Source organism: Anolis carolinensis, chromosome 3 (assembly GCF_035594765.1).
Source record: "Anolis carolinensis isolate JA03-04 chromosome 3, rAnoCar3.1.pri, whole genome shotgun sequence".
NCBI lineage: Eukaryota > Metazoa > Chordata > Lepidosauria > Squamata > Dactyloidae > Anolis > Anolis carolinensis.
In genome coordinates this window covers 148,523,846-148,595,934 of record NC_085843.1, presented here as the reverse complement: position 1 = coordinate 148,595,934, position 72,089 = coordinate 148,523,846, and the positions used below count along the sequence as shown (strand labels likewise).

Sequence of the window (72,089 nt, the reverse complement as noted above, 5' to 3'; positions counted from 1 at the left end):
GCTGCTAATTGGTGAGAGAAAAAAGGTCGAACATTGTGAAAGCCACCCATTGCATGGCTATCACCCTCCTCCCACCAGACTCAAATCAAGGAAGGGCTTCATGAGAACCACCACTCCTCTTGATGTTCCTCCAGCAGCAGCAAGGGTGTCCCTCTGGGCAGCTAAACCTGGCAATTCTAACTGGATGGCCCCCCATGAGGGTCTTCCTCCAGGGGCAAACCAAGAATGGGCCACTTGGAAGTCCCTGAACAGACTCATAAGCGGAGTGGGCAGATCAAAAGACAACTTGGCAAGGTGGCACTACCTGGAGGAATCCTCCACCTTGTGTGACTGTGGAGCTGAACAAACAACTCAGCATATGTATGCTTGCCCACAATGCCCTGCCTCATGTACGGAGGAGGAGTTGTTTAAAGCTACAAACAATGCGGTTGCTGTTGCCCGCTTTTGGTCCAAAACTATTTAGTTGCTTGTGATTTCCTTTTTTTTTTTAATTTCCATTATTTGAAATGTACAATGCTTTTGACACAAAATAAATAAATGCCCTGTGCAGCTGAAGGCACTTCCAGACAGGTAAAAAAATTCCAAGGGAAATGGGCATTTTTAATCCCACTTCTTCTTGGGATGGTGGTCACGCAGCTGGCCTAAACCCCATGGTTTTGCAGAGGCAGGTAGTGTCCACATACCCCTGTAGATTCGAGATCAGCAGGGGTCTGCATGGGCAATGCCAGCCTCCTCCTCCCTTACCCCCATTTTCCCCAGCACTTACTGGAAGAAGACTCCACTCTGACAAGGCCTAAAGCCTTTCTCACTCCTCCCTCCTCTCTTGCTAAAGGCGAGGGGTAGGGGAGGGGGAGTTTATCATCCAAGGGCCTCTGTTGGGGAAAGAGAGGCAAAGGCTTCGGGCCTACATCTGATGAAGGCTCTGATAAGGTGTGAGAGAAATGGGAGCCAGGGAGGGAGTCCAGGCAGGGGGGAAGGAAGGAAAACACATTTTCCCATGCTTACAGGGATACACGGGCATGGAAAAATGCATGTTTTTAGAGTAGAACAGGGTTTAAAGGGCAACTTTAAACTTTAAATGTGTTTTCCAGCCTTTAACCCGATTCCTCCTGAATTTTGGCTAAACATCGTTTAGCCACCCCCTTTTAACCTGCTTTAACCTGAGTTATAATGCATATGTGGAAGGGCCCTGAGTCCTCTATTATTTTAGAGGTCTATGAAAGCTGGAAGAGTTAATTTTTCATGAGCCTGCTAAGAGGGAAAGGAGTAGTAGCTCCAGAGCCGGCCCTAGGTATTTTTCAAGTGTAGGTGAACAGAATTTTGCCCCCCCCCAAAAAAACCTAATCACTGAAAAATAAAAGCCTTGGATAAGCTAAAATGTTGGATAATAAGGAGGGATTAAGGAAAAGCCTATTAAACATCAAATTACATTAACATTTTACAAATTAGGCACCAAAACATCATGTTTTACATGAGTAGCACCTTCCATGGATGTTGTTTCAGAGCTTGGCTGAGGGAGCTGCTAGGCATTGCTGGGCTCCAGCTCTACTGCTGAGCCTTCGACCAGCATCTCCTCATCCATGGTTTCCAAGCTGTCTGCAACACCCAGGTTCTTCTGTCATCAGGTTGCTTAGCCCTTGGTTCAGTTACAAAACAAGTTGAAAACTTTAAAAGGTAGCAATTACATAAAGTTATCATTTTCTTCAATCCATATCTCTGTGTGGTTTTATTCAATTGGTTGGGCAGCAGTTAGTTTAGACATAAAACTGCTGTGATACTACCATGGTATGTTTCTTTCATGCAATTTACATAACAAATAAAATATGAAGCCCCTTTTAGTGTTTGTATGAAGACTTACTGAACAACTTTAACCTATAGCAGCATTGGGGGAAAACTTGGCAATTGCAAAGAAGCTTAAAGAAAAATTTCAATAAGCTGAGCAAAAATTCTCCAGAGAGAGGAATTGTGCACATACCTAGGCAGTCAATGGATTTTGCCTAAAGTGAAATCCAAAGTGGATCAGAAAGTTGCTCCTAAGTGAAACTTCTAAAGATTTTCAAGGGAAGTCACATACTTTCTGTGTAGTTTCCTATGAGACTTCCATATGCTTGTGAGTGAAAACTTGAGTGCAAAACACATAAATGGTTTAAGCAGCATGTCAGATCTCAGTTCCTTTGTTCTGTCCATTCCTCCTCATTTTCAGCAATGGGGCTGCTATATTTGTGTATTTTAAGAAGAATGGGGAAAAAGAACACCTCTGGGTAAAATTTTCTGCAGGCTAATAGAATTTCCAAGAGTGAGGTGAAAGGGACTTAGCATATCCCTTATTTAAAGAGAAGAAGTATTGTAAAATATCAGTTCCTTCTGCAGACATTGTCCTGTTGATGAATCCCAATGAGAGTAGACCCACTAAATTAATTGATGAATGAGTCCACACATACATAAATCCCATGGATCAAGTTGGTCTAGTTTAGTCAGGACTACTAATAAAATGTAGGCCAATGATCCTGGAGTAGAAATTGATATTATGCCTTTATAAAAGACATAGTGAGTTTTTTAAAACTTCCTCCCAGCCCCATTCACCTAACTTGAATGTATAAGCTTAGAATCCTATGCATGATTCATAAACGTTTCACTTTGATCATCTATTCTTTGGTTCTTTCTCAGTCTCTTTGTCACCCTCCCCACCTATAACATGCTATCTGCTTGGTATCTGTATTTCTAGAATACTTTAAACACTGCTTAAAATGCTGTTGTTTTATTATTTTGCTCACACACATATACCTCCCACCCAACCTGTGCACCATGAACTAACCTTGTTTGAGAGGCTGTAATGATATTATCTGCTGAAAGTTAACAGATGGAGTGTTTCCTTTTGCCACAGGCCTTCTAATAGTAGTGAAGCTAAGGAAAGGAAAAATTATAGGCAAGAATTGTTCAAATTAATTTTCCTTTCCCAACTGCATTATATTACTCTTTTCTATCACTCGCAGGACTACCTCTTATCCGATAGAATGATATATACATATTTAAAAAATATGTTGGCAGTTTGGTTGAACACAGCTTTGCACTGGGGAACTGAGAATAAATGTTTTGAACAGAATTGTGGCTTGCCTGATGAGATTGTTTTCCTCTTGGTAATTAGGAATGTTTATTTTCCCTGCCAGCTTCTCACAATCAATTCTAGAATTATTGCATATATAAATAAAAAGAGGTTTTCAATATTCCCAGTATTAGCCCATCAATAACATCCCTTCGTAATTGAACAGAGCGAAAATGCAGATTGGTTGAAAGAGGGAGACAAGATAATTTTCAGTCTTAAATCTGGTCTTTACTTTTTAAAGAAAAAAAGTGGCACAAAATCAGTTATGGTCTTGACAGATAAAGATACACAGGGGACTGGCTCATATGCAAAGCTAGTGTATACATGATGCTAGCTAGGGATGCAATTATTCACTACTTTTCTTGTCAGATGAAGCAATGAATAATTTTAGCAATTGTATTTCCTTTGTGAATTTGAAAACCAGTTTTAGAAGCTTATTTGCAGTTCAGGACCTATTTGATGCAAAATTAATATATTAATATTATTTTCTGCACGGAAACAACTCTGCCATATACAGAAATGCATTTTTGTTGAAATAATTATTTTTTATTCACAAAAGTCTGCTTTCCACACAGAAAACTTCTGTTATCTGCACAAAATCTTCAATTGCAGAGATTATCATCTGTCCAAGATTATTCTCATCAGAATTTCTTGACATTCACAAACATGGTTTTTGATAATTTCTTCAAATATTTTTTATTTTTACCATCCATAGTGAATCCATAATGAATACAGCACATGTTTAACTGTGGTGTGGAAGCTCCTTTAGATCCCTTCTACACTGCCAGATAAAATCCAGATTATCTGATTTGAACTGGATTACTTGTAGACTCATATAATCAAGTTCAAAGCAGTTAATGTAGATTATCTACTTTGATAATCTGAATTATATGGCAGTGTAGAAGGGCTCTCAGAAGATCCCGGTTTGGGACCCACTTACCTTTCTGACCGCATCTCCCCCTATGAACCCGCATGATCTCTTCGTTTGTTGGGGGAGGCCCTCCTCTCGCTTCCGCCTCCGTCACAAGTGCGGTTGGTGGGGATGAGAGAGAGGGTCTTCTCCATGGCGGCCCCCCGGCTCTGGAACGTGCTCCCCAGGGAAATTAGGCAAGCTGCCACCTTGGAAGTGTTCAGGAAGAGCCTGAAAACCTGGATCTTCAAACAGGCCTTTGAAGAAGTACCGCCCACTGTATGCTAAACCCTTGTACTAGCGGTTTCTTCTGACCAGTTGTACCTGCTGGTTAACTCCTTGACATAGCCTCAGAGTTCACCCCAGTTTAAGGCTCTTCCCATGACCTTGTAGCACCTTAACTTCCTTCTTGTTTACAAGTTCCACTCAGTGCACTTTGCCCAGCTCATTTTATGTTTTTATTGCTGTGTTTTTCATGTGTTTTATAATGATTGTGATTTTTTAATGCCTTTTAAATTTATTTGTGTGTTTTTGTATTTGATATTACTGTATGCTGGTTTTATATCTGTAAGCCGCCCCGAGTCCCTCTGGGGAGATGGTGGTGGGGTACAAAAATAAAATAATAATAATAATAATAATAATAATAATAATAATAATAATAATTATTATTATTATTATTATTATCATCATCATCTGAGGAGATGAAAATGTTACTATGCACACATAAGACAAAGCCAATCATTTGCTTTTGATATTGCTGTGCTTAGTACAAATGGGTGCTGGAACATCTGATCGCTTGTGGTGCCTCTTAAGAATGCTTTTGAGAATCAAAAATATACACAGGGAAAGAGAAGGAAAATGTCTGGAATGGGAGCCAAGGTCAGGAAAATCATAGGTTCTCATTCAGATTAGAACAAAGACACACCCAGAAAGCATACTTTTTAAAGATATGAATGTTCTCATTCCTTTTCTCAGGTCAGTAAAACACAGCTGCTTCAAAAGCTATTATGTGTATGTGTGGAGGGGGGGGTTCATTTATGTAGGAATATAACACCCAACTCAACTCAACAGCATTACTAATATCAATGAGTTTTAGTGTCAATGCTTCTGTAAGGTTGTTTGCTCTGATATTATCTAATTATGCGATTAGCTATTAGCTTTTGCAAGTATAAAAGGGGAAATTAATTAGGTTTTACAATGAAAGATACTTAAGATGTGTAATTCAAACTGTAGAAGGCAATACAGAAAAATCCCAGGGAAGATAATTTATTCTTCTTGCTTCTTCTAAGTAGTAAGACCATGCTATGGAAGCAAAACTTTGTTTCATATAGCATCTGCTACTGTTTACAACATTACAACGAAAGTAATCATTTTTTTTTTGGAACTGTAGTCATTTTCCTTTTGGCCTACTGTGATGTTGCAAGAAGATTTTATGATTTGTGAGTAGGGCTGTAATAGCACCAGCAGCAGAGCTCTTTAGAAAACAAATTTTGCTTTTATTCAAATATTCAGAGTAATAAAAAGAAAACTAGGAATGACAAATGGTCCCATTTGGTTCAAACTAAAATGTTTATCCAAGACTCCCCCCTTTTTCTCAAATGTCTTTGGATCTCAACAAGGCTAGATGCATTATTAGTCTGAACTCACCTTAAACACTTCACAAGAATAAAAAAGCATGACTGCAAAAATGTAAGCATGCTGTTTTTATTGGCAAAAAATAATGCCAAATTTATACTGGTGATCTTTTCCAATGTGAGATAAACATAAAGAGCAGCAATTCGTGGATACTAAAATGACTGGTTTATGGTGTCGATATACTATGAGGGATGAGTTAAGTTTCTGTTACAATTCAAATGAAATTACAGGTTTTCTGTTTACACCAAGTTATCTTTGACAGCATTAGATGTGAACAAATCACCTATTAAAGCACCCTGCAATGTCTGTATGTTAATTTTCTTGAGAGCTTCTTTCTTTTCATTTGTCATAGTTGTGAAAAGTAAAAAAAAAATCAAAGGAACAAGGTTTTGAATTCTCTGCAAATGAGAGTATTTAAATTTAAAACGAGAGGTTGACTCTGAAGTATAATATGCAGGAAGATCAAATAGTGGTGGTGGGAATAATTTTTAAACCCTCCTTATCCTAAATAAAGCTGAATTTGCTCTTCATTTTCTTGTCTACTAGAGTTGTCTCATTGTTAAGAAAATAGCCATTCAAAATTGACATCCATCTGTATCCATATCCACAGATTCTACTATCCACAGACTGAACAGATAGATAGGCGGGGAGACACATCCCAAGAGGAAACTAACAGGATTTTGCCTTTGTTTAAGGGATACAATTTTAATATGTCATTATAAATTTTAGATAATTGACCAATTTTTATTTGAGGCATATCTTGATGTTAGGTAAAGGTAAAGGTTTTCCCCTCACATTAAGCCTAGGTGTGTCTGAGACTGTAGGTTGGTGCTCATCTCCATTTCTAAGCCAAAGAGCCAGCATTGTCCATAGACACCTCCAAGGTCATGACTGCATAGAGTGCCATTACCTTCCCGCCAGAGGAACTGTTTTCGAACTGCTAGGTTGACAGAAACTGGGGTTAACAGTGGGAGCTCATTCCGCTCCATGGATTTGAACCACCAATCTTTCAGTCAGAAAGTTCAGCAGCTCAGCGGTTTAATCCGCTGCATCACCAGGGGCTCTTGATATTACTTAATATCTTAATAACTTCATATTGTAATGGGGGGAAGCCATATTATTCTTTTATTTCTTTTATTGTTTTGGGATGTGCCTTTTTAATTTACCGCTTGATAGTGTATAAAATAAAAAAATAAAAATGCAAGTGTCAGAGTTGTTTATTTTTCATCCCATTCTGGATAAAAAAAACACTGCTCATGAGGACAAATTTCCAATGGATTTGTAAAGGAAGCCTACTTTTCCCCATTACTTTAGGCTCAGGGTGTTTCCTGAGCCCTTTCTTTGTATGTTCAATTAGATTTCCAATTGTTGTTATTTTTCATTTGACATTTCGCTTTTTTATGTGAGATATGATCTTTCTGAGTAGTTTAAATCTAGCAGTTAATGACATATGATCATATAAAGCTCCACAACTGCAAAAAATTTTTTTCCATTTTTAAATACAGTAGAGTCTCACTTACCCAAGCTAAACGGGCCGGCAGAAGCTTGGACAAGCAAATATCTTGGATAATAAGGAAGGATTAAGGAAAAGCCTATTAAACATCAAATTAGGTTATGATTTTACAAATTAAGCACCAAAACATCATGTTATACAACAAATTTGACAGAAAAAGCCGTTCAATATGCAGTAATGTTATGATGTAATTACTGTATTTACGAATTTAGCACCAAAATATCATGATATATTGAAAACATTGACTACAAAAATGGCTTGGATAATCCAGAAACTTGGATAAGTGAGTGTTGGATAAGTGAGACTCTACTGTAAGTGGGATTGTATGAAAACATATATACAACATATGGAAGATATAGCACACTATAATCAAAACATATATAATACAATATCTGTTTCTACCAAAAGGTTCTAATTTAAAGTATAAAGAATTTTTGAGAGCAAGTGAAAAATAACATGGTTTTCCAAAACTGATTTGAAAAATTCTTATTTTTGCTAGTTTTCCCTGTACTGGTTTTATACAGGATTCTTCTACTGAATGAATGTATTATATGATTTTTTTTACCATTAAGTATACTTTAAAAATGGATTATTGGCATTACAATTGAATGACATGGTTGAGATACAAGGTGCTAGGAAGACTTTATCTCAGTTCTGAACCAAAAGTTGCAACAATAGCTGCTTTATGAAATTTATGTTCACCTTGAGGAACAATAAGATGAGCTTTATGGAGCCATATATTCTTTTAAGTGATGCATTGATGACAGCGGCTTTGATTTGGTGTCAACACTTGGAAATATAATGAAGACTAATGTTGACTAAATGCCAACTAGAAAACATTTTAGAAAAATGGAAGAAAATCCAAAGAAGTCTTTGACAGCAGTGTGAAGGGCTCATGAATTTGTCAAGTTCTCTTGTGGGCTGTTACTCTTATTGGTCTGAAGGTACTTTATTTAGACTGCGAAAGCCAGCTTTCACTGCAAAATGCACAGAGCCAATTAGTGCATGCTACAGTACTTGTTCCATTCATACTACTATTGTCACTCACATTCCTATCTGACTACTACCAGGGCCAGAGAGCTGGTTCCTTGTATTCACTAGATGAGAAAGACACCAAGGCTTTTGAGACATGGCTTTTGAAACAGTTCACTGTCCAGCTGAAGTATCATTCTTGTTATGTCATAAGTACTTTTAAAAGATTCTTTTATTCTGCTTTCAGTGAGACAGGTTGTATTACGTACTTTCAGAGAAAGAAGCAGACACAGACTCCTGTATTGGGTTCTATAATAGTTATATTGGTTACATAGACAAAAGGGGATATTGCATCAACATTTACACATATAATCTAACATTCATTCATCATTCATTCATTCATCAAGCATTCTTACCATCCTTCTTATTGAAGTTGATCAGTTTCTTGAGAGGAGATGCCTGTTCATAGTGGTGTTCAGCTGGTCTGATACACTTTTCCTGAGAGAAAAGGGTCCTTTATGTAGTATTTTCTATTGATTTGGTTCTGAAAGTTGTAAATTACTGACAGACAGCTAAAACCCATTGATTCCATCAGTTCCTGGACAGATGTATACATTGCTTAATTAGCTTTCCTTCAAGGAGCCTTGTTTGTTTCCTTAATAATGTTGACAAACGTAAGGAGCCACCATGTTGATTTCCTTACTTATAAGAACCATTGCCTTTCGCAATCTAAACAAGTTGGTTTTCAACCAAGAGTTCATCAAGTCAGCAATTACAACAGTTAATCATTTGTCACAGGTCTCATCAGCAAGTCCATGAATTGTAGTTTTCCAGACCTTATTCCTTAGGATGGTATCTTCAGACCAGTTAGGCCGCATTCATACACCTTTCTCACTTAAACCATACATAACGTATTTCATAACATCATATATTTCCTGGCAGTTACACAGAATGATGTGTTGCATTACCTTATCCTTGATGGGTTCCCATGTTGTCACAGCCCTTCCTGGAGTGTTACCAGGGCATGAATTCTGAGCATGTTGTATCTATCTTCTTTTCCCAGTATAGTATTTAGGGCTTTAAGTCTTGTTTGTAGGTTCCTTTTTCAAATATTTATATTTTTACCTCCTTGTTTTTAACATGTGATGTATGTTTTGATTGTATGATTGTTTTTCATGTTTGATTTTACAATGTGTAATTGTCACTGTTTTTACTATTGCTGTGAGCCGCCCCGAGTCCCCTCGGGGAGATGGGGCGGGATATAAGAATAAATTTATTATTATTATTATTATTATTATTATTATTATTATTATTATTATATTATCCCCCTTTTATATGATAACATCAAATATTCATCCCTATAGATTTGTCTGTCATTTACATATATCTTTTCATGGGATCTCAAAGGTGATCTTGGAGAGTCCGGAACTTGGAAAGTGGGGCCAATTGGTAGGCACTTGGTCATCTTAATCTCCAATTGCAGAACACATACATGCACACACACTTTCTAAGGAGTTTTCGAATCTGTTATGAACTTCTAGATATCTTTCAGAAGCCTGGATGAACGGTCAAGAAATAGCATCCTGCTCTTTAAAGAGAGGCCCCATCCAGTTCTGGGGTCATCTTGTGGGTGAATTGGCAAGCATGCAGTATTCTGGAACTGTACTATTTTAAAGTAGAGAGTGAAGTTCACATCTTTAAATTCTCCTAATGTCAATGTCTCCATGCATATGCAACCTAGAGGTAATACTAATCTAAACTCCATACTTATTAATTTTTGACACAGGAAACATGTTAAAATCCCATTTTCCAACAATCTGACATCATATAATGTTAACATAGAATTGCATGGTTCTACTCTGCTTGACCCAACCACCTGGAAATAGATATTGAGAGAGGAAATGTAAGCTAAAGCCAGCATGGCTCAGATACAAACTTATAAATGATATTAAATCTGGATAGAGAGCAGCAGGGGATAATAAAGCTGGAACTAACCAGTAGAATGAAATACAGCAGGAAATAATAATTCTATGCTACTCAATAACCCAGGATCTGATCCCAGTTTATCTGCTTTGAACTGGATTATATTAGTCTACACTGTGTCAGGCTCAGGCTGGATCTACACTGCCATATAATCCATATTATCAAAGCAGATAATCCACATTATCTGCTTTGAACTGTATTATATAACTCTACACTGCCATATTATCAACTTCAAAGCAGATAATCTGGATTTTATATGGCAGTGTAGGTGGGGCCTCACCTAGGAAAATTTAGCTCACCACTAAAAGAAAGAAAATGTTGACAATGAAAAGTGCCAATGAAAGCAAGTAACCAAGATCTCAATTGAAAACAACAAAACTATCATATAAAATCCATATTTTTATAATACTGTATAGAATGAAAACATCCTATGACGAGGAAAAATCCTGATGAATGTTTTTAGGAGAGAAATTATGTAACAGAACCAATGCTAGAACTTAATATGTCTGCAAATGATAAACTGCATAAATGCCATTAATTTGTATGGGTAAAGGAAATCTTTAAAATGCCCCGCTACCTAATAATGTTGGAATGCAAAGAGCAAAGGATGTACATTGCCTTTTATGTGTTTTTAATGTAATTTTTTTATCCTGTATTGTTGTTTTAATTGATATATTGCATTACTGTTTTATCTGTTTTATATTGTGATTGTATTATGTTGCTTATATTTTGTCTTTGTGTTGTTTGGGCCTCTGCCCCATGTAAGCCGCCCCGAGTCCCCATGGGGAGATGGTGGCGGGGTATAAATAAAGTTTTTATATTATTATTATTATTATTATTATTATTATTATTATTATTATTATTACATTGAAATGAAATGTTTCTAAAAATTAACAGGATTCATTGAAGTTATAACTATAGCACTTACAACTTGTCTCAGGAAAACCAGTGGCAGGTCCTGAAAACCCAAGTGTAATTTTCAAAAATGTTTCCAAGGCCAGCAGGATAGAAAACATTACTATATCCTTGCTACTTTAGGTAAGACACTGGATCCTGATGCATGCCACGTAGGTCAGCCTGTTACACTTCATTGTGTCAGTAGAGTCTCATGTAACTAAATGTATATAAAAAACCAGCTCTACAACAAAGGTAATATTCTAACATGTTTCTTGGCTTGTCATGCTAGCTATGTAGACAGGTAAAGGTAAAGGTTTTCCCTGATGTTAAGGCCAGTCATGTCTGACTCTGGGGGTTGGTGCTCATCTCCATTTCTAAGCCGAAGAGCCGGCGTTGTCCGTAGACACCTCCAAGGTCATGTGGCCGGCATGACTGCATGGAGCGCCGTTACCTTCCCGCCGAAGCGGTACCTATTGATCTGCTCACAGACAATTTATTCAAAATGCGTAATACCAATAGTGTTTCAGATTTCAAATTTTGTTCAGATTTTGGAAAACCTTTCTTTTAATATATGCACATAATAAAAAAAATCCAAACCAAAAACATTTGTTTCACAGATGCTTTGTACATATACCAAAAGGATACACACACACACACACAAATATATATATGCTAGCTTGGGGACCCGGCGGTGCCCGGGTCATTTGAGAATGGTATTATGTGTCTTTCAATGTTATGTATTCTGTTTGGAGTGGGTGAACTACAATTCCCAGAATGGTGGGTCAATCCTCCCCAAACCCAGCCTGTATGAAAAGTTGGCCATTTTGGGGCCTGTATACCAAGTGTGGTCCAGATCTGTGGTTGGCTGGTCATCGCCTGGGTGAAGTACTCTCTGGATGGGGGTGAATGACTACAACTCCCAGAGTCCTGGGATAATTGGCCCAAAACATCTGTCAGTATCCACAGCAGGCAATGTTCAGTCTGTGTGCCAAGTTTGGTCCAGATCTGTCATTGGCTGGGTTCAGTGGTCTTTGGGTGCAGGTGAACTACAACTTCCAAAATAAAGGCCCATTCCCAAAAACCCCTGCAGTATGTTCAGTTGGTCATGAGGATTCTCTGTGCGAAGTCTGGTCCTGGTCCATTGTCGGTGGGAGTCACTGTTTCTCTGGATGTAGGTGAACTATAACTCCCTTTTCCCCAAACTTGTCCAATATGTTCTATTGGTTATGGGGGCTCTGTGTGCCAAGTTTGTTCCTGGTATATCATCGGTGGGGTTCGGAATGCTCATTCATTGCAGGTGAACTATAAATCGCAGCAGCTACGACTTCCAAATGTGCAGGGTAATTCCCCTCCAAACCCCCCAGTATTGAAATCTGGGCATATCAGGAATGCATGGCCAGTTTGGTCCAGACCCATCATTGTTTGGGTTCATAGTGTTCTGGGTGTAGGTGAACTATAACTCCTCTACATTCCCAGTCGGGGTCACAGTGCTCTGACTTGGTGCGGGGTGAACTACAACTTCCGCCATGTGGCGTCAATCCCCCAAACTCTTCCAGTAAATGTAGTTGCAAATTCCACAGAAATGGAGAACCCTGGGATGCCTGCCTGTGGTGGAAGAAAAAGCAAAATGTAGGATGAAATGGTCCCCAAATGAAAGCATTCATTGGGTGGTGGGCTGTAGTGTTTGGGAAGGACATTGGCAGGGGCTGGGCTGCATGTTCATGGTGCTCGCTGTAACCGTAATGTTAGTGCAAAGGAGTGAGTTGCTGGTTTCTCCAAAGTGGGAAGTGTAGCCTGTTTGTGGAGGCCGGAGGCTGTCTGTGTGAGCGGACACCTGTGCCACATACACACATACGGGTTTTCACTTTTATTATGGATTTAGATATATATATATATATATATATATATATATATATATATATATATGTGTGTGTGTGTGTGTGTGTGTGTGTGTGTGTGTGTGTGTGTGTGTGTGTGATGGCATCACGGCAACCAACAAAACAACAAAACTACAGGCCCCCCAACCTTGAAATTTGACAACACAACCTCTAGGTTAATACAACAAAAAGAAAAGAAAAGAAAAGTCCTAATTAGAGGGAAAGGAATAATTGTTTTTAACCAGTTGCTACCAGTTAGAGGACTAATCTCTGCCCACTTGGTCTCCTAGCAACCCACTCAGCCCAGGGGACAGGCCGAGTTAGCCCTCACTTAGGCCTCTTCCACAGATTATCTAATTTGCCCTGGATTATATGGCAGTGTAGACTCAAGGCCCTTCCACACAGCTATATAACCCATTTATAATGGACTTAATGCCAGGGGAAACCCTTTACCTTTTACCTTAACTACCACCAATTCCTCAATACTTTATTTCTCATACCACCATACTTCGCCACAGCAACGTGTGGCCGGGCACAGCTAGTGTGTGTGTGTGTGTGTGTGTGTGTGTGTGTGTGTATTACATTCTATGTGTCCAAATTCACTCATAATAAGGCCAATATCACTTAATTCTAAGGAACCTTCAGGCAGGAACCAGAATTTATATTATACTTCTAAATGTCTATTCACATTTGCTTAACTTCATTATCCACCACTTGATTACTTCACATTGGACAAAGAGCTTAGATCTAGACACAGGTAAATGAATATGCCATTCTTCAGTAATGTTGAACACACATAGGGCACCTGGCGATTAGTCTCACCGCTTCAAGGGAAAATAAAAGTCAGTTTATCCTGCAGCTACAGTTCTCCCCTTTGAATAACCTTGTCTTGTATATTTGCTCCAAATTCTCTTAGTTCCCCTTTAATGTAGGACGTCTCAAATTTATTTCACACAAAATAAATAAATAAAATACTCAGATCATTAAGATTCTGCAAAGATCAAAAAACAAGGCAGCTCTTTCGCCAGTAAGATTTTAGCTTTGGGGTAAGGGGAAAAAAAAGAGGCTGTTGGTCAATGTCACCCCTATTATACAGTCATGATTGTTTTTACAGTAGAACAAGAAAGCTGGTGATAGGTTTGCTTTCCCTCGGGTCCATTTTTCAAGGATAGAGTTGACATGGAGCTCGGCTACATAGCTCAGAAGCATTTGACTTGACACATCTAAGGTGACTGGGTTGAAATGGCTCTTCCCACTGGGAAGAGAAATCAAAAGATTGCTTCGAGTCGATGTCACCTCAACAATCCAATCACATAAGTAAAAAAAGGAGGGGAAATGAATTCATTTATGAATTATGCCTCAAGGAACAAGACTTAATAAAAATAATATTCTTTCTTTCCTCAGTGCCTTCAGTCAAATAATGCATTTCTAGTCTAAGATTTTCCCCCACATGGGTTTTATAGAGTGAACCTGTAGGAATGTTTACAGTTTTTTTAATTGTTTCAGCTATGCTGTTCTCATTGTCAACATACTCTACCTGATAATGTTGAAGTAGGAGTGCATGAATTTATTATGAATTAATAAACTGTTTATGAGTAGCAGATTGTAGAGGTAACAGCACCCTATTGTACTGCACTCTATCCCAATGCATGTGTCTGTATGGTTATGCAAATCTGACATGCCAATTTAAAGCAAAAGTAATATTCGTACAAACACATTTTTATCACATGCTGAAAAAAGAGAATAAATCACTTCAAAGCATTCATTGTGTTTTAGGTAAAGATAAAGGTTTCCCCTGACGTTAAGTCCAGTCGTGTCTGACTGGTGCTCATTTCCATTTCTAAGCTGAAGAGCCGACGTTGTCCATAGACACCTCCAAGGTCATGTGGCCGGCACTGTGTTTTAATGCTGCATTTATTTTAGCAGCGACTTACACTGTTTGGAACAGAGTGACACTTGAGATCTACCAGAAGTGTTTTGCTTATAGAGTCCATCATTAGATTATGATATACAGTACTTTAAGACAATATAAAAGACCACATTTGCCCAGATGTAATTTAGAATTTAATTCACTCTTAAAGCACCACACATTCCACACGCTTCTTTTTCTTTATATGGAACCTTTTTGGATATTGTATCAAAACAGCCTGTAATTCTTAGTTTTGAAATGAAGCTTTAGTATAGTAAAAAGTAAAGGTTTCCCCAGACGTTAAGTCCAGTCATGTCTGACTCTGGAGGTTGGTGCTCATCTCCATTTCTAAGCCGAAGAGCCGGCGTTGTCTGTAGACACCTCCAAGGTCATGTGGCCAGCATGACTGCATGGAGCGCCATTACCTTCCCGCCGGCGCGGTACCTATTGATCTACTCACATTGGCATGTTTTCGGACTGCTAGGTTGGCAGAAGCTGGAGCTAACAGCGGGTGCTCACCCCGCTCCCTGGATTTGAACCTGTGACCTTTTGGTCTGCAAGTTCAGCAGCTCAGCGCTTTAACACACTGTGCGACCGGGGGCTCCTAGCTTTAGTATACATGTGTCAAACTCAAGGTCTGTGGGTCGAATCTGGCCCACCATGTCATTTTGTGTGGCCTTCCAGATGCTAGACTAAAAATCCTCATCATTAGATATCATGACTGATGGGAGTTGTGATACAATAACATATGGTAGGCTGTGGTTTGTTCTGTTTAATCATGAGAGTGGGATTTAAATTTAGATACAAAGCTTGTAGATAGGATGTCTGATGTTAAAAATGTTCTTTAACTTTTCCCTATCCTCAGAATCAAAATAACAACAACAACAACAACTTTATTTTTATATCCTGCCACCATCTCCCCTAAGGGAGTCGGGGCAGCTTACTTGGGGACCAAACCCAATGATTACAAGCTAAAACACAATTAAAAACATAATAACACATAAACAATCTAATTAAAATAATTAAAAACAGCAGTGTAAAAACATCATAAAATACATCAACCAACATCAACAACCAGTAAAAGTTTCCCAGTCCACATGATAGATAATAAAAAAAATGATCAGACTTGTCATTCAGTTACATCTGGAAACCCAAAGCTGGGTAGAAACTAAAGAGCTCTCTGACCATTATGTAAAGAAATTATAGTTGGCCATCTGTATCCATATTCTCCATCCAATTAATTCAACAGCATTTTGAGGACAACCATAAGGCTGGTGTGGCCCTCCATGAAAGTGAGTTTGATACACTTGCCTTTAGCAAATTGAATTTGCAATAGCCAGAGGAAGTATAGATGCAGATATAACCATGTAACCATGTTGATTTTTTCTATCAAAGAAATCACACACAATTTCAGAGAAGTGGTAAACAAATTGAATCAGCTGTGAATCAACAACTAGGAAAACAAATGGATGCAATGTGTGTACTCCAACTGGAACTAATAGGATTCAGGCCAATGACATAGACCACATTGAAATATTCATGCAAGAAACACACAATTAACTGCACTCTTACCTCTGAATACATATTTTGAGCTGCTTAGTCTTGAGGTGCAAGTGTTGATAGCTTTTAAAAGTCTCAGTCACCTGCTAGGGTGAAGGATAAGTAAGTACATTGTTCGGTAAGTGTCGTCTTATGTTCCCTCCAATCAATATATGGAAGAGGCAACACCAGTGTGATGCAGTACTCTGAGGACCCATCCGGACAGGCCCAAAATGTGGGATCTGTCATGGGTTTATCTGAGGAATTCAGATGATGCCTCAGGTAAAGCCAAATTAATCTGGAGTAAACTGGGATTAATTTGACACCTGGAAAGACCTGGACCTTTGAGGGGGAAGGATAGAGGCTAAAATGGGGGGAAGGGGGCTGGCTGTATGCCCTCCTGGTTCAACCTCTGATTGACCCTGGAGGGCATCTAGTCATCCACCCCTGCCCGCCCCCCCCCCAGGGAAGCCTGGGACATAGGATGGGTATGAGGCCTCAATCCCAGGAAGAACTGGGGTAAAATATCCCAGTTCCTCCCAAGATTGAGGCCCTGAGTAGAAGGGCCCTGAGAATTGGACTAGAATTATGAGAAACCAGTATTTAATCCCTGCTCAGCCATGAAAACACAGTGGGTGATATTACATAAGTCACATACAAGGTCTTAGGGTTAGCAATGAGGAACTTCTACTAAGTAAATCTTGCCAAAGAAGCCTCTTAATGGAATCACAATAATTCAGAAAGCTTGAAAACACATAACAAACGCAGATGGAAGAGGGTAGGATCATGTTGGCTATCCTTCTAGCCTTCACATACTAAGTTTAGGATCGAGTACTTCCCTGGTACAGTAGAGTCTCACTTATCCAACAAAAACGGGCCGGCAGAACGTTGGATAAGCGAATATGTTGGATAATAAGGAGGGTTTAAGGAAAAGCCTATTAAATGTCAAATTATATTATGGTTTTACAAATTAAGCACCAAAACATCCTGTTTGAAATACAAAACCCCTGGAAGCTGGGAACACACTGATATACTGTAGATTAATCATCTCTAGAATCCCATATTGAGCAGAGCAATGGCAACGCTGGGAAACAATTTGCTAAATATTTGATATTGGTCAACTGTCTCCAGAATCTCACCTGGAGCTGGGTGGCTCTGTGTTGGGAGGAGGGCTTGGTTTGTGCCTTCCAGCCTGGCAGAACGGGGCTGGGCTGGAGAGCCTCTGAAGGGAGGAGGGGGTCTCTTGTGTTTCTAGGGTGCTATGCCTCTAATGATCCTTGCTTGGGTTAAAAGAGGAGGAGGAGGAGGAGGAGGAGGAGACCAGAAGTGCAAGTTGCTGCAAGGCTGATGGGTAAAAGAGGGAGAAGAGGGAGGAGGAGGAGGAGGAGGAAGAGAGAGTGCGTGGGGGAGAAAAAGGGAGAAGGAGAGAGAGGGGGGATCTGGAGCAAAGTGTGTGTGTGTGCAGGAGGAAAAGGGGGTCCTACGCCCACCCGCCCAGGTAAGGAGATGACAGAAGGCAGCCAGCCCCCCTCCCCATTTGCCAGCCCTGACTTGGCCTTGCCTGTGGCCCTTTCCCAAGCCCGGGCCCGCTTTGGCTTCTCTCCTCCCCATTCTTTCCTTCCAATCACGAGCCATTGATTTGGAAACAAGGCCAGTTTGGAGACACGAGGCTCTGCGAGCACAAAGAGAAAGAGGGAGGGAGAGCCATCGCGTTTCCTTTTTTCCCCCTCCTCCCTCCCTGCCTCGCATACAAATGCCCCCCCCCCCCCCCATGGTTCACACCCCTTCCTTCCCTTCCCTTCCAAGATGTGCTTTCCTCTTTCCAGTTTTTTCCAACAGGAAAGAGCCACAGCTCTCACCTTGGATTGAGTGAAGGGTGCAATTTTTCCAATTGGACACTAGATGGCGTCGGATAATACAGAGTGTCGGATAAGCGGAAGTCGGATAAGTGAGACTCTACTGTATTGAGAAACCTTATCCAACTATCATTTCCTATGCATGTTCTATTTGTATATATGCCAAATCAGGAAATACAGAAATGAAATATATTGAATTGCATCCAGTGAATTGCTTAAACATTGTTCACAGATATCACTTCAACATCATCTTTTGCCAGTTGGTAGCCCTCTTCCTGCTTTTTTGGATGTTGTTGGGAAAGCTAAGGCACACAAGGAATAATTGCAATGCCTTGTTGTAAAAGGAGTCTGGTATTGGGAAACACCTTCTTGTTAAATATACCCTACTAAATAACCTCTTATTTGAAGCCCCAGACAAGCAGTGGATCTCAGACATGAATTCAATCTGTTATAACCTGGAATAAATGGAAAAGGGCTGCATTTAACATGCTAGGCCACAGGATTTGTGGGTCTGAAATCACTATCCACTTATGTATCTATGGAAGGTAGAATATATTGGGTTGGGGGGTGATTTCTACAGACATTTTCACAATTTAATTTCAGTGAAAATGTATAAAAGTCAATGTATGTATGTATGTATGTATGTAATGTTTCTGAAAGGCTTCTAGGTCGCATAATGGATCAGGGCCAGACTTGGTTCCCATGCCCCTCATCATGCAAAATGGTCTGCCCTATGAGACTTATGGATCCAGATGGATTCCTGATGTCTCTTGGGGTTTTTCCTGTCATGGTGGGTGATGATCCTGTCGATGCCCTGGTTGATCTCTATATCTTGGAGGTGGCCAGGGCAGTGGACACAATTTCCCCTGAATGTCCCCTCTAGTCTCATAGAATCAACTAAGCTCTTTGGTTTACTGGGGAGCTGGCGGTGAAGAAGCAGACAAGATGGAAGCTAGAGTGCCACTGGCGGAAAACTCAGAAGGCATCCGACTGCACACGGGCTAGAGCCTCGCTTAAGGTCTACTCCGTGACAATGAGGGCAGCCAGAAAGGTTTTCTCGACTGCTCGCATTGCATCTGCAACTAATAGACTGGCAGAGTTGTTTTGGGTGGTCAGGGAGCTCCTTCATCTTCATGAAAGGAAAGAGACACCTTTTTATATATTTTATTTTTACTTTTAGTATGTTTTAACAGATTTTTGGGATTTTAGGATGCTCTTTTGCTTGTTAATTAGGTTCTTTTATTTTGTTGAATGTGTCTATTTCAGTGTATTGTCTATACAATTTTCTTTCCAGCAATTGAATGTTTGCTTTACATGTTGCAAACTGCCCTGAGTCCCTTCAGGAATAAAGAGTGGTATACAAATAATCTTTGAAAAAGATTATTATTATTATTATTATTATTATTATTATTATTATTATTATTTTATTATTATCCAACTTAGAATACTCGTGGGGTTTCAACTGAAAAACTACCTCTTTTGGGGGAGCCCTCCCCCAAATTTTAAAAAAAGTTTATAGTGTTCGGAAGCAATGGTTTGTATCTCCAATCTTTCATGATCATTTTTAGAAAAGGAGCAGGGACACCAGATGTCTCCTTTATCTCACAAACACAAACATGTTAGTTATATTGTATTGTTTGTTGTTATTTCTTTTTTGATGTCATATGATTGTGTGCTTAATAATTTAAAGAGAAAAATTACAGCCTTCTGTAAAATAGGTCTTGTTTGTAATTAGCATAACTTGTAAACTGGTTAATGAAAAGTGCCAGATTACTCAAGGAGTAACTCAAATGAGTAAAACTCATTACTGTCAGAATGAGACAATGACCATATGAGTAGTGAGAAATGCAGTGTAATTAGGTTTTCCTTTGTTATCTGCAACTGGAATACTCTACTTTCTTGCTTGATTATTGCAGTCATAAATAAATATTCTATACTCCATCAAATTTGTTTATTGTACTATAACATTTTTTGCTATAGTTTGACAGCTGTGATAATAGTTTGCTATTCTTGACTGTTTAATAGTATTAGAGATACACAGTCCACACTCCCATTTTTTTTTTTTTGCTTGTTGATATACCAGAACCCAATATCCAAGGCAATGGATTGGGGTGTTATCTTATACATTTATTAGTGGCTTAAATGATCCACATATTCAAGGCCTGACCGGATAGGTGGCATTCATGATTTTGTCACACTTTTTCGGTATAAAGGACATTTTAAGGTGGCTGTTTTATGGTTATCTGCAATGTCTTTTATGGTGCCCATTCTGCTTTACTTTAATAGCATGTCCTATGGATCTCAAGAAACCATGCTGGGATAGCAGCCAAAACCCAGCAGAGTATAAATCACAATTTGTAAACCTAAAATTCCTTTTTTTTCTGATCCTGGGGTTGGGAAAAATATATATTTTGAAACTTTTCCCCAAAAACCTCCGATTTTATTAAATAGCTCTATTTTTTCTAACCCCTGGGAAATGAAATAGACTGGTATTCTAACAGAAATTATTTTTTTGCCAAAAATTCATTTTGATCAAAATGATCAACCCTACCGGTTGGAGGAAAAGACATATTTTTTCAAAACTTCCTTTTTCTTCCAAAAGTCATTTTAACAGTTCCCTTTTTCCTAACCCCCAGGGGTTGAAATAGAGTCATATTTTTAACAGAAACCCACTTTTCCAAAAAATCTCATTATGATTTAAAATACAATTTTTTTCTGACCCAGAGGTATGGGGAAAAGCATTTTTAAAAACTCCATTTTTTTCAGTAATTTCACTTTTCCTCACTCCTAGGGGTTCAAATAAACTGGTATTTTTATTTCAATACTGTTATTCACTTTGTGTGTCGATGTCACGTATCCCATACCTTTCTCCCATCTCCCTGGTACCCACCCTTCCCTCCCCCCCCCCCAATTAACCTGGTACCTTGATTGTAAGCTGTCATTTATATATTTTATTATATCTAGAAAAGACAATCTTTATTGTAACAAGAAATATATAAAGTTGCTTATAAACTTCACAATAAAAATAATTTTTTAAAAAAATAAACTGGTATTTTAATAGAAACTTTTTTTTTGCCAAAAGCTTATTTTGTTAAAATTTATTTTTTCTAACCTTTTTTTTTAAAAAAAATAATTTTTAAAAAAACCCTTTTCTGCCAAAAACTCAATTTTCTTGAATAACCCCACTTTTTCTAACGCCCAGGGGCTAAAATAGACTAGTACTTTCAATAGAAACCTGTTTTGCCAAAAACTCAATTTGATCAAAAAATGCAGTTTTCTCCTGACCCAAGGGTTTGTGGCAAATCATTTTTTCAAAATTGCCTCCCTCCACAAAGAAAATCTTCAATGAACAGCTCCCCTTTTCCTAACCCTCAGGGATTGAAATGGAATTATATTTTAACACAAACCCATTTTTTCCAAAAACTCATTTTGATCAAAAATTCAGATTTTTTTCTGACTCCAGGGTTGGAAAAAATCATTTTTTGAAAACACAATTTTTTTAAAAAAAATCTTAATTTTCTTTAACAGCTCCCCATTTCCTAACTCTTGGGGATTAGAATAAACTTGTATTTTTAACATAAATCTATTTTTGTCAAAACTCATTTTAATCAAAATTTCTGCTAGCCGTCTTGGCAGGACAGGAGATGGGGAGGAGGAGGGGAAAGAAGGAGGAAGGGATGAGGAGGAAGTCAAGGTCAGCCGCAGCTATAAAATCATGAATAATCAAAGCCATAAAAGTGAAACATGTGACTATGGAGGACCACCTGTATGTGATTTTTAATGCTCCAATCATACTATTGAAATTATGAATATACTTTCAGTATAACATGACTTATTTACATTTAAAAAGCTGTGATTTTGCTGGAAATTTGTAAATACAAATACAGGGAAATCTGAAGGTCAGACTTTGCAATATAATTTTATCTAAAAAAATATTTAGGGTGCATTGACAAAAATAGACATATGTGTTACTGTCTATTTAGTAGGCATGTGCGATCCAGGAAAAAAAATGGTTCTAAACTCTCTTCGAAAGTAGGGGGCGCTGGTGCTTCATTTCTAAAGTCATTTCTGAATTTTGAAGCAAAAAGTTTAAAACTTTCTGAAACTTCTAAATCTTTGTATGTACCTCGTTAATGGCGTATGCACATGCACATGAAGGAAAACATTATTGTCAATGGGGAAAACTGAGGGGCTTCTATCTCTTTCATTTTTGAGCTATCCTAATGAAACTTACTACAGTGGTAGAACACATTTACCACTGTTTGCTCACCAAATCTAAGAACGTTTGACTAATCCTCAGATTTTTGGTGAATTTTCAATTTTTTAATAATTTTTTTAAATAATAACAAAAATCTGTTCCTGGTTTTAAAGTGTTATTTCCTGTTTCATTGGGTTTTCTGGGGCTGAGAATGTGTGACAAGATCACCCAGTGGGTTTCCATGGCTGAGTGGAGAGTCAAGCCACAATCTTAGTCCAACTCTCAAACCACTACACTACACCATGCTGTCTCAAAACTGGCTGCTGCTAGCCCCAGCCAGGAGGGAAAACACACCAGATTTGGTTGCCTTCTATGGGGCTGCCATTAAGCCCATGGCTAGCCCCAGCCAGGAGGGAAAACACTCAGGACTTGGTTGCTTTCTATGGAGCTGTTATCAAGCCTGATGAAAAGGCTTTTTCCCTTTCTGCCGAGACTCAGCATTGATTGGGCAAGGAGACAACCCCAGGCTAGGCTGCTCTTCCCTGAAAACAAAGTTTGGTTGAATTAAAAATGCTTTCTCATATATCCAAAGGTTTTCCGAGGCCATTAAATAAATGGGCTCCAACATTTCGAATTGGAAGGTTAATTCTGAATCGCCAAACCACCTCGGAATCCCATTCAGAACCCAAAATAGATACGATTTTATTATGATTAATGACGATTCTGAGGAATCCGCCCATGCCTACTATTTAGTAGTGAATTGTGAATATGGGGACTTACTATAGTGTTCTTAAACAATCCCTTTAGATTTTGTAGTGGTTAAGGGGGAAAGAGGTTTGAGGATAATGTGAGAAGGACATTTTATGCAGTGGGAAAGGAAGTTCAAAGGTTTTAATCTGTTTTGCTCTTTTTAATTTCAAGGTCATGGCCTGCATGTAATTGGATAAGATTTTGCAGGGTAAGACTTAAAAAGAAAACACTAGCTCTGCAACAACATGAATATATAGATGTGAGTTTATCAATGACAGTACAAGGAACCCAATTAAAAACTGCATACATTTATCACCCAGACTCAGCAGGCTGCCGTGTGATAGTCTTCCTACTGTCTCTGGTGAACAAATTAGATGTGACATTTTAAGCCATTTATTTTAGAGATTATTTGTTGCAGTTTTTGATGAACAGAATTGGTATGTAAGTGTGATGTTACACACACACAGTACTTTGGCATTTTGAACTCCTAAAGTTCAGCATTTTCTATTTCCTCATCCCTATTTTCAACATATTTTATTATTTTTAATAGAGCAAAGACTGTTTCCAGGTTTTACTCCTGAAACTTTGTGCAGGCATCCACTAACTAAACAGCATGGAAAGAAAGCATAATAACCCACACCATTGTCATTTCTGTCACTCTCTTGATTTAGAAGTCCATGATGTGAAGAGAAGAGTTCAACTATCCATTGAGTTTCCACACCAAACATGCAACACTATTAAAATGAATATTTCAAATGTTCTGCTATCTGTTCCTAGACAGTATGAATGTATTTTGAACTATCAATCTGGACTGCTTTAGTGAATATCCACATGTTCTGTTAGCAAATCCCAGGATTCTGTTAAATTGAGCTCTCCTTCATAGTTGCAATCGCACCTCTGCTTGTGTCAGCATGGGGAACCCGCAATGGCAGAAACTCTGAGAAAGCTTTGTGGCCACCTGATAGTGATATGGATGGTAAGGTGTTGGTTTAGAGAATGGATTCATTTTCAGCCTGAATAGACTATCTGGATTCCAATCTGTGACAGCCAAAGGTTGGGGAAAGTATGCATGGATGCTTCTGGTCCAGATCATTTCTGCTCCATAATGACTCCAGATTAAGAAGTTTGAGTAAATGAGGGCTAAGACATCTTGATTTAGTTCAGGTTTTCTCTCTCTTTGAGGAAATACTAATTTTATGTCTTGATTCACTACTGAAACTCTTAGATATGGGTCCCCATCATGGATCATGACAATGAGCTCTGACATAGATAATTTTTGGGCACTTCCAGACAGTGCCAAAATCAGGGTATTAAATGGGGGGTATAAAATCCTGGGACCTGACTGCAGGTCCCTACAAGACCTGTTAGTCCTGGAATTGGGTCCCCTGCTGTCCTCACAGGCTTTCTTTGTATTGGAACAAGATGGAGGGTGGATGGGGGACATCTAGCAGAAGTTTTTTTTTTAATCAGTTGTGTGCTGGACTGTATATGTGCACATGCAAATATCTTAATATAAATATAAGCACATTTCACTTCTTCACTTCACTTCACTTTATTTCTTAATTAGTCGCTCTCCACCAGAGTGCTCCGAGTGACTTACAATTTAAAATATCATTCCACAATATAAAAACATTTGTATGTGTGCATAAGAGAGTAATTTAAAAAAATTCTTTCAGATTTCTTTCTTTCCCTAATTGCTTTTAAGCTGTTTAATATTATAAAGTTTAAAATGAAGAGTTTCAGAGAGTTCTAATTGCTTTCCATTTCTGCTTCCTTTAAACCAGCTGTGAGTCCATTTCAGAGCCCAATTAACTGATCAGCTGTTTCAGGCTTTTAAAAAGTGCACATCTACTGGAGCAGTCTACACAGGGGGGAGAGAAGGAAAACACATGTTTTCGGAGTACAGGGATATACAATGATGCAAATATGTGCATTTTCCAGCTGGAATTGGGATATTATTGCAACTTTTAAACACATGTTTTTGTCTGTTGCAGAGAATCCGTCCAGATTTACCACAAATGTCATTTAGCCACCACCCCTCTTCTTAACCCAGTAACTTCCACATTTTAAGTGCTGTATAGAAGCACCCTGAGTTTACATTAAAAACAGGTTCTCACCACATGGAGAACCTGTTTAATTTGAACTAAGATAATCCATTCACATTCCTTTGTAAATTGATCACCTGTTCATTGCAGAAAAGAGATAGATGTGATTGTGACATAAAAGGTTTTCTGCTTAAATAAGTCATTAGTCAGTGAAAATCTCAGATTCGAGATGATGATCCATCCAACTCAGCATGACCCAGCTAAGGGCTTATGGGAATGATATTTAGCCTTTCAAACACACTCAGTGTGCTAATAAGAAATTATCAAATAAGTCTTTATAATATCAGCATTAGAATGTCTATAAGGTAAATTGTCATCTGGTTCACCTCAGTTAAAAATAATTGGGCCTCTGCAAGAAATAGTTTCTGTCATGCCTCAACAACTTTCAAGAAAACAAATTTCAGATATTCTTTAATATGTCTACTTAGTTACCCAAATAGAAATGTGACCCCATTATTTTTGAAGGTTTTAAAAAAAGGTTATTCTGAAACATGGTTTACCATATAGATGCAGAAATTTGATATCTAGTCATACATATATATTTCCTGGCCTCTAACTTGTATTTTATCAAATTAATCCCTGGCCATCCTAAAATGTGTTGTATTATAGTGATATATGCTACATTTTAGTGTGTGTGTAAACCATCTAAATGTCATATTGTATCTTTTCTTTCAAGCCACCAAGAGTGAATTCTCTGTTTTCTTGAAATGTGCTTCTTACTCTGATAATTTTCTGCTTCCCAAGAATTTGTTTGTATTTTGAAAAACCAAATAGCAGAGAACAAATTTAGCAGACAGATGCCTATCAGTTTTAGTAAAAGAACAGAACCATCCAACTACTGAATTACTGTGAAATATAATTACAATAGTGTGTGAGTTTTTAGCAGCTTCCATAATTCCCTTTTGTCCTCTGGATACAAGTGTAATGGGTTTGCCTCTGACATGAAGGACGATATTTCTAATGTTTATGGCAGATTAATTCACTGGAGGAAGGCGAGTGACAATGTGCTGCTAGCGGTCATGACTTCATATGCAGGGTTGCCATTTAACATGTTTTATTTCTTAATAAAAAAAAGAAAGCTTTTAATCAGTTTATGGCTCCACAGTCCTCCTGGGGAACTCAATCATGTTTCAGACAACTGAAGAAGGGGAGAGAGGAAAGTGGGAACAATCACATAGAAAAGCACAGTTTCAAAAAAGAGAATAACTTTTAAAACGTCAGCCAAGCAATTCTGTTTGAGCTCATCTTGGTCATGGAAAAAGCCTTAATATGTTATTCTAATGATCCATGTAAAATAATTGCTTGCCAGTTGTAAGCAAGTTCTTTATGCTTTAACATAAGTATATGCAAGTAGAGGTGAGTAATGGATACCATCTCTCCCTCTTCTTTCTGTGTATCTAACATTAGGTTGCTAGAACTAATGGAGTGTTGAAATGGCCTAAGTCCCCCTCCACAAGGAAGAAAGATCTGACATTCTAGGGCTTTTTTGGGAGCCACCAGGCTTATGGGAAAATGTAGAACAAAAAATATCTGGAGGTATACAATTTCTTCTCTGGATTCGGTGAACACAGCAGATACTTAGAATATTCTATTTGTTGTGGGTGTTCAATAAGACTTACAGCCTCTCAATGCTGATAGACTCCAGCTCCCATAATGTTCATAGTTAGTTATTAGGGCTGTTATATCAGATCTATTTCATAAAATTCGTACATAAGGTAAAGGTAAAGATTTCCTCTGATATTAAGTCCAGTCATGTCTGACTCTGGGGGTTGGTGCTCATCTCCATTTCTAAGCCGAAGAGCCGGCGTTGTCTGTAGACACCTCCAAGGTCATGTGGCCAGCATGACTGCATGGAGTGCCATTACCTTCCCACCGGAGCGGTACCTATTGATCTACTCACATTGGCATGTTTTCGAACTGCTAGGTTGGCAGAGGCTGGAGCTAACAGCGGGTGCTCATTCCGCTCCCGGGGATTGAACCTGGGACCTTTCGGTCTCCAGCTCAGTGCTTTAACGCACTTCGCCACCAGGGCTCCTAAGATTCATACATACAATACAATATTATAAAACATTGGCGGCACCCATGCAAACATTTAAGATTCAAAACACTGACCTAAGACTTTTCAGAGGAGGTATGTAAGACTTGCAAGTGGCTCTAGATCATGTCTGTTCAAATGCTGAGATTTGCACACCTTTTAATATTTTGAGATAGCACATCTTTTAATATTTTATCCAGAGGCACCACAACCCATTTGATCTTGGAAGCTAAACAGAGCGGGCCTTGTTTGGTGAGAGATCACCAATGAATAATAGATACTGTAAACTATATTTCAGAGAAAAGAATGGCCAAAACCACATCTGAATATTGCCTAAAAAGACCTACGACATTCATAGGATCATCATACTTTTACTCAATTTTATCTCAGAATAAAACATACTGAAATTTTGAGAGACAGTTCTACTTCTCCACAAGGAGTGCTAAAAATGAATTTGTACTTTCAATCAAGTCTACCATTCCAGAATTCTAGCACATAATGCCTATCTTATTCCTTTCTTTTTATAGAAAACAAATCCATTGCAGCAAATTACTCTATCTGATATGATATTGGACTTCATTGCAGGAAGCTCCTATTCTACAGCAAGCGTTGATGGCAAATATGTATACTGACATGAGCACCATTTGCTATCACATCTTTTTCCAGCTATGCAATAGTATCAATGTGTTAATCCATGGTCCTATGGATGTATTTATTCATAATCTCATAACTCCACCTTCCCGCACTTTCACTATTCTGTATTTTTTTAAAAAAAGCAGTTATGCAGTTTTAACAGAGGTTAACTATGTAAAAAGGAACATACAACTCTAGAATAGTTGTATGTAGGTACAGAAGCAGAACAGCCCGGTTACACAAGGCTAATGGCAACATGGCTGGATTGATAGCTGTTGACAGGGTTTGCCTGTCAATAGTGGTGGGTGGGTTAATTATGGTGAGAAGGCAGATGGGATGGGCATGATTTCAATGCCTCCCTTGTGACGTGACAGCTAAAGCAGTGTCAAACTACATTAACTCTACCATGGAAATAAAACCAAAGACACAGAGAAACAGATTTAAACTACAGGAAAAAGGATTTCCCCTAAACATCACCTAGAACTTCCTTATGGTAACAACTCCCTTATATTAACAACTCTCCCTCTAGTGCTCTTCTAGTGTTTTACCCCTCCTATTAGACTTCTCCCCTTGGTCCCATACATGCTATGCTTTTTACTCTCTAGGGGAACAGTGTTTCCCCATCCCAGGGTATTTGTACCCCTCTTTGAACAAGAACAAAGTTTAGTTCTTGTTCTAGACAGTGTACTATACTCATTTGGATTATGGTGAAGTCTCCTTCTTTGAAGGATCTAAAACAGAGACTGGATGGTCACCTATTAGGAGTATTTTGATTTGTCTTCCTGCATGGAAGGGGGTTGGACTGCATACCTTTGGGGTTTCTTCCAAATCTATGATTCTAAGTTTCTGCATTTCCCTTTTTATTTTCTCTCTCTCATTTTTCAGTTGCAAATTCAGTTTTATTGTAACCACTGTTGACTGTACTAATTTTGTTACAAATGCCCTTGCTTAATGCTTCACAAATGCTAGGTTTTACGTGCCTGAAGTTATCTTTTAGTATTTTTGATAAGAGTAGATAAATGCATGTGTTTGATCTTTTTCTAGGATTAAATCCAGATAAAGTGGATCATTAAACACAATCTGTCATGTTTATAAACATCAGTTAGACTAGAACTAATGGTATAGGCAATGAAGTATTGCTGAAATCTACCCCAATAATGCCTCCTTTTCCTTCCTCCAATCATGTTTATGAATGAGATTGCAGAAAGGGGCATGACACCTTCATGTTAAATAAAATGTTTAAAATGTTGTAGGACTACTAATATATTTAAAATAAGCCAAAACATCCATAAAGCAGCATTCAAATAAAATATATCCATGGAAGCATGAATATTCAAAAGCTAAAATGCCTTGTATTTGGAGTAGACTTCAGTTCTTACTTTTCTATTTTTATTTTATTTCATTTCTCAATTTTGTGGCCATGTGACATGTGGTAGTTAACGTATTAGATTTCCAATGCTATACTATACACATTACTGCAGTGCACATCATAGTGGATTCATTGGAACTTTCTCCTGGCCAAATGGACATGGTTTGGAGGTGTTAACATAGAGATAACTGGGTTCAAATTTCGTTTAGCTATAATGAACTTCTTTTCAGTCCAAAATACTTCACAAAACTGTTGTGAGAAGGAAAAAAGAATTAATTTACATTGTAGTGTGTGTGTGTGTTTTTAAGCGATAGGGTATTAGTAAGATGGCTTATTGAAACTACCAGCTGGACCATTAAGTAGAGTGCAGCAACTGCTTTAGGCACCAAATTTGGGTACCTTGGAAGGTCAGTTAATTATTTAACTAGTTATGCATTTTTTATGATTGAGAAAGAAAAATATTTGATGGATTTTTTTGTCTAGAAGTCAAGATAATTTGACTTGTGTAGGTGTTATGAGCCTTAATTTAGATGTATGTGTGTATGAGATGGGGGAGGGTTATTTTCAACCCTCAAACCACTATCCCAAGCTGGCTCCCACCTCTAAAAGATCCTTTTATTAATAATTTTGCCATCAAGTTTGTGGTTTCTTTTAATGCAGTGGTTCTCAACCTGTGGGCCCCCAGATATTTTGGCCTACAATTCCCAGAAATCCCAGCGAGTTTACCAGTTGTTCGGATTTCTGGGAGTTGAAGGCCAAAATATCTGCAGACCTACAGGTTGAGAACCACTGCTTGAATGAATCAAGCTATCTGATCTTGTTTCCCTCTTTTCTTGTTGCCTTCAATTTTGCCCAATATTAAAATATTTTGCATAAATTCTCATGATGTGTTCTAAATATGTGACCTGCAATTTAAATATGTGGCTTTCTACTATGAATTCAGGCTTGATTTGTTCTGAAAACCATTTAATCTTATTTTGGCAATCCATGGGTATTAATCATTTTTTTCTTTCAGCACCAAGTAGAAATAAGATATTATATGCATGTATCTAACATATTTGAAGAGCCAGTGAGGTATAGCAGTTTGAGTGTCAGAACAGGATTTCAGAAGGGCATGAGTTGAATCCCTGTTTTGCCAAGGTGACTTTGGTGAAATCATACTTAGCCAAAAAGGAAAGCCAGGCTGAGCTGCCTCTGAATAAATATTTCTTAGAACACACAATGTTAAATGGGGCTCATGAGTTGTGAAAAAAATATTCAATGGTGGTGGTGATGATGATGGTACACAAAACCCCCACATGCATTTCCTTGCTGAATAATGTTTGCAAATACTGAATAAAGTACTGGATAAAAACTGCATATTTTTTATCTTCAATGACAGAGAGGAGAAAAAAGTGCAATAATGAAATAATTAAAGCCTTTGTACATCAATAGGCATTGGACTTCCTACTTACCAACAACTTAATTGATACTTGCAGCATTGATGGGTAAACATCTGACTGAAGGTGCTATCAATCTTTAGTATGAACTAGTACCAGTTTTGCTTGTATTAGTCTATATGAGCACTGATGTAGCGCAGAATGAGAGGCTAAGATGTTAACCAAAAAGCTTTGATTAAAATCTTCTTTTGCTGCAAATGAACTATATGGACTTCCGAAACCACCCACAGTATCAGCTGGCACAAAAATGCTAATATTGACCTGCTTTAAAGGATTATCAAGATGATAAATGCAGAGTGAGTCATAGTCTCCAAGTTACTGTATAAATGACTGTGTTAGGTCACCCCTCCCTTTTCTTTTCTATATCCATCTGTCAACTGCATAGGAATGGATCTTTTCCTCAGATGACTTGGCTAGTGAAGAATGGAAGCAAGAAAGATGAAATACAAGTCTTACTCTGTTCCATAGGCTATATCTGATTTAGGAGTCATCTGATCCCTTTCTAGATGGGCATGATCCTGCAGGTTGCCCAGTCTAACCTGCTACTCAGTGAGTAGATACTTTGAAGTGTAGTTAAATAAAAACTTGTTGCTCTCCAAATATTGTTGAACTATATATCATATACATAATGTTGTAATACCTGATTATTGACTCATCATGCTGCTTTTAGTTTAGGAGAACTTGAGGATCACAAGTTTCACAACTCTGGTTTAAAGAGTATTTAAATATTTGAACAAATGTGGTAGAATATTGTGGTTTCCTTTTCTCTCCTCCCTCCTCTCCCTCTATATTTGCAAAATGCATAGCATACAGTCATTTGATTTCAATAAAATATGGTTTCAAGTAACTCTCAGAAGGTTGGGGCAGATTATGGCTGAGTTAATTTGAGTCCAATGATAAATGAGCCTGCTAGGTTAACTGGTAGGAGCATGGGAAAATCAGCACTAATAGACATTATTTTAACAAATTGCCATTTTAAATCATCTTCCTTGGGGTCTTCAGGCAGATTTCATCAATTACATGCTTACAGTTCACATTAGTGATAACACTTTTTAAGATCTCCCATGTGAGTAATTTAGTTTAAATAAAAAATAAAAAGGGGAAAACTTTGTGCATGAATTATTATATACAGAGAACTGGTATCTGTTAAATGAAGAGTTCTTTGTAAAATAAATAAATGTGTATGGATGGGTTGGTGGGTGCGAGAGAGTGCCAGGAGGGAGAGGGAGAAGAAGGAAACTTATTATTCCATGTTTCTGCTGAAATCTGCACTGGAACTATATGATACAATATCTCATGTTCTTCATTTGGCATCCTAACATTAACTCAGATTCCCATATCAGTGAGGGATATGTTCCAGATCATACCATAGAAGTAGGGTAACAGCAAATTCTATTAGAATGAATGAATTCTGCTGGAAAGTTGCATAAATTCACTTGGAGGACCTAGAAAATTGCTAGTAATTTATCCTTTTTAGGAATTTGCAAGTCTGCGACAACTTTTAGTGGAAGCATGCCACTGAATCACCTATAGGACTTTGAAAATTTTGTCAAAATGTGGGCAGATGAAATTGTGGGTACGTATCCCACAGGTAGATGTGTTACACTGTTTCTGACTTGATTCCTTCACTGGAAGTCTATGCTGAAATACAAATGTTATTCCCAGCTGGAGCATAACTATCAAACCAATTGAACTTGTGTAAGTATTGACTCACCCATTGATTCAATGGATCTGATCTAGTTGGGACTAACAATTGAATCCAGGGCTTACAATATTGATATTTATCCAAACCTTTTACTGTCATACATCAATTTAACATGTTTTACAGAGGAGAAAACTGGTTTTCTCCTAAGGTACAAGAAAGACATGTTTAAGATATGCAGGGTATGCACAAAAGTAAGCGTGGTAAGCATTTCAACATGTCATTTCATTGTACAAGATCTAACACCACTCTGAGGTAGGAGCACAACCCAGGATTGCAATCTAACCTTCACACAAATGGATGAGCCTGGTTAAACCACCTTCAACAGTTATAGGTTATTAATAATTGTAACAAGTGAATAACTCAAATAGTTATTGTTTCCAGAAATTACATTATTTTATTTGAAAATTTCCACCAGCAATGTTTAAACTTTTGAACTAAAGCTGTTATGGGTGCATGGAGATACCACAATTCTTTTTATTCTCGGAAACAGTAGTTGTCAGCATTGTTATTAGTATATTTCATTTGGATGGAAGCAAGGTTCCACACATAGATATTATTTAAGGAGCTTTCACAAATGACAAAAGAGAAGAGATCTTTTCATCAACTTCAAATCATATGCCTTTTCCCCAGGTATATTTTAACTCCAAAAGTGCATTTAGAAAGTATTTCTTCAAAGTCCCTTAAAGCCCGCATGGCTTGTACTTTCATCAAAGAACAGAAATCTGAAGCTGTACTCAGAAATTTTGGAATTGAATAATCTATTCTTTATTGAACAATTCTTTTTAACATAGCTTATCTTGGACATGTGTGTGCATAATTGCATATATGTCTTCAAGTTGCCTATCAACCTATGGCAACCCCCGAATTTCACAGGTTTTCTTAGGCAAAGAATACTCAGGGGTAGTTTTGCCACTTCCTTTTTTTGATACTTCAACAATATGAGTACTTTATACTGCTTGCATTCTCTAAAATTTACAAATTATTCTTAATAGAAATTAGTGGGTGGCATAATAAGGGAAGAGAAAACAAGTAACATATACTGCCCATAGGCACTTTTCTTCTACAGCCCCACCACGTATTATTTATATATGTATATTAGCATTGTTTTCATGGCATCTATATTTGTGCCTATTGCTTCATGGAGAAGAAATGTTGAAGCCAACCCCCCTTTCTTCCAAATTTTCCCTCAAATTGATAATGCACATGAAATGTGGAAGAATTGTCCCAATGTTCTTCAACATTCTAATCCTTTGGGGTCTATTTAAAGGAAACTAAGGATCAAATCCCAAATTCTGCTTTTACAGTATTCCATACAGTAATTCAACTCCTCTAAAGTTCTTGAGCAGTCTTGTAAAAGAACCATTCCTTGAATTATAGAATCATAAAATAATGGAGTTGAAAGAGACCACTTGGGCCATCTAGTCCAACTCCTTTCCATACAACAAGATAACCTGTAACCCTCTCTCATACAACAAAATAATATGTAACAATTGTAGCATAAAAAACATTTTTATGATAATTATGTGTTAACTGTATTGCCTGGTTTGAGGTACACTCCATTTCACAAATTTCAAGGTAATTCACTGAACTAAACTAGCTCATATCCATACAGTTTTGTTTCCAAGCTATATATGTAGCCTATTGTCTTGTTCATCCTGGAGCGGAGCACAATATTGAAAAGTAGAATATACAGATAACCCATAATTTATTTTTCATAAATCTTAAAGTCTCTCTAAATAAATATCTATAGAGATAAAAACAGTACTCATTAAAATAATTATCACAAACATGTTTATGCCAGAAGATATTTTGTATGAGGACACTTTGCTGCAAATCAAATCCAGGAATTAAAATATTTAATTTTCAGATTTGGAACAGACATCTAAAACATTATTTGTAAAAGGTCTAACTTCTCACAGTTGCTTGAAAGTGATCTATCTGAAGGCCAATATTTGCAATGCACCCTTTATTAACATTACATATTTCAGGTAATGAGCCTTGGAACTAATTAACTATTTAAGTGTATGATACAGCTATGATAAATGGGAAAGCAGAGAGCTGAGATCTCATTGATTAAATTTTTCCCTCTAAGAGACTTTAAATGGGAAATTGCATTGACAGTCCAGCTGTGCTTTCTTAGAAGACTTTATTTTAATGTTAAGTTCGAACTATTGTATGGTAATGATGATGCCACTGGCCTCTTCATGAAAAGCTGGCATCACACAGTTTCATAATGAATGGGTTTGCCTTTTTCCCCCCTCTGCAGCTAAAATTCAATTGCAAAAAATGCTAAAATATTCTAACTATCTGCTGTTATCAGGTGTTAAATGAGTTTGTAGTTTCCAGAGAATAATGGTTGGATAGTGGATTCACATTTAAGGATATGTGATTAATTGACTGTTACTTCAAATTTACATATTGGACAGCTATCGGCCTATTTCCAATCTCCCCCTTTTTGAGCAATGTCATGGAACGTGTGGTGGCCGCACAACTCCAGGCATTCTTGGTAGACACTGATTTTCTGGATCTGGTGCAGTCTGGTTTCAGACCAGGGCATGGTACCGAGACAGCCATGGTCACCTTAGTCGATGATCTACGCCGGGAACTGGACAGGGGGAGTGTGTTCCTGCTGGTTCTGCTGGACCTCTCAGCAGCCTTCGATACCGTCGATCATGGTAAACTTCTGGGATGCCTTGCAGGATGGGGCTTGGAGGTACTGACTTACAGTGGCCCCGGTCCTTCCTGGAGGGCCGTTCCCAGATGGTGTCACTGGGGGACACCTGCTCAGCCCCACAACCATTGTCTTTTGGGGTCCTGCAGGGGTCAGTACTGTCCCCCATGCTGTTCAACATATACATGAAGCTGCTGGGAGAGATCATCCATAGTTTCGGGGTGCGGTGTCATCTGTATGCAGATGATGTCCAGCTCTGTCACTCCTTCCCACCTGTTACTAAGGAGGCTGTTCAGGGAGGCATTTTCCCAGGAAAATTTGCATTTAAAAACATGAATGTTTCTGGGTGCCTGTCTACACACATCCCAGAAAGCCCATGCTTTCTAGGGTGGGTGTCCAGATGTTCTCCCATAACGTTCTGGGAAAACAACCAGACATTGTTACCCCCTCCCCAAAAGCACACCAAACCCATTTAAAAAGTTTAAAAAAATACCAGGCCTCCTTTAGAGTGTTCCTGCAGCTCTCTTGGAGTGTAGCAATGATGTGCCAGGAGAGTGGGGAGGGGGAGGAGTGATTTTCGCCCTCTCCCCACTCCCCTGCCTTCCTGGCTCATCATTGCTGTGTGCCAGGAGGGCTGCAGGAACACTGTAAAGGAGGCATGGTATTTTTTTTTAACCTTTTAAAGGGCTTTGGGGGCTTTGGGAGAGGGGGTAGGTGTCCTTGTGGTTTTCTGAGCTAATTCAGCCCAGAAAACTGTAGGACTACTGTGTTGACTGCAGTCCAGAAAACAGAAGTAGTGGGTTTATCTTGCAGCTTCCTGGGAGGTGAGGAATAAACCCACTAACAAATTAATTCACCAAAAACCAGGTTTTTCCTGGTTTATGGTGAAATAATTTGTGTTTTCCAAAGATGTTATCTGGACAGCCCCCATTTTTTTGCGGGAAGTCCTGTATTAAAGGGGCTGTCTGAATGGGCCCACATGCTTCAGGTGAAAACTCTGATTGGATCCTCAATAGTATTGCCCTGTTTTTACCAAAATATGACAATAGTGTGAATTTTCCCCACATTTTGGTGTGTGTCCCCATTTCTCATTCAGTAATCCAAAAGAATAGTAAAGGAATCACAAGTAATAGACTTGGTAATATCATGCACTACTACTTCTTATTTCTTTCTGTTGCTGAACAGGTACTTCCTAGAATGCTATCTCCATAGGATAAGTGGACTAGGGATAGAGCTTGCACAATTTTTTTGCAGTTGTATTACTTTTCTCAACCTGGGAACAAATAATTACAAATATTCTGCCCATCACTAGACTGGGTAGACCAACTAGAATGGTCACCCAATAAGAAAACTGCTAACCAATATCAATCATTTGGATCTAACATCCTAACAATGGGAGAGTGGGGTCACAAAATTATATCTGAATTTAAAATACAAGTTAATATATCTAAACTCCAGCCTATTAGATACTATGTTAGAATCTGCATATTTGAGTTAAAACAATAACCTTACCTCTTATGTCTCTGGTTATTTTATTTATTTATCTTATGTTGAGATTGTAGTGAATATGCTAGGCAGAAGTTGAACAGTTCAGCAGCACTCTATCCACAAGGTCTAGTAGGGAAAACAATAAAGCATTGTCATCTTTTAAGGTATATAAAAGTATATGTACCCACAAATACTTGTGGGTAATCAAAAGAGACCTGTCCACCTAAATAAAGGAAAGAAAAGGAAGAGCACTATGTCATATCAGAAAAGTTGAAGTATCTGACCTGCAAAAGCTCTTATCAAACATGTTTTCTTCAAAGACAAGCAGAGTGAGAGCAGGAGAGAAGTGAAGGCATTTGAGATACCAGAGAACAAAAAGATGCCTACATAGTGCAAGAAATGAGTGGATATAGATGTGGACAAACAACGCAAAGTTGCTATAAACATGCAGAGAGTACAAGAATGAGTAGGTTGCTAAATAAAACATTTTTTTAAAAAAAATGCTATCATTGAAAAGGAGATTAACTAAGGATTATATACACATGACATACAAAATTACTGTGCAGTACCCAAAGAGTAAAGGCTAGTCAGTAAAAAAATATTTAAATCAGTGAAAAATATACACTTGGAAAAATGAAAATTTTTCACAAAACACCTGTTGTGACTCAGATTGAATTTGGGATTGACTCTAATAAGGAAAGAGGGATTCAGGTTCAGAATCTGCCCGAAAGGCCTGTAGCTTTGGAATATGAGGAACAGAGAGTGCAGATTCAGTTTTCCACAGGGAGGGTTGGAGTTGATGACCCTGAAACTACTGAAGCCAGCCAGGTGCACACTGACATGGGAATGGAGGAAGGGAAGATGGAAGGGTCCCAGCTTAATAATGAGTCTCAGCGAAATAACGAGCAAGCTGACCTTGATGGGATGGGTTCCTTAGATAAGGGCCGGGCTGTGGTGCAGCTGGCTAGTATCCAGCTGCAATAAATCACTGCTGACCAAGAGGTCATGAGTTCAAAGCCCTGGTTGGGTTAAGCCCCCGACCATTAAATAGCCCAGCTTGCTGTTGACCTATGCAGCCCCGAAAGACAGTTGCATCTGTCAAGTAGGGAAATTTAGGTACGCTTTATGCGGGAGGCTAATTTAACTAATTTACAACACCATAGAACTGCCAGCAAAACATGAGGAAAGGAATGAGGAGGCACAGCCACTAGTGGACAGTGAAGCAACAGCTCCCCCTGTGGCTGGAATCGTGAAGATGGAAAAATGTTAAAAATGCCTCTGTGTCTGTCTATACTGTATGTTGTTTGTCTGTTGGCATTGGATGTTTTCCATATGTGTGTTCATTGTAATCCGCCCTGAGTCCCCTTTGGGGTGAGAAGGGCGGAATATAAATACAGTAAATAAATAAATAAATAAATAAATAAATAAAATAAGTTGAGCATTTGGAATTGAGGGTACGGCATAGTGTAAGAATTGCAAACAGGCGGGGGAGGTGAGAGGGCAGAGAAATGCTTTCATGTTTTGCAAAGAGTGTTAAAAGGGGTGCATTTGGGGAAAAGCTGTTGTCAAAGCAACTTTCTCACTACCGGAGAAGCAAGCTCCAGTTTTTCTGCTGTGCTTTGGATTATATTGCAGCCCATGTATCCATGTTTCTTAGAATTTGTCATGCTCTCCTTAGATGTTGTTTATTCTTTGTAAGCTCTGGACTTATATCTCAAAACTATATTTGTAACTGACTTTTGGTGCTGTATTTTTGCTTTTTGAAGAACTTTTTACAAACTATCTTTAATAAACTAAAAAGACTCAAACCTGCTGTGGAGTTTGTGTGCTAGAGCAAAGTGAATCAAGGCTGAGGTGCGACAAGACCCAATTTGGCCAGCAGGTATTTTTATTGCAGGAGATATTCCAAGGATGAGGTTTCAGCAAAAAAGAAACACCTCTCTTTTGTATATACATTATGGTGCTTCTTCTATTAAATTTGAAGACAGATGAGATCCTCAATGATTAAGTTAAATTTGATTTAGGTATGTTTGTCACATCCCCCCCTCCAAAATCATTGAAACATGTCCTGATTTCATATTCCAATTGAATATTATGTTAGCCTTAGAACATATGAGTTTACTGCATTCCAACATATATTGATGGATCATTTGATTCTTTGGTAACTGGTATTCACTTATAGGCACCCATGTTCCAACATTTCAGCTCAATTTCATTATATTGCATTAAATCTCCATTGATCATATCAGGTTCTGTCAGCTTCCATTAACGTATACTTGAACTGCTGGATAACAGGGTAGGTGACTTCAGAAGAATGGCAATGAAATTGGAAAAAAAGAAAACTGTTGAGATTATATACCTGCACAAATCACAAGTAATCTAACTTGCTCTAAAAGTGTAGGGTCCAATTCTTCTATGAAAAGCTTGTTGAAACATACTCGTATTATATGAGTTCATTAAGAAAATGAATAAAATATAGCTTGAATACACAACGATCCTTCTAGTCTGTGATTCCCATGTATGGGCATATTACTAGCATTTCCAGATTTCATTCCTCAGGATGACAGGCATAATCATAGGGCCAGAGTACTGCTTGAAAAGAAACACCCTTATCCCAACTGTGTGGTGTTCACTCCTAGGGTCTTTTTAGGGTACACAATAATAGCTCTCCATGAATTTGCAATTTAGAGGGGAACATTTAGATTGCTCATTCAGAGTGTGCCTCTAGTGCAGGGGTCCCCAAACTTTTTAAACAGGGGGCCAGTTCACGATCCTTCGGACTGTTGGCGGGCCGGACTATAGTTGGCCACTGAGCAATAATAATAATAATAATAATAATAATAATAATAATAATAATAATAATAATAATAAGAGGGTTGGAAGAGACCCTTTGGGCCATTGAGTCCAATCCCCTTCTGCCTTTGGGCACTGAAAGCACAAGCAAAGCATCCCTGACAGATGGCCAGCCAGACTCAATGTTAATAATAATAATAATAATAATAATAATAATAATAATAATAATAATAATAAAAAATGTGCCGTGCCAAAAGATCTCAGCCGGCATTTGGAAACAATAGACATTGACAAAATTACGATCTGCCAACTGCAGAAGGCCACCCTACTGGGATCTGCATGCATCATCCAAAAATACATCACACAGTCCTAGACACTTGGGAAGTGTTCGACTTGTGATTTTGTGAAACGAAATCTAGCAGATCTATCTTGTTTGCTGTGTCATACTTATAGTAAAAAAGCGGGTTGAAAGAGACCCTTAATCCAACCCGCTTCTGCCTCTGTGCACCAAAAGCACAAGCAAAGCATCCCTGACAGATGGCCACCCAGCCTCAATGTTAATAATAATAATAATAATAATAATAATAATAATAATAATAATAGGGTTGTAAGAGAAGAAGAGACCCCTTGGATCATTTAGCCCAACCCCCTTCTGCCCTTGTGCCATGGGGGCCGGATAAATGGCTTCGATGGGCCGCATCCGGCCCCCGGGCCTTAGTTTGGGGACCCCTGCTCTAGTGCAACTGACCAAACTACAAGCTCTCAGGATATTTTCATGGCAATTAAAGTGGAAACAAAGCACTATAGAGACCCTTTCACACTGTTTAGTGTGAAAGGGTCCCTGTTTCTGCAGACTTCAGAGTGGCTTCTATAATCTCTAGTTTGAAACTAGTGTTCAGACTAGAGAGAAATCAGGAATGCTGAAAAGCCTGTTTCCAGTGGCTCCAAAGCAGCAATGGGCAATGTGAAGCCCCAATTCTTATCCTGCTTCTCACAATTGTTGCCATTTGACCCATCCAGATTCCAAGAAACACCTTTTTATTATGAAAAAAGTGAATTGTCCCTTTTGGAAATCTCTGAGAGAGAAAATTGACCTTTTGAACAGATTGCAAGCATGTACACATGCACATACGCCGACACTAGGAGTGTAACTTTTCCACTAAGTTTCCACTAAAGTAGAAACAAATAATCCCAAAAACTTTACTGCCATTGTAAAGAAGTCTTTGAAAGTCACAACAATTTTGAAAGATATTTGAAATTTGATACTCATCTGTGCAAAATTCAAATGATGATGATGATGATAATAATAATAATACTTTAACCTGCCCTCTCTCCCACAGAGGTACTCAGGGTGACTTTCAAAGACAGAAATGGCACACATTCAATGCCGTCTACAATGATAAAATAGCCATCATACAAAAACAAACAAAAGTTAATAATGAGCAGTTTAAACATCTAATAAGACAACCTAGGTTAAGATATGTAGTCAATCAACCGCATAAATATCCAACGGACTGATAAAATATGTATAAAATATAAAATATGCCAATATAAAAAACGTGGCTCTCTAATAAGTTAAGGCAATAAAATCATTATCAGCACCATCAGATAAGATAAAAGAATAGGGGTCTAAACGTCTTCATCTCCAGAGGCCACTGTGCAAAGGTATGTTTTTAATTGTGTCTAAAAGCAGAGGAGAGAGGAGGCTATTCTAATTTCCAGAGGGAGGGAGTGATCATGGAGAAGGTCCCCTTTTTCATTCTCACCAGCTGCACTTGAGACAGGGGTGAGACCGAAAGGAGGGCCCCCTCTGCTGACCGCAGTGCTCGCATTGGTTTACATGTAGGGATGCGGTTAGTTAAATAGCCTGGACCTGGATCATCTAGGGCATTTGTAGGTAATGACCAGCACTTTGTATTTAATCCAGAAGTGGACCAGCAACCAGTGGAGCTGCCTTAACATTGTCCGCTTCCTATACGATGCTTCAGTTAATAACATGGCTGCTGATCTCTGGACTAGTTGAAGCTTCAACTATCTTCAAATGCAGCTCTACATAGATATGCTTGTTGTGCACAGAAAACATCATTTCCTGAATGTGGAAAATAATAACTGAATAGAAATGTAATTTCTGCACATAAATGCTATTTTCTATACAAACCAACTGTGTGTAAATATTTTTGAACAATAATAATTATTTTTTGCTTTGAAATATTATTTTCTATGTAGAAAATGCTGTTTCCTGATCAGAAAATGTCTCTATGGAAATGAACCATGTGATTCCATGCAGAACAAATTAAAAGTTACTTCTCCTTTTCGCATAGAAAACAGCATTTACCATGCAGGTAAATATTTCTTTGTTGTAGTACTATTTTCCACATGGACGATGATCTTTTCTGAAGAAAAAAAATTGAAATTTTCTGTCCAAGATATTCACATGCGAATTTTGTCAAAAAAATATTCCAAACTGTGAAAATTCTTCTTATCCCAGGAATTTTCTTATTAAGGTTTCTCAACTTTTTTTTTTACTATTTTTGATATTTTCAAATAATCTTTCTATCCCTACTACATACACTGTCATTGCTCAACAAGAAAAACAAGTTTTCAAATGGACTTCTGGTTGCATCTATTTCTCCTAAGTCTGATATTTTGACTGCATTTGATACAGTAGTTTACCAAAGTGTATGCTACCAAAATCTTTATCTCTGTGAGTTTCAAAAGTTCTATAAGATCCTTTACTATGAAATTCATAATGTAGGGCTCTTTTAGAATGCAGGTCCAGCTCTATTTCATACAGTAAATTGTCGCTCAGCTCTTGGCATGGTGTCTTGGCATGGCCTTGGGCCCTTAGGGTGACAATGGTTTTGGATGAGATAGAACTTCTTTATCTAAAGAATCATGCCCTTTGTAGGTTGTGGGATCTCAGATTGACTTATTTTACTCCGAATCAAATTATGATTCAGCAGCAGTTCCAGTCTCTTAATAATTTCCAGTTATTCTTGCTCAGGGAGAGCTGGAAAAGAATCCTTGAGGTTATTTTCCAAAATTAGGTTTTGTGTTTATGTTGTATACTCCTTTAAACTTCCAACGCATTTTGGTAGTCAATGTTTTCAATACATCGTGATATTTTGGTGCTAAATTCGTAAATACAGTAATTACAACATAACATTACTGCGTATTGAACTACTTTTTCTGTCAAATTTGTTGTTAAACATGATGTTTTGGTGCTTAATTTGTAAAATCATAACCTAATTTGATGTTTAATAGGCTTCTCCTTAATCTCCCCTTATTATCCAACATATTTGCTTATCCAACGTTCTGCCACCCGTTTATGTTGGATAAGTGAGACTCTACTGTACCTGAAAAGAAGTCCAAACATGGAGCTGTCAAACCTGACAAATAGTCTACTGAAAGGTTTGTTTGTAGCTGAGAATTTAAAAAAAGTGTTTACCATATATATATATTTTAAAAAACAAACACAAGAGTGAGTTTTGGGAATTGAAGTTCCAAGCTAATTCCACAAGGAGGGTTGAGAATGAACACAGTCAACTCTGATTGGCTGTCAAAGAAAGTGAGAAACACACTGAAAGAAAAACCTCAACTCTCACCATGTCCCAGGAGGGAGCACAGAGGCTCCTTCAATGCCCACACTACACAAAGTGCTGCTGAGAAAGCAAGTTCTCATTTTCCTCAAGCAGGCACTGGAGGGAGGAGGGCTTCAGGAAGAGATGGAGGAAGCTGCTAGGGAAAAAAGAGGATGCAAAGCCACAGCTTCCCTGATTTGCAAGCCACCTCAGGTAAAGTGTCACTCAGCCCCATTAGCCCACATTGGTCTCCATTAGCCCTCATTAGCCAAAAAGATCCGGCTACTGTTATCCGTATGGGCTAAGGCTTCGGCTGCCCCCCACCACTCTTTTTCATGCATTGAGCAGCCGAATTCCCCAAATTGCCCGCATCCGGGACACCGAAATGATATTGTGCACACCCCATTGCATACTGACAAACAAATTTTATTAGGAATAAGCACCAATTTTGAGGAGTTTCCTGTTTTGTGGAGTAACAGGGTGGACCCCTTAAAGGGAGCTTTACCCAAGGCTGTTTGGAAATAATCTGTTTCTATAGCCTTTTTTATTCCTGCTCCTTTATGATATCATCAATTTTGCAGTTGAGTATTCTCAGCTCTTTGTAAATATGCTGAACTGTTAGAGCAATTAGTTGTAGTGTATTGGAGAAGTCTAACAAATCCAACTGCTTGGTAGCCTTCACACCTTTTCCCTAGTTCTTTTTAGTGTTGTTTGACCCTTCGGTATTATTTGTATTTCTGCAAGGTCATTTGGCCACCTTATCTTCCTCACATGCCTCACTTTCATTGTCATTTTCAACTAAAGCTGAGAGTTGGTTCATAATGGAAAGTTGAATGTTATAAAAGGCAGCAATTTTCAGTTGTTTGGCTGTTGGGGGAGTATTTTCCTCCTCATCTATCTTTTGCTTCCTTCACCCAATATTCAACCACTTAAACACTTCTTATCTACAACACAGGATATTTAAAGCATCCAATTGTTTTCAGGAGGAGAGAAAAAACACTAAAGTATATATTAAAGGAAATTTATCTGGTCTTTAATGGAGTTCCTCACTGTATGACCTTTCATCTCGCCTTCTCTCTCTGCACTCCAAACCAAATAGTCAGGATATAACACAATCCTTTTCTGTAATACACCCTGGACTCCATGATAATTCCTTATCTTTCAATGACAACAGGGTTTTCAAAGCCTTCTTTCTGCCAGTTAGGCCATCCAAGGACAACAGAAGGAATTCATAAGTAAAGCTCTATCAGTCTGAATCTCATTCAGAAATTTCCCAGAGGTTGGGAAACTTAGACTACAATCCCCAAGTTAAAAACAATCCTTCTAAATATAATAAAAGCAGAAATAGGAAAAACTTCATTTTTCAGATTCCCAAACTTTTTCCAGCAAAAATATTTATCATTTGCCTTTGTTGAAGTTGTTGTTATTCTTATTTGAATGACATCATCAAGAGATTTATGTGATATGTTCTTTGTGGCACTACCAGAAACTAACCTTGGGTCAGGTTTTCTTTCCTGATTTGGAAATTATTTCAACTAAGGGCCTAATGAAACCACATCTAGTATCTCTTTGGGAAATGGTTGCTGGGAGGCATCTTCACTTAGGTCAGGTCCACATTATGGAAATGTTAAGACTCCTTTAAACCCTCCATACAAATATTTGTTTAGTATTAAGTCTCCTCCTGCATATCTGGTGGGGAACCAAAATATTGTTTGCAAATTGAGGAATATAAGGTAGAGCTTGATATTCATGATTACTGCAAGAGCACCATAAGGAATAAAGAGAACTTAGGTTTACCTGAGCTGACCCCTAGCTAAGCAAAATATGCTCCTTTGATAACCCTCTCAAAATGCTTCTTCCTCTATCCTTTGAGATATTTACAAGTTTGAGCTTCACACAGTTTTCCAGCACCTTGAATGTGGTGTCTTTAAAATAAGGTTAAAGGTGTCATTTAAAGAATTTCAGAATTACTTCACAGTTTCAGGAAATGCGAGAAAGGAGTTTCCTGACCATTTGCTCTGCAGGAAATAGTTACCCGTGCTCTCTGTGTAGAAGGTTGTCTGTTTGTTCCTTTCAAGCTAAAATATTGAATAAACAGTGGAAAAGAGTCTGAGGAGGTTTACCATGGTTGCTTCCCACTAGCTTTAATCTCAAAGCATTGTGGACAAGAGAGGGCAAAGTGCTTACAAGCAGTAAAGAACCACAGTTCCCACATAACTTAAGATAAAGTCAAAATGGGCTCTTAATGATCAAAGCATAAATGAAAATAAAATAAAATGTAACTGGGTTAGGATTAGCCAAGCACGCATGTGGCTAGTAAGAGAAACATGGAAGGGCACGCCCAGGCCCCTTCTACACTGCCATATAATCCAGATTATCAAAGTAGATAATCTGGATTTTATATGACAGTGTAGAAAGGGCCTCAGTTTGGAGGAAACTTAATCCATACTGACAGTCTGAGAGCAGCTCATCACAGACACACTTTCCTCTGAATGTGCATAGGAAGTGCACAAGAAAAGTCACACCATCATTCTCTCTTCATTGCTTTCTGCCATGCTGTACTGATCACTTCTCTGTTTATTATGACTAAATAAAATGTAGATAGTCAAGAGCAACTGTTAGGTTTGGAGTGAGGAAGTGGGAAAGTCAAGTAAATCTATCAAGCTATTATTTTGACTACTTGTCACAATTTTATGATATTGCTTCATGACATGATTCAAGTGCTCCACATCCCTAGAGCACCATGAAATCAGTGTCTGTAGTAAATTAAATAACACTTTACTACACAACAGATATTCCAGGAAAAATAGGTTTAGAAGAAGAAAAATGCACAATGTCAAAAATTCGGATATTTTAAATTCTTCATAGGATACCTCAGATCTACAAATGTTTCAGATGTTCCAACTGACCTGTCTGATCAACGACATCCAATGATTCAAGTATATTGTAACCCATGGATGTTTAAGTTGAAATAAACATGCTAGTTTTCAACATGCCATAAGACTTCTTGTTTGACTCTTTACAGTTCTTTGTTTGTTTGTTTGTTTCATTACCAATCCTAGTAAATTATTTTCCATATTTTGTCTTGCTTTACCATTTGGTATGCCTTGTTAACATTCTGTTGGTAGGAGGATCACACCTGAAATTGGAAGAGGGTTATTCACAACATGGAATGCATTACAGCTGCCAAGTTGGCATGGTATGGGGCACAGATTTAGTAAACTGATCTGCATAAATGAATGACATGGAGTATCTGAAATATCAGCCCTCTGACCAAAAAGATACCATGAAAATATCAGCTGAGGATCCACTTGGACATATTGTCCTTGTGTGGTGGGTTCCTCTATATGCCTTGAATCCATTAATGCTGCAATTGTAACCAGAGTCCATACTGAATCCCTTACAATCAAATGTCCTATCTCCAGTCCGAAAGATACACCCTGCCAAGGAGATATAGTGTCTCCAGGAAAAATGAAACATCCAAGTGCTGAATAAAGTGGCCTTTGTGTACTATCACAAAGTTACCTACTTCTTTACTGGTAAATAAATGCTCTGATCTTTCTGATCTTTGCTAGATACACTGCACCCAACCAACAATGCCAATCTTGCAGATCAAACCAAATAAATGTAGATTAATGAAGACTGCATCTAAATCATGTTAGGCATCCAGAATAAGGTCCAAGCTTTTCTGAGTTATCAAATTGTTGTCTCCAAATTAAATGCGGATAGCATACAATCTGCCAGAAATGACAGGTTAGAGCAACTACCAGCACATTTCCCTGTGCACTATCTAAGTGATCTCTCCAAACAAGGATGAGCTTAGATGTGGCTGGGCTATGTGCTTGATTTTGGTCTGTGCCCTAGTGTGATATCTTTCTTCTTGTTGCCTGCATGGTTTGAAGTGGCATGGCCCTGCTGCATCCTGGCTTACTGAAAGTTGTGGTGTGCTCCAGTCCCCCCCACCTCCCCTATAGTGTTTCAATGGTCTTGGAGATAACTAGCAAAATTCTAGCCCCTCCTCATTCCTTGCCTCCTCCTGTCTTGCTCATCATCTGTATAGCTGTCAGTTTTTCTGTCTGACTACCTGCTGCACTGCTTGCTGACTCTTTGGATGATCTGCTTGGACACAGGTCTTATGCAGTAATTGCTGGTTCTTCCTGCTATGACAGGACACTTTCCTCTTGGGAGGGAAAATGTCCTCTTTCAAAAGAACTCTAGACTCCAAATTGTTATTCATGCTTCCGTTATTTTCCCGGGATTAAGACTCAAAGTGGCTCACAGTTTTAAAAGCAATACAATTGAAAACATACAAAAGGAAATTGAATTAAATGTAATAAAATTATTAAAACAATGTTATCAAAATATTGTAAAAAAATATGTTAAAATAATGCAGTAATCTCTGGTTCGATCTTTTAAAAAAAATATTTTAAAAGCCTGGTGTTGCGGTTCAGCCAGATGAAGATGAGGGGATTGGGGTTTCAGAGTCTGGGAGAGTGATAGATGGTTTTTTAGATGAGGAAAAAGAGGGGATTTCAGAGCAAGATGCTGTCTGTGAGATGGAGTTTGAAAGTGGAACTGTTTTAGAATCCAGCAGACAGGGAGAGGGCCTTTCACCCATAAAGAGCGTAGCAACTTATGATAGGGACTTGAGAGATAGCTCATTTGAGGAAACAGCTGGGTTACACAGAGATACCAGGCTGCTTCTGTGAGGGGACAGCCTCAGGAAATCTGAAAGAATCTGTGAGAAAGTGCAGATGAAGGAACCACAAAGAAATGCTTTCATGCCAGGCAACATCACTGAACAAGTGAGGATCTCAAGTCTTGTTTCCAGTTCATATCCTAGTTCAAGATCTATGGTTATGGATGCATTATATAAGAAATGTTTATAGTCTGGCTTTTTTATTCATGTTCATGTTTTGGTCCTTGTTTCTCTGGATTTACTCTCATGTTGGATTTTAAGATTTCTGTACTTTGTTATCTGAAATAGCTTTGAACTGTTTGGATTATTACCTTTGGATTGTTTTTCCTATTGCCAGTTTGGTCTGGTTTATTGCTTGTATGATTGTTTTTCCTCATTATTTCTTGGATTTTGCCTTTCCCATTTTCTATGGTGATTTTCCCTTTTTATATGTGTTTTTATCAATAAAATGTTTTACTATTATGTTTGGATTTCTGGTTGGTGTTGAGGGCAAGGTGAACTCCCACAGGGGTGCAACACCTGGATAAAAAGGTTTTAGTGTACCACCCAAAAGTTAACAGGGAGGAGGCTTTTCTGGTCTTCCTGGGGAGGGAGTTCCAAAATCTAGGAGCAGCCTCTTTTGTGCCCCCCCCCCCAATCATGTCTGTGATGGTGGTGGGACTGAGAGAAGGGCCACTTCTTGTGATCTCAGAGCTCAAACTAGCTCATACATGGAGACACATTCTGTTAAATAGCCTGGACTAGAAGAATATAGGATATTATAAGTCATAACCAACTATCTCCTGTGCAGCTATGTGAGAAAGACCAGGGTATGTACATGATCCTCAGTGAAGTAAAGCAATAATATAACGAGTATAACTAAGGCAGTGAGATAATTAATAAAATCAATGGAAAAACTGTGTGTTGCTGCACATTAGTGCACTGGTTGCAGTGTGTAGGTGTATTTTCACCCTGTCTGAGGCGCATCAGGAATCCAGGACAGCAGAGGCTCAATCCACTAAACCCAGGTAAGGTTCTGCATTTCTCCAATCATGTCCTCCTACTCAATTCAACTCAGTATCTCTTCTATTCCCTCCCACTTCCCATCTCCAGTCCTGCTCTTTGCCTCCCTTGCTTGTGAGTTTATCTACCACATGTGCCACTGCCAGGATTGGTGCAATTTTACCATTTTGTTCCAAACAAAGTCTTGCTGTTTTGCAGATAGTACTGAATTGGTTAACCAACAGTAAAGACAAACTACACATGGCATTCAGTGTCAGACCTGAGCTTTTGCCTACAGTTACAAGATTTATAAAAGGTCCTGCATAGAAACTGACCTTCAAAGCAAACATCCAGTCTGTTCATTGGTTCATTGATCATGCATCCCCCTTCTTTGTTCTCATGCCTGTCTATCATAAGAGGGTCAATTTCTGAGATCTTTAATCGTCTTAGGTATAAACAGTCTTTTATACCTGTGGTTCTTTGATCCCCTAGTCATATGCTTGAGCAAATAGTCTGCCACTAAATCTTGTATGTTAAACAACATAACACAGCAGTTGCATGACCCATGTTGGCATTCATGGCATGACTTCTAAGGAGTTTTTCCTTTGAATGGTACATGCCAGAAAGTTTTCATGATGGGATAGATTCAGCAAAAGTAGCACTTCCCACAATAGTCTGGACTATGTGCCCATCACCCATCCCTGGCAAGGAGGAACAGCCAGGTAAGGTAAGTTGGAAGCACATTTTCCCATGTGGCAAAATTTTAACCCTCACCTTTCTGGGTCCCCTATTCCCACTGGGCTTGCGAAGTCTTATGTGTTGCTTTGGCAACATCTAGGGCAGGCATGGGCAAACTTTCTAACTTGGGGGTCACACGGCAGGCTGGAGCAGGGTGGGTGAGCTGGGAGGGAGAGACGTCCCCTCTCTGCCCATTCCTCCCCTTCCTCTTCTCTTACAGAGGCAGAAAGTGAAGGAAAGACAGGAAACATTTGGATTCCATAAGGGTTGGTCTTGGTCAGGATGTGATGGTGGATGGGAGAGAAGAGGTGTATTCATTAGACCCCATATTGCCTATTCCTGATATAGAATCCTAGAATCTTAGAACTGGAAGGGACCCCTAAGACCATCCAGTCCAACCCCCTGCCATGCAAGAAGGCACAATCAAAGCACTCCCAATGGACAGCCTCGGCAGAAAAGCCTCCAGAGAAGGCTTTTCTCCACCACACTCTGAGGCAGCCTATGCCACTTTCCAATAGCTCTTACTCTCAGAAAATTCTTCCTAATATTTTCAGTCAAATCTCTTTCTCTGTCATTTGAACCCATTGCTCCCTTGTGCCCTGATCTTTAGAACAGCAGAAAGTCAGTTTTCCCATTCCTTGTCAATGGGACATCTTTTTAAATCTTGAAACATGGGTCTCATGTTCCCTCTCTATTTTCTCTTCTTCCAGCTAAACTTCCCCCAGAGGGAAGGAAAAAGAGAAGGATGGAAGGAAGGAAGGGTGGAAGGGAATGGAAGGAGGGAAGGAAAGGAGAAGGAAGGAAAGACAGGAAGGAAGAATGAAGAAGAAAGAAGGAGGGAGGGAGGGAGGGAGGAAAGAGGGAAGGAAAAGAGGATGAAAGGATGGAAGGACTGAGTGGAACATTGACCAGGAGCATTCCACTCTGCAACAATCTGTTTCAAGTCCCATTTGCTTATGAAGAAATAAAAGTAGAATTATTAAAAACTTTTAACTAATTTCATATTGGATCTTGTTCTTTGTTTTCTTTAAGTTAGCTTCTTATTTAATCTTGTTTGTCTTGTTCTTTGTTTTTCTTAAGTTAGGTGTTAATTCTTAATTTTGTTGTTATACCTCAATTTTGGTAAATTTTTTATTATTTTAATGTGGATGTTGATTTGTTTTTTGGGACTTGAGTGGCTTTGATTGTTTTGTTCTTTGTCCAGCACCCTATGGCAAAAAATGTTTGCCAATTTGTTATCTGAGTTAATTAAATCTGGACGAGGAGATAGGGTTTTATTTTGATTATTATTATTACATACACTGTTTTTGGTTGTGATAATGTAACACATGAGGTGGTGTGCTTGCAAAATGTAGCATTGTGATGAAAGTAGAGAAGGGTGCACTTGCCATTTAATGATATGATAATTCCCAAGAAATTGATGTCTGCTTTGACATTATTCTAATTCCAGGTCCGCATAGGCATAACATTGCCTTGGGACATTATTAAATGGTTTCTGAAATGAGTTACTGCTACATTTATGTTGCATATATACATTTGGCCTTGCAATCATTATTCTACCTTTCCATGGCCTCGTTGGGAATTTCATAGTTTGTGATTTTAAATGTGGCCTGATGTGAAATGGTTTCAGAAAAGTAATGAGATGCCTGCTTTGCCTAAGTCTACTCTGAATTGGTATCTATAATTCCCATAAAATTGTCATCATGCAACTAGTATGGGGAAAGAAAGCAAATTCAGCATTTGACTTGATCCAGAGTGTGGTATAATCACAGTGCTAATTGCAATCTATCAAATGTTTTGGTCCTAAGGTATTTCCAAAGTTGTCTCTTGATTTATGGTGACATTAGAGAACTGATATTTTATTACATCTGAAATAGGGAATGAAACACAAATATCAACTCTTTTTATCATCTCCACAGTAAGAGAAAGGATATACACCCAGGTATTTCCCAAGTTATGAACAAGATAGTTCTGTAGGTTTGTTCTTAAGTAGAATTTGTTCTTAAGTTGGAACAGGTATATTTTTTAACTCCAGCTCTGTGTGTGTGTGTGTGTGTGCGCGCGTGTGTGTGTAAGCTTTGAAAAGCATAGGGAAGAATTAACATCCCTGTGGTTTTGTTTTGCTGGCTGTGCCCCTGTTCAGAGGATTTCAGCTCACTTCCCGTCGCTGTGATAATTGGATTTTGAAAAGATTGGCTTATTGTGGAAACAAGGATTGGTGATGATGTTTCATTTGAGACACCTTTCTCAATGATAACTTTTTCAGCAGTGAATTTTCCTTCCTAGATATAGATTTCTCTTGCTTCCTGTTGTCTCATTCCTGTTCTTAACCATGAGTCATTTGTAAGTCGGATGTTTGTAACTCAGGGACTGCCTGTATATTTAATATTATCCAACTTAAACTATCTGAAAAGAAGGAAATTTTAAGGGTGTAAGCGGTTTCCCAATACTTCAATAGCAGAGGACTCTCACTCAAAGAAAGCAAAACATTAGTAAAAATCAAGAGATAGTGAATATAATTTGACAGGAGTTTCTTTCTTTTGTTGTTGTTGATTAGCTTAATCTGATTAGGTTTATTTCCAAAAGACAAAATGTTATTATTCAGAAAAGATTGTAGTTTTATTAAATTAACTGAAGCTTATATCTTGTTTATTTTATTAGTTTTGTAACTTTTTATATTTAAACATATGTTTACATTTGCCTATTGCATTTACTATGTTTTATTTAATTATATTTCCCGTTCAACTATTTCTGCTTTAATTTGAGTTTCATTCTGATAGTTAATTATTCAATAAGTATGTGATAAATATTATTTATCAGTGGTTTGTCTTTTACATCCTAGTAACAGCAACAACCTTGACATTACATCCTCCTGAAATATTTGACAATGCTACCAAAAAACGAACAAGGGAAAAAACATAGGATTTTTTAAACTAAGTTTTCAATTTCCCTTTTTTGTTAATTAGAAATGTAACTTTAAAAAACTTATATAAAAGTTGCACAATGGCTAACTTTTTCTTGAATAATGTGAACCATTTTAGGCATATATAGTGCTATTAATATAAGCACTGTAGTTGACAAGTGGCATTTTAGAGATATCATTCAAGAGTATCAATTTAAGTAGAAAAATATTTAATGTATAAAATCATATATAATAATGTCAGGGGGGAATCCTATAACTTTACATGAAACTAGAATTTCCATAAAAATGTTGAATGCAGTTTTTTTTTAGGAAAATAGATTTTTTGTTACTGCTGCGTATTAATAATTGCAATCACTTCTAAATAATTATAATGTTTTCACACTGTCCTTTTTATCCCACTCTCTGTTTCTATGCCAGAGACCGCAGATTTTTTTTTTTTTAAAAAAAAGTTCTTGGACAATATTCAAGAGAGACGAAAGGTCAAAAAATCAAATGACTGAATATTTGCCCCTCCCTCAAGCAGTGTATAAATACATATTTCATATTATATTATACATTTGGGGGACCTAACCTACCTTTCTTTGTGAGATTATCATGCTGAATCTGGGGAAGGGGAGAAGGGAGCCATTTAAAAGCATTCAATTATGCCATTTCTCCACTTTAAAGTACAAATTTTATATAATTTTGCCACATTATCTAATATTTGAGTGAATTACATCCATTAATCATTTTGATTACCATGTACTCATTAATAAATAACTAATTTCCAGAAAGTCATTTGTATATTTGATTATCTCTGTATACATGCAGCTTAGTACTTCAGCTTCAATCCTATGAGGGTGAGTCAAATATTATACACACTCTTTAGAACTTTTTAATCAACTTTCAGAAAAGACAAATACATCATTTTTGACGTAGTTCTCTGTTTTTAATACACTTTGTCCATCTGTCAATACACTTTTGTAGTCCCTTATTAAAACATATCTTAGACTGAGCTGTGAGCCATAAACACACCACTGCCTTTGCCTCTTCATCAGAGATGAATCTTCATCCTCATAGGGCTTCTTTTAGGGGAACAAACAGATGATATTCCAATGGGGAAATATCATATAGGGACTAATGGGAGGATGTTTTAACACTTCAAAATGAAGTTTTGAAAGAGTGTTGACAGTACGGGCAGCAGTGTGTTGACATGCATTGGCATGTAACAACCCAACACCCTTCAATAGCAGTCCTCTACCTTTTATCTGAATTTTAGGTCTTAGCTCTTCAGTGATGAGCACATCACAGTAATGAGCACTGATTCTTGAACCTTTTCCCCAATAATATTCCAGAATAATAATAATAATAATAATAATAATAATAATAATAATAATAATAATAATTTTTATACCCCGCCCCATCTCCCCGAAGGGACTCGGGGTGGCTTACATGGGGCCAAGCCCAGTATTGCCTTTATTTTGTGCAAATCACATGGGGGGGGAGCCATTTTAATTTCACCACAGTTGCAAATAAACTAATGTAACACTTTCAAAACTGCATAGCAATAACTTCATATAGAAAATACAGACAACAGAAGTTTTAATATAACCATCAGAGTGTGGTTTTTTAAAATTGATCCTTGTAGTAATCTAAAAATGATTCAGCTGTGAATTGCATTTGAAATTTAAGAAACCTAAGAGAGCATGAGTTTGAAATCTGTACAAATGAAAAGACTACCCAAAAATATTTTAAATGCAAATTATGCAAATAATAAGTCTCAATTTTCAAATAGCAATTTTTGAATACTTACTGTCAGTTGGAAGATAATTACTGAAGCTACTCTTTGCTACCTTCAAGAAGAAATATGATGAAGAATTACACTGACAAAAACTTGTGCCACACCTTCAACCCTTTCAAAACTTTCAAAGATCCAGATTTCTATGCTAATTTACCCCTTGGTCCTTTGGTACTGCTGCTAAATGCCATGTCATAAAATAATATAATAGTCACCATTCAGATATTATTACAGAATAAGGGGGCAAAATGGTATGCATTTACAGTGAACTACGTAAATGGATATCATTGAGTGAACTTATACCACCTTTATCCACCTGAATTATAACAATAAGCCGGGCGGTGGTACAGGCTGGTTAGCAGCTAGCTGCAACAAATCACTCTGACCAAGAGGTCATGAGTTCGAGGCCAGCCCGTGCCTGCATCTGTCTCTGTTCTATGTTATGGCATTGAATGTTTGACTTATATGTGTGCAATGTAATCCGCCCTGAGTCCCCTTTGGGGTGAGAAGGGCGGAATATAAATACTGTAAAACAATAAAAATTAAAAAAATGAACAAGATATAGGATTTGTGGCTTGGTGATTCCTGCATCTGACAATTAGGTAGATAGCTTGTTCTGGATAGAATTGCTCTCTCCTTTGAAGGAACGGGTACATGCGCTGGAATGATTTTATCACTGGAAAATCAGTCAGATTACCCAGAGTGCTCAGTATCAGCTTTGAAGTATTCCTAAACCCTTACCTGATCAGAAGATCACACACTGGTGATTTCTGAAATAGACTACTTAACACACTGAATCTAGTCCAAATGAAGCTGAGTAGTAAAAAATAGAAATAATCTCATCGTTTCAGCTATGATTCTTATAACACAAATGATTTACAAGGGTGTGTTTGTGTGTTAGTAAGACCTAAATCTATCTTTGTTTAGTAGCCTTTGTGCCTGAACCTTGCTATAATCCCAAATTGATCATCCATTCCAGGATCAATAAACACATTGCATATAAAACTCTACTAATTTGACATGCAGTGACCTATTTGGATGTCAACAGATGGATTCAGATTGTAGCAAGGACTGAGTTCTTCTTGACATTTAGAAGCAGAGTGGTATTAACATCTGCAGTCTCTGATATATGCTTGACAGATCATCTCAGCAAAGAATACACAAAATTGTGTGGGCCTGTTTACTTTTCTTTTTTCACTTTTTTAAACAATATGTACTGCTGGAAATATTTTGTCCCAAGAAGACTCAAATTGAGAAAAAGATTTGGCTGCCACCTTTTATTTTCAGGGCAAAATAATTGCATTGTTTTAGACATTGCCAATGGTTTTAATTAGAAGTATAATTTGTCCCTGAAATGTGCTTTAGTGTATGTTATAAGAATCTCAGCTTAAGTTTCTGCAATATATTTGACAATGATGCCAAATTATAGTTTCACATATCTGTGTTAAAAAGGGACAATTTTCTTTAGTGTGAAATATATTTTCCTAGGAAATATGAACAAACAATTAAATTTGGTTTCATTTCATCATTCTCCCCAGGAGGCATCATTTTCTTGGTTAGGTTTGTTTATGTTTTAAATCAAAGGAAGATTTTTCCTTTTTTTCACACATTACTAGTTTGGCAGATGAATCTAGTCTATAAAGTTTATTTCTTTGTCATGATATAAAAGTAAGTTACCAACATCCCATCATAGGGCACATCAACACTGACCACATAGTCAGTGTAAATGCCTCACAGGGCTGATCTGGGTTAACTCGGGGCAATGCTGCCTTAATGCAGCCTTGCCTCAAGTTAATCTCAGGCTGGATCTAAAACAGTTTTAGAATGTAGGTTATCTGCATAAATCTGGATTATATTAATCTACACTGCTCTACAATCTAGATCAAAGCAATTAATATACATTCTGAAACTGGATTATTGGGCAATGTAGATCCAACCTAAGTCTTAGGTTTATGTGCAATGGTTCCTTGGAAGAATGTTATTAAGTAACTATATGTTTTAAGCTTGACTAATGTATTTTATTGATTATTGTTAATGGTTTTTAATGTGTTGCTGTTTTTATTGATCTATTTGGCATTGAATTTTGCCGGTTGTTGTAAGCTGCCCTGAGTCCCCTCGGGTGAGAAGGGCGGTGTAGAAATGTTGTAAATAAATAACTAAATAAATAAGTCAGGGGGAAAACCTAGTTTTTTCCCTGACTTAAGGGCAGTGAAGACAATTAGATTGCTTCCCAAGAAAAAGTAACTGCAACTCTCTTCACTGTCATCCCATGTTCCCCAGACTCAGGATGCCTGGAGACACAGGATGTTATCCTCGCCACATTCTCCCCATGTTTGATGTGACTCCCTCCCACCTCCAAGGTGACTCAGAGAGTCCCTATCAAAACTCCATGTATACCTGATCTAGCATCTGGGACACCATATTTCGGGTCAGGATAGACGGGTGCATGGTTTAGCATGGACAAAGAATTGAAGCTAAAGCTATGAAGATGAAGAGGTGAAGCAAAGTATAAAACTAGTGGGATGGAGCAAAAGTAGATCTATTACCTTGTTTCCAAATGTATTCATATGCTTTCTCAGTCTACATTATAGGTGTCTAAATTACTACTTGAAAATGAGGAACCACGTTTTTGTTTCAAACATAATGATCTACATGATTATGAAATATTCCCTGCGATTTTCAGCCAAAGATCTCACAATTGCAAGAAACCCTTTTCACCCTGAACATTGCACAATTACACAAACCTCAGATACTGTTGTGATGTTTTTTATTGCTCTTTTTAATCAGCCCAGCCTTTTCAAGTCACTTTAATCACAGACATCTTTCTTCCCAAGTACTTTGCTACACAAAGGAAACAGATAACACATTTATTTGGGAGCATTTTTGTATAAGTTACAGAAGCCTTTCTGAAAAGAAAAGTACTCACTGTTTTCCCCCTTGTATTGAAGGCAAGAGATCTTAGGGCTGCCAATGTGTGTGTGGTTGGGAAATGTATGTGAGAAAGCAAAGACTGCATTTAAGGACAATGTGATATTGACAACCGAAGCTGTTTTTCTTCTCTGACGCTGCTTCATTTTTCCACTAACCTGGTGTGTTGAAAGTAAGCCTAAATTCCAGCACTGCTATTATATTTAAAACTGGCAACTGTGGCTAGATTTTTATGCTGCAAAAAATGTAACACTTAAGGCTGCACTTTACCTGCATTCATTAGAAACTAAGCTCTATTGATATGAATAGTACTTTTACATTTATGATTTCAAAGCATATGTGAATTAAGAGTTGCAGTTTTAGAGAATGAATTCTATAAATCTTTTGTCAGATGCATGATCCAACTTTTATTCAACATATCTTTCTATTACTCTTGGGGATTATTGTAAATGGCCTTCCTGAAATATCTTGTGTTGTGAGGGCATGTCTATTGTTTCTCCCAGAGAAGCTGTAGAGGGTTATATACATGCAAGGAAGATAAACTGGGATTTCTTTTGACTTTGCTGCCAAATATCTTTGCTAATTGGTGGCAATGTGCTTGATGTTGGCAGGCTGCCAAATATCCTCCCAGCAACTGTTGCATTCATGCGGCTGGACGGAGGCCCAGCACACCAGAAATTGAAAGGGAAACAGTACCACATACAGTTAGAAGTGATTTCTCCCATGGCGATTCATGGCCAAGCATTTAATATCCTGTCTGACCCTCACAGTGGTTAATCCATTGTATTTTGGTTTGAAGAGACGTCGAACATGAACAGAGGAAAAGTAATATTTTCAATTCTGTTTTTAAGCTTTGTGCAATTAGACATTTACTATATTCTCCAGATGAATTACAGTTGTCCACTGTTTAATTTTAAGGTTGCAAATTTTCTGGCTAATGTACAAGAGGCACAACAATTGACAGTTTCAGCATAACTGGGAATAAACTGGCTCTGCTGTCACTTTATTATTGATAACTGAATGAGCTAAATTGCTTTCTCCCTGCCTTCCAGTTTATTCCTAAATCCTGTACCACAGTGGGTGAGATAATGCCTTAAGATCCAGGGTCAAAATCTACAAATGAGCACTATTGTCATGTTGTCTACAAGGACAGGAAATGAGAAGAGAGCAGGTAGAACAAGGAAACCATGCTTACAGTAGTTGGGGGTCATCTCTTAATCTAATGGTAGTTTTATCCCTGTTCTACATGATTATGCAGGAGACAATGACATTAAGTTAGACTTACTTCTCCACAAAAAGGCACAGGTTTCCACCATATTTATTATTTAGAACAGTGGTTCTCAAAGTGTGCTCCGGGGAGCCCTTGGGACTCTGCAAAGCATTCTGAGGGGCTCCACAGTTTCCTCCTGCCCCCAAGCTTTTCTCTCTCTTTCCTCCTCCTCCTCCCTTGCCACCAAAAGGCTTTCTTCAGGTGAACTGAATAGCCCCTGGGATTGTTCCTATTATTATTATTATTATTATTATTATTATTATTATTATTATCATTATTATTATTATTATTATTATTATTATTATTATTATTATTATTATTATTACAAAGGCTTGGTGTCTATCTGCTGGGAGTAGTTTGATTGTGCTTTTCCTGCATGGCAGAAAGGGGTTGTATTGGATGGCTCCTGGGATCTTCCACTGAAATATTGTTAAGTTTATGTTTGTCAAAAGTTTGCCCATTTCTGAAATACATACATTATATATAATATATAAACATTTTTGGTGCTCCACGAGAAATTTTGCTTCAAAAAGAACTCCGTGACTGAAAACATTTGAGAACACCTGATTTAGAGTGACAAAAGGTTTTTTTTGTTTTTAATGAATTTCTGATTAACTGAGAAATTTATTTTGTTTAAATTCTTATTTGTTTCACATGAGGAAACAAATCTTGTTAGATGTGCTTATTAGGGCATATATATGACATCTAATGAGGCACTGTGTGTTTTTGTGCATGTTTCCACTTGAACAATTGTTATATGTATGTATCAGTGCACCACCATCTGTACAATCAATTACTATTGTTTTATCAAATCTGGTAACAACTCTTTTTATTTCTTTTTCAAAAATGCCTAGGACTTCTAAGGGACAAAAAGAAAGAAAAAAAGTTCATGGGACAACTGAAATGGTTGCCATGATGGGAACAGCTACAATATTATGAATCACAGATTCCTTCCCTATCAAGAACATTCAGTGAGGCATGGCAACGGTATATGACATGTGAGTCCAAGTGCCTTTTCTTACACACATATATAGGCATGCACAATCCATAAATAATGGTTCAAAAGCCATTACATAAGGGGGGTGCTCGACACTTCAATTCTGAAGTGTTTCTAAAGTATCTTTAGTGAAAAATTCATTACTATAATGAGAGTAACAAAATTTTGTTACTGTTTCATTATAGTAATTGTGCATAACTACCATAATTGGAAGAAATTCAGGGACTCCTTTCTCCTTCATTCTTACAGATATTGGGATGAAACTCATTACAATGGTAGAAAATATTTACCACTCTTAGCCCACCAAATTTCAGAACATTTCACTTATCCACAGTTTTTTGGGGAATTTTCAAAATTTTTATAAACAACATATTTAATAATAAAGAAAATATGTTCCTAGTTTGAAAGTATTGTTTTCTGTTTAATGGTGTAGTTCTTACTTTTAAAGTAGTGGTTCTACTCTGGTCACTTTGTTTTTGTGCCAAAAACTTTGTTACATGGGTGGAGGTAAAGGTAAAGGTTTCCCCTGACGTTAAGTCCTGTCATGTCTGACTCTGGGGGTTGGTGCTCATCTCCATTTCTCGGCCGAAGAGCCGGCATTGTCCATAGACACTTCCAAGGTCACGTGGCCAGCATGACTGCATGGAGCACCATTACCTTCCCCCTGAAGCTGTACCTATTGATCTACTCACATTGGCATGTTTTTGAACTGCTAGGTTGGCAGGAGTTGGGGCTAACAGCGGGCACTCATTCCACTCCCGGGATTTGAACCTGGGACCTTTCGGTCTGCAAGTTCAGCAGCTCAGCGCTTTAACACACTTCGCCACTGGGGCTCCTTACATGGGTGGATGATTATGTTAAATTGGGGAACTGAGACTACCACAAAATGTGCTATAACACAATGTCCCTCATGCAAAAACAAAGTTTTTGCAGTTTAATAATCCTTCACCATGTTTTTTTTTTTTTTGATAAAACCAATTAGGAAATGACATTTATATCCCAGGAACAAAAATGATACTCTAGAATATTGAATTTCTTGGAACTCAGGCTGGCTGGCTATAGAGAAGTAAATCTTTCTGATGCTGAGCACTGCATTCTGGGAAATGTAGTTTAGGGCAGGGCATTTTGAATTCTCTGACATAGGGCTCTTTACCTTCCCAAATCACATTTCGCAGAGTTCTGTGTTTTTCCCAGAAAACTCCGCTTTCTCTCTCCTCTTTCCAGCCTCTTCTAATAGCAAGACTGTATTAATTTACAGAAGAAAGGCAAGGCATTAAGGTAGCCTTTTTGCTATCAGCTTTGCTTTCTTACACTGAATATGAAACTGACTTTGGGAGTCTTCCAAGATTTACAAAACTAAAATGAAAAGGAATGGGATAAGTTTTGATTCTTAAATTATTGGCACAGACTATTCCAACATATCAAATATCAATTCAGAAGTAAACATTTAACAAATTTGATCTGACTTACTAGGACTAACAAAAAACTGCACACTCCTAATATCTAAGTCTGATATTAACTAAGAATCTTATACAAATTGTCTTCTGCTCTTATGCGGGTCCTGGTAGTGCCACACATTCTTGGTAGTGTGTCAATCTTTTGGCCCTTACTTTCAAACTATAAAAATAATGGCTATAAATATAAGGAAAGTTGAAGAAAAATAGATTTTCACCTTTTACAAATCTGATCACAATTTCCTTTTTCTGTATCATCACACAGCATTTCTAGATGGGAAAATAAAATTGCAAATCGGGAATTTGGGGATTTGCTCTTGTTATTTTGCATTACAGTAGAGTCTCACTTATCCAACGTTCTGGATTATCCAACGCATTTTTGTAGTCAATGTTTTCAATACATCATGATATTTTGGTGGTAAATTCGTAAATACAATAATTACTACATAGCATTACTGCGTATTGAACTACTTTTTTCTGTCAAATTTGTTGTATAACATGATGTTTTGGTGCTTAATTTGTAAAATCATAACCTAATTTGATGTTTAATAGGCTTTTCCTTACTTCCTCCTTATTATCCAACATATTCGCTTATCCAATGTTCTGCTGGCCCGTTTATGTTGGATAAGTGAGACTCTACTGTATTTGTCTTCACAAAATCTGGATAAAATTCAATCTTTTTCATGCAGGTGTTCAGTGTTTTTTTTCTTGTTCTCTGAAACAAAATATTACCAGAAAGATTGTGTGGGGCCATATTAACCTAAGTGAATAAGGATGTTATGAATGATTTCACAGGTATGTTTCCCTGTTGGTGCTTCTAATATAATATAATATAATATAATATAATATAATATAATATAATATAGTATAATATAATATAATATAATATAATATAATATAATATAGTATAATAGAATCTAGACCATGGTATTTTTCTGGAATGCCTAGATGAGCTAGGAATAAGAGCCAGTGCTTTGCAGTGGTTCTGGTTTTCTTAGATAGGTTCCAGATTATGATGTTTGGAAGATTCCATTTTACCCCCAATACTTTTTAACATGTACATGAAACTGCTAGGAGAAATCATCTAGAAACATGAGGTGGGGATTTATCAGTATGTTGCTAACACTCAAATGTATTTCTCCAAAAACATCTAAGGATTGTGTGTATCCTTTGAATCACTGTCTGGAGGATGTAATGGGCTGGATGAAGAAATAAAAATTGAAACTGAATTCTGATAAGACACAGATGTTCACCATAAGGGCCCTAACCAGAGATGGAGGTGTATCATCAATTTCTGAAAAACCATGTGTGCAGTTTGGGAGTGTTTCTAGATCTGTCTCTCCAAAGGTCAGGTCAGATAGATTTGATGGTCAAGAGTGCTTATTATCAGCTTTGGCTGATATGCCAGGCATGCCCCTTCCTAGAAATGGAAAACCTAAATATGCTAGTGAACATGCTGGTCACCTTAAGATTGGGCATTTGTAATGCCCTGCACCAAATTTGGAAACTCCAATTAGTTCAATACATCTAGTCACTTCACTGGTTGCCAATTAGTTTCCAGGGAAAGATGAAAATGTTGGTTGCAACCTTTAAAACCCAAAACTAGGAATCCTTGGCACTCGAGTGTTCTAATTGGAAGTCAGCTATTACCAATGGTGTTATGAATTTTGAAGAGGCAGAAATAATGGGTGAAAGGAAGAAACATATCAAGAGGAAGGGGCATCAAGCAAACTCTTGTTGTGACCACTTTCCACCTGGAAACCTATTATCTCATTGTTAAAGAACATGTGAATTCAGAATATGTATCTACAGTCACTTATGGACCCACCACCAAGACTCTACCCTTGGAAGACAATCAAGCTCATGGAGCTAATTGGGGGGGGGGGGAGAGAGAGAATAATGGAAGGCCTGGAAAACAGCCTTGAGGACTCATTCAGCCCAAGGTTTCCATCTCACCCACTTCTGTTGTGTATCATAAGATGTGAATTTATGTCCTTCCAGCCTTGTGTTTCATGAAGAGAGAATTACACTGAAAGATCCTCATATGTGGCAAAATGAAAACTAAAGCCAAAAAAACAACAACACCAAAATACCACTTGCAGTAGTCTGAACTTAAAGAAGAATATAATTCAGAAACTGTCACCTTCAATCCAGGCTTTATCTTGTCAGTCGCTGGAATGTCTAGAATAAAACCATGTAATTTGTGTCCAGCAGCTTTAGTAAATGGAAAATCTCAGGCATAACATCCTTTTAGAGGTTGCTTTGCAAATAAAGAACTTTTGCATTGTCATAGCAGGCTAGGGTGGCTTTATTATTATCATACATATTCTTCAGGCATGCAATAAATCAATTGTGTTGTCTTGGGGCTTACTGTATCTATGTCAGAGCTTTTAGCCTCAATTCAATAAAGGGTTATGCATATTTTAAATGGATGAATAACATTTGAGAGCTAGTGCACAATTCATTTATCATTTCATTTTTATATAGGAATATGGCTTCAGTACTCAGAAAGCTAATTCACACTTCATGAATTCATTGGATGCAGTAGAATTACATTTGTGTAATTCATCCCTGTACACAGATGTTCCCTAATTGAAGAATCCTTAATGGCAGTAACATGGTAAATCAAATGGTGGCAATATGGCCATGAGGGCAGACTATGGCTTAATGGGTAGGTGACTGCTAGCTCCAAGTTCAGTTTCCAGCTAAATGTGAATAGCATTGTCATTGGCTCCTCAAGAGTCTGTAGTATCATTAACAAGATTGCTACTTGTGGGTATCCATAGGCCTTGGCAAGACCCACTCACTGCTGCTGCCCACCTTGGCCACCATTATAGTAATTTTTGCAGCCTGATGTCTGAAGCAGTACCTGGTGGTCACAATAAATCACAGGCCTGCAATGAAAAATCACCATCTTGTGGCTTGATTTGGTGTGTTCCAAGTCATATGAGCTGACATCAATGAACAGATTGTAGTAAGCATGAAATGTCTTGAAATATGTGTATGTGAATTTTTACTCAATATAAAACTAGAGTGCTCTAGGAAGACTGAATTTCCTTTAGCAACACATCTTGAACTAACCTTTGGAACCATGACAGAACTAAACAGAAAAACGTAAAGGGATGGGAATGATTGAAATGGCATGACTGCGTGCTAAAAGTGTATTCAAATATCCTATGACACAAATCAATATTTGCCAGACTTCTAACATTTATTTTTCAAAGAAAAATGAATTAATATTGCCGCAAATTATTACATTCATATCTCTATGAAGTGAGCTTATTTTGAAAACATTCTTGGATTTTTATTCTTGGTTATTCTGGTTCAGTTAAAAACTTTTCATCTTTTATGCATTTTGAACAATTTATAATTGGTTTATGTTTTGAGGACAACAAGCATGTAAAATGATTTAAACAAACGCTAAAAGTATGATAGCTGGACAAGGTAAAACAAAACAAGTTATGTTACTAGAATTACATGATAATTCAAAAAGGCTTCCCATATGATTGGGACTAATTCCAATTATTAGTGCCTCTGAAACAGTAATGTTGTTTTATTATTTATTAAGCAATTGATTGAATTTATCTGTTTCAGCTGGGGTTATCAACTGAATTTGGGAAGTACTATTAGGTATGATTGTTTAAAACGGTGAGGTGTGGATCTCAATGTAAAGTCTCATTCTATTAATATGATTCACCAGAGAATATGCTTTAATAATTTTATCAATTTCAATTTAAATATTAGTGCTAATATGAAGTTACGTCTTTCCTGAGAGTAACTGTTCCTTAAACTCAGTTTCCTGTGGAAAATGTCCTTCTTTTCCTAGGATTTTTTTTTGTTAGTATACCGTATAGCAGGGGTTCTCAAACTTTTTCAGCTGTGGAGCCCTCTTTGAAGCAAAAGTTTCTCATGGAGCCCTAATAAATGATTGTATATTATATAATATATTATACATTATAATTAATGCATATATAAGGGAGAGGGAGAGGAAGAGGGAGAGAAATATGTGTGTAAATATAATGTATATACCAGACTTGTGCGATCAATGAAAAAATGTTACTCATTATTAAATTAGGGAGGGGGGAGGAAATCAGTTCAAAACTGTTTCTAAAATATTGTAAGGGGTCCATATGGTAACTATAACTAAAGAATAAAATTTTTGAACTTTCCTGTCATGTAACTGCACAAGTGGAGAAGATTCCAGGTCTCCTTTCTCTCTCATATCAAGAGCTATCAGGATGAAAACTGCTACAATGGTAGAACACATTTATCACCGTTACCCCCCCCCCCTCCCCATTTTTAAAGAAATGTTCATAAAAAATTTTTATGAACATTTCTTTAAAAACTACAAGAGCTATTTTCTTGAATTTCTATTTTTCCATGATACAACATAACTGGGACATCATTCCCTCCAAGTTTCAGAAAGATTTACACATCCACTGATGTTTAGGGAAATTTAACTAACATAGTACTATTTTACTGGAAGACCCCAGGGGCCACCCAGTCCAACCCCCTTCTGCCAGGCAGGAAAAACACAGTCAAAGAACCCCCGACAGATGCCCATCCAGCCTTTGAAATAACAACAACAACAACAACAACAACAACAGGAAACCTACTAGGTAAACGTTAGAGGTACTGCCCCTCAACTTTGTCTAACTCACAGGGTTGATTAGTCTCCCAACAATACCCTTTTATCTCTAAATCCCTTTAAATAATGAACATGGATTTTTCCTCACCAGATGTTTCAGGGAGGAGGAGGAGGAGGCACAAGGCAGTAAGCAGAATTCTGGGAAAAGTAGTTTGGGAAGGTGAGGACCACGTGCCAGAGAATTCAAAAGGCTCAGCCCTAAACTACATTTCCCAGAATTTTGCTCGCTTCTCACATTAAAGCCTCAATTTGAATATGGTCTCTGCTTGTCTCTCTCTAGGTTGGCCATGTGCTGGAGGAGCTCCTTCTTTGCCTGGCCATCCAGTCAGGCATCTCTCCCTCCCTCCCACCCACCCCAGGTAAGGAAAGAGTGGGGTTTCTCCCCTCTACTTCAGCCTCACCATCTTCCTCAGGACCCTTTTTACGTGACCCAAGTATATATGTATATTAGAAAAGTAAAAAACAAAACAAATATTAACTGAAAATCAGGATTTAGAAGGCTTGCTAAACAGTCTAGTTTTTCTTTTTGTGAAGTGCAGCTGAAGCATTTGCTGAGGGGCTCTACACTGCCCTCCTCCTACTCCAAGGGCCATCCTTTCCTAACAATCACAGCTTGGGAAGGGGGCTGAGCTCATGCCAGAGAAAGTAGGCACAGAGGCTGCCAGGTGGGTAGCTGAGAAGTGGCTCTATGCTTTTTCTGCTGCTGCATCTCTTCCTGAGAGTGTATGCCTACATGCCTCACTATATCCTCCCACTCCCCCGTTAAACAGGCGGCAGCTTCAGAGACAGCGCGCCTGAACAAACCCATTTAAAGGGGGGAAGGGGAAGGGCTAGCAAGAATGCATGCCGGATGAAAAAATGAACAAATGAGTGCCTACATCAAGGAGAAGGACAAAGCACAAACACCCATGCAATTGGCATAGCTGTTGCCCTTTTCAGAAGGGGGAAACAGGGTGTGCCCCCAGCAGGGAAGCTGTGAAGGAAAGGAATTGTGGTTGCCCATGTGCATACTGAGGAGAGACTCCAATTGCCTTTTTCACTCTCTCTTGTTCTCTCTCTCTCTCTCTCTGAAGACAGACAGCCCACATGCCCTCACTTAGACATGCTAGAGCCTCTCCTCAGCCTCTTACCCACCAGCCGGAGCTCTCCTCCACATGCCCACCCTTTCCCCTCCACCTTCCCCCTTTCCATAGTTGGGTCAGCAGGGCCTCCTCTGTGCCTGCTTTATCCACACAAAGGCAGCCATCATTGTGTTCCTTTCCTTCACAGCTACTGAGCCAAGGAGGAGAAGGAAAGAAGGAGGAGGGACAGCTGGAGTAGCTGCACATGTGCTTGTAGGGGGGAGGAAAGAAAGAGGATGGAGGAGCCACTGCCATGCATGCTTGAGGAGGAGGGACACCTGGTGCATCCATGCACATGCTTGGAGGAGGAGGAAGAAAGAGGGACAAGCTGTTGCTGTGTGCGCTTGGATGGGGAGGGGAGTGTGGAGCCACTCAATTTGCTTCATGGTGCCATAAGGACAAAGTACAGTTTGAGAACTGCTGTCATATAGCATTGGACAATGAAATATGAAAAACATTCGCTGGACTCAATTAATTATTGTTATTTATTTTTATTAATTATTCACCCTTAATGTTCATTAACATGATCTGTATGTCCAGCTTATGCAATACTAGCCACCTAAAAGAGGACAATCTGGTCACCATTCTATACAGGAAGCTATTGTGCATATATAAACCTATTGATTTCACACAGTTCCATTGATTTTAAATATTGTATACTCCCTCGGAAAGAAAATATCTGATCCATGGATCACATCTTAATGGATGTAGTGTGTATCTCATTATCTTGAGACAGTCTTTCTTGTAAATTGATTGACACTTTATGCACAGCCTTGCATAGGGATTCTGAAAGATTTTATTTATTCTGCAGTTTTGTGGGAAGTAAATTAATGCACAATTTTTGGGGTGAAATGTCTGCCATTCATTACTCTGTACCCTAAACAAATATATAAACAAACAAATCATAATTTGTACATAAATACAATTTTGCAATTCTTAAACACTACATGTGCTTTGGAGAAAATCCATACAAAATGTATATTTGAAAGTACACACACACATGTTTATATATGTGTGTGTGTGTATCCTTTGTATTCACATATTATAAGTGGCAGATTGATGCAGGAATAGGATAGAACCGATTTTTGAATTTATATGAAACTGACCTGAATAGAAACATCTATCCTTAAAAATATGACTAAAAATGGTGAGAGATGCATGTTTGAAAGTCTTTATGTGGAGTTCTGACTATGAAATGTTATGAGGGCAGTTTAAGGGCTGAGCAGAGTTGCCACCAAAATGTCACTTCCTCAGTTTAACACAAAACATCAGGTGTTTTGTGAGCACCTCTTTGGGATCTTGTTTCCTAAGTGTATTAACTTCACTGAGTTGCCCCAACGAATTTCTGAAAAGCATTTCACTTTCCAAGAAGAACAATTTTAGTTCTGTTGACTTTATTTAGTCTTAATCTGTCAATTTATTTGACAAACACCTATACTTGTGCGACTTTTCTCTGGAGGCTAAGTATTTCATTTCAGTTATGCCTGATTTATCATACAATGGGCACTGCTTTCACTGCAGAAATATCTAATATATAGTAAGAAATTAATTAGCAATATCATATTTCTTCCAATAGATACTGCACATTGTAGTCTTTTCACTTCAACAGTGGGCTAAATTAGATTTTCTGTATCATATTTTGTACTGAGATGACATTCCTTGGCTTTTAGTCAAAGAAAAATAAAAATGATTTGCAAAGAAAGGAATTTCAGAAGTTTAATGACCTAGTTTAAAATACAGTCAATTTTATTATGTGCATTAGCTGCATTATTAAGTTACCTACTGCAATTATTTTTGTAGTTCATGGGAGTGACACTTGAAACATCCCCCTCCCCAAATGATTTTAGAATGGTCAGTGGTTGTATGTATGAAGTAAATGAATAGATTTTGTTGTTTAAGGTCAAAAGTATATATATTATACAAAATTTTAGAGCATCAGGGATGCCCTACAATAAAAATTAATATCAGAATTGTACTGTTGTGACTGCGCCTTCGGGGATTATGGTTGATGGTGATGGAATTCGAAGAGGAAGAAAAAACCCTCGTGATGAGGGTTCACTGGAGGAGTTGCGCAGGAAGCGACATAGAGAGCTATATGGGGGATCTTCTGAGGAAGATTCAGATGCGGAGATGGATGCTGAGGAACAGGTGGTGGCTGGGGAAGCGGGCACTGAATGGGCACAGCTGCCGGAGATGTCTGGGGATTTGGGACCTATGGATACTTCTGAACCTGGGGTTTCTGCAGGAGCTGATCCCAATTGGGATGCTTGGAGAAGGGAGGATGGTTCTTTAAGTGTTCATGGGGCTAAGTGTGGGCAGGATGATTGGGACTCCGACGAATTGCTAGGTACTCCAGATCCACGAGCTCTAGCTGTGTGGAGTTCAGACTCTGAGTAGATTTGGAACACCTGGTGTTTGGGTGTGAGTGTTTGGTCACCCAGGAGGAAGGGGAATAAAATGGGAATGTTTGGCCACTGCACTTTGCGTGTGGCAAGGTGTTGCTGAGGTGCCATTGGGATCTCTGTGTTTCCATGAAGACTGGACTTGGACTATGATTTGAATCTGCTGATATCACCTAGCTTGGCTCTCGCTGTGTCTTATCGTGGACCTGTTTTGGATGACTGCACCCTCTTCGGACTTTGGATTGAATTTGACCTGGCTTCTGTCTACACCCTCTGACTGGCGGCTACTCCCGGCTTCTGACTATTGGTTTGTCTTTCGGAATTTCTGCTGCCTCCTGACCTGACCTTGGATTCCTCTGACGACGGCTATTCATCTTCCCTTTGAGGCTTTCGGCTTATCTGCACCGTGGAAGCAGCTTTATTGCTTTTCTAGTTTGTTTATTTTCCAGCAATTAACTCTATTTGTTTTCCAAAGCTGAATTGAAGCGTTATTTAGTTTTTTATTGAATGCCAGCATGGGAAATTAGCGTGGCTCGTTTTTGAGTTATTATTGTCCAATCTACACTAGAAACACTGAAAAGTGAAGTGTTTCAAGGATATTTCCTGTGTTTATGTTATTTTCTGGCTTATCTTCGGAATAAACTCTGTTTTGTATGTTAACTGGCGTCTGACTCTTGACAGTACTCAGTTCTTTTATTTGTTTCCAATAGTCCCCTTTTTATTTTATATATCTACATTGTGTCAACTTTTGGTTTATGCTCAAATAGCAGGCAAAATACATCCTAAGTATAGTGTAAAAGAAAAACACTGTGCGCATACATCTAGATCACTGTCAGTTTTAAAATTATGGGGACATAATTTTTAACTAAAGTTTTTCTTAAACACATCAATTTCTGTTATTTTATTCCTGGTGTGAGAACCATAGAACCAAGGACTCATTCAACACAAAATTTGCAGATATTTGTTTTGTGTAAGAAACAGCATTTTCTGTGTGGAAAAATGTTTCAATGCATGTTTTCCTTATAAATGAACCATGTGTCAATTTTATGTAAAATAAATCACCTATCGCAGTGTTTTTGGGACAAAAAACCCACAAAATTATCTGTGCAGTTATTAATATTTATATTAATCCACTAAAATATTATTATTTTAATAATAATAATAATAATAATAATAATATAAGTTTTCTACACAATAAATGTGTAAAAATTAAAATGTAGAAATTTCATGAGGAATAAGTGCAAGCTGTTTCTATTCACAAACTCGTGTTTCATTGAAATCCACAGTATCATTCTGTTTATTTCTTTAATAGAATACAGAAATAATTCCATCACATTTCCCAAATGTCATCCTGTGTGTCCTTCTCTAAAAGGGCAATGGGGCTGGTCTGATATGGCAAATCTAAGGGCCCTTCCAGACAGGCCCAAAACACAGGACCAAATGATTATAAAAATGATCCATATAAAATGATTTACCTGCGTCCAACACTTTTTCCAATGGTTGGATTATGGAACACATTCTAACGCATTACGTAAATCACAGATAGATTTCAAAAGGAAAACTTTGGGTGTATCTATACTCTAGAATTAATGCAATTGAACACCAATTTGATTGCCATGTCTCAATGCTATGGAATCATAAAGGTTGTAGTTTGGTGAGGCACCATCATTCTTTGGCAGAGAAGGTTAAAAACTTTACAACACTACAACTGCCATGATTCTGTAACATTGAGCTATGGCACTTTAAGTGGTGTAATACTGAATTCTACAGTGTAGCTGCACCCTGTGATCCAGAGAACAAAGTATTATATGTTAGTTATGTGTTTGGGTCTTCTAGCTTCTTGACAAGCCTCTTGGGAACTTCTTGTAATTTCAGGCAAATGATACACAATAAACATTTGGTGGGCTGCCTTCAGCTTGATTCACAAACCATGCACAAGCATTAAAATTCTCTTTCTTTTTCCTCTTTATTCTTGTCTTCTTCCTCTTTATCCTTTACAAAGAGAGTCATCCAGTTCTTCAGATCCCCTTTTATGAAAAGTTAGAGATCAAATGCAGGTGGTTTGCAGCTGTCCTTTTTTTGCTTGTATGAGTGTGTGTTCAAATAATGGCCATGATAGCTTTTGAGGTTTTGCTCTTGGGCATTCCATGTACAAAAAGTCTGCTGTTCTTATACTGTTCTTAGAGTTATGACTCTGAAACTTTTAAAAGTGGATGAATCCATTAGCACAAGATTAGATTTTAAACTTCCTTTGAACTCTTCATTGATTAAAAGTAACAACTTAATGGAAATTGTTGAAACATTCCCTTAGCCTTTGGCTTTCCTTTATGTGAGGTTTACTGCTTCCAATTTAAAGAAACATATTGTTTTTATTTCATGTCTTTCAGTTAAGTAACTAGTTTATATATCCACATTTTGTAGCTTTTCCTTTAAAAATGCACTGGAAAGAGAGTAAAAGCAAGCTTTGAATGGAAATTGGATGACCTGTCTTCTGTGGTAATGCAGATTTATGTTTAAATGCAAAAATAAAAGTATTATATCTTTATTAAAATAAATCATAAGATGAATCAATGGCACATCTCGGTTTATTGTCCATCAAGGCAATGGAGTAAACGATGATTATATGATCAGTTTTAAAAAAATACTTAAAATAATGCACAACATAAGACTCAAGAACTCAATTTCATTGACCCCCAAGGCCTTGTATAATCTCATTGGACAGGTCTACACTGACAATGCTTAATGGTCTAACAAGGATTCCCTGAGCCACTTCAGTAGTAGCAAGGAGTCCCCACTGCCAGAAATGCCTAACATGATTCAAAACCACTGAGCAGGTGTTGTAAGAGACTGGGAAGGGAAGACAGAAAACCCTCTCCCTGACCCCTAATCATACTTGATGAGTCCTGCAGTCCATAACTGGAAGACAACCTGAATCCTTCCTCTTCCTCTGGATTTAGATTATCCTCAAGATGATTTAATTTGGAGAGGGGGGAAAGCATTAAATGGCTTGACCCAGGTTGAACAGGATCAGACCTCATGCATTGTTTAGCCACCAGAGGGTTGAACCACTCCTACACTGACCTAAGTGGTCAGTGTAGGTGTGTCCATTGAGAGGGTTTGATCCCAAGCAAAGATGGAACAGTTGTCAGCACATAGTAAATGCTGATATGAAATGATTAGTCCCCCTGAT

General features: G+C 37.9%; 1 long non-coding RNA gene across 1 annotated transcript; it reads left to right on the top strand.

Annotated features, from left to right (window-relative positions):
- The first annotated feature begins 17,696 nt into the window (after positions 1 to 17,696).
- On the top strand, positions 17,697 to 66,125 carry LOC134297612 (uncharacterized). Its single transcript, XR_010004406.1, has 3 exons — positions 17,697 to 17,836; positions 59,132 to 59,275; positions 65,657 to 66,125. It is a non-coding gene; the product is annotated as an uncharacterized LOC134297612 (long non-coding RNA).
- Positions 66,126 to 72,089: the final 5,964 nt, after the last annotated feature.